The sequence below is a fragment of the Danio aesculapii genome, chromosome 1 (assembly GCF_903798145.1).
Source record: "Danio aesculapii chromosome 1, fDanAes4.1, whole genome shotgun sequence".
In the NCBI taxonomy this organism is placed as follows: Eukaryota; Metazoa; Chordata; class Actinopteri; order Cypriniformes; family Danionidae; genus Danio; species Danio aesculapii.
Window position 1 is genome coordinate 8,953,480 of NC_079435.1, and position 60,948 is coordinate 9,014,427.

The 60,948-nt window shown below is 34.2% G+C and overlaps 2 protein-coding genes across 3 annotated transcripts; one reads left to right on the plus strand and one right to left on the minus strand.

Annotated features, from left to right (window-relative positions):
- The first annotated feature begins 40,221 nt into the window (after positions 1 to 40,221).
- junba (JunB proto-oncogene, AP-1 transcription factor subunit a) lies at positions 40,222 to 41,754 on the plus strand. 2 transcript variants are annotated; one of them, XM_056456512.1, is made up of 2 exons: positions 40,223 to 40,309; positions 40,494 to 41,754. In XM_056456512.1, the coding sequence occupies exon 2, from the start codon at positions 40,532 to 40,534 to the stop codon at positions 41,405 to 41,407; it is 876 nt and encodes a 291-aa protein (XP_056312487.1). In that variant the 5' UTR covers positions 40,223 to 40,309; positions 40,494 to 40,531; the 3' UTR covers positions 41,408 to 41,754. The 2 variants fall into 2 exon arrangements, with proteins under 2 accessions (XP_056312486.1, XP_056312487.1); XM_056456511.1 differs by having other exon boundaries at positions 40,222 to 41,754.
- A 3,585-nt stretch (positions 41,755 to 45,339) lies between these two features.
- On the minus strand, positions 45,340 to 59,888 carry prdx2 (peroxiredoxin 2). Its single transcript, XM_056456513.1, has 6 exons — positions 59,801 to 59,888; positions 56,186 to 56,306; positions 55,208 to 55,361; positions 50,154 to 50,276; positions 49,747 to 49,877; positions 45,340 to 45,732 (listed from the first exon to the last, which is right to left on the minus strand). Exons 2-6 carry the CDS (start codon positions 56,286 to 56,288, stop codon positions 45,650 to 45,652), a joined length of 594 nt encoding a protein of 197 aa, XP_056312488.1. The 5' UTR covers positions 56,289 to 56,306; positions 59,801 to 59,888; the 3' UTR covers positions 45,340 to 45,649.
- Positions 59,889 to 60,948: the final 1,060 nt, after the last annotated feature.

The window sequence follows — 60,948 nt, forward strand, 5'->3', positions numbered from 1 at the left end:
TTCTCTACAGCAGGAATGACCACGGCTGATTATATTTAGCCAATTACGCAGGTGCTCGTTACAGCTTGTTAAGGTGAGCCCCTCTGATGCAGATTAACGAGACAGATGTTTGGCTGCTTTAATTAAGAGAGAGAGAGAGAGAGAGAGAGAGAGAGAGAGCTTCATCTGAAAGTGAGTATCTCAGTGTCCCACACAACACTTGAGCTGAGAACTCTGAAGCTGCTTTATGTGGGTGCATCAGTGCCTCTTACATGAAGACATACGTCACTGACAACTCATTTATTCCTGCTGTCATACACTGACATCGTAAACAAATGTTTATAGCTGTCAACATGGTGACATCAAGAAAGTAAGCCTTTAGTTTCCTAATCCACATTTCTGATTTTGATATAAATACAAAAGTGGATGCTATTGTAAAAAAAAAAACATCTTGAACTGCAACAACCTGCATGTATACAATATATGTGTATGTGATGTGTAGGCCTAACCTGCCTAGTTAACGTAATTAACCTAGTTAAGCCTTTAATATTCATTGCACTGATTCACTTATTTGAACTGGACATACCCACTGCACATGGACATTTGTAATTATGTTTATCCATCTGCACACTTCTGCTATTAATAGTATCCTGTACATATATTCATTTATTGTAAATCTGTTCATAGCTAATACAACCTGTATATAATGTTCATAGTACATCCATCTGTAAATATTACCATAGTTTTTCTATAACTGCACTTTTTAACTTATACCTGTATCCTGCACTTGCTGCTATTGCACTGCTGGTTAGACCTAAACTGCATTTCGTTGCCTTGTACATGTGTAATGACAATAAAGTTGAATCTAATCTAATCTAATGACACTTTAAGCTGTATATTTGTATTGATATCAATATTTTTTTTTATCGTTTGATAAGACTCTCATGTTAACACAGCACGTTAACGCCGATAACGGCCCACCACTTATATATATATATATACAAATGAAGAGTTCAGATGCAATACCCTCTAAATCAGACCTCTTTCTTTGTAAATGAGCATTTTCCATCAGACTCCTCTGATTACATTTACATTTACATTTAGTCATTTAGCAGACGCTTTTATCCAAAGCGACTTACAAATGAGGACAAGGAAGCAATTTACACAACTATAAGAGCAACAGTGAACAAGTGCTGTAGGCAAGTTTCAGGTGTGTAAAGTCTAAGAAGCAAAGCATTAGTAATGTTTTTTTTTTTTTAAAGAGAGTACAGTTAGTGGTATAGCCAGAGAGGCAGTTACAGATTAGGAAGGAAAGTGGAGACTAAATAGTTGAGTTTTTAGTCGTTTCTTGAAGACAGCAAGTGACTCTGCTGTTCTGATGTAGTTAGGGAGTTCGTTCCACCAACTGGGCAGATTGAATGCGAGAGTTCGGAAAAGTGATTTCTTCCCTCTTTGGGATGGAACCACGAGGCGACGTTCATTCACAGAACGCAAGTTTCTGGAGGGCACATATATCTGCAGAAGTGAGAGCAGATAAGAAGGAGCAAAGCTAGAGGTCACTTTGTAAGCAAACATCAGAGCTTTGAATTTGATGCGAGCAGCAACTGGCAGCCAGTGCAGACGGGTGAGTAGCGGAGTGACATGTGCTCTTTTGGGTTCATCAAAGACCACTCGTGCTGCTGCGTTCTGAAGCAGATTAGGTTCAGAATTTTAATTTTATAGATAATGAAAAGGTTATTAGCTAGTAAATAAAATAGATTTTTTCATAAATGTCACTTTAGACAATTCTTTAGATTTTAACAAGGTAGATTTTCTTTTGTGTCAAAACAAGCTAAATCCACTTGTGCTTTTTTTTGCAAAACCCTCTAAATCCACCTATTGGGACAAGACATTGTAATTAGTTGAAAAATCCCTAAAGATGCAATTAAAAAATTATTTTACCAAACATAGAACACATTACACAAACCACCTAAATTTAAAAATATATAAATCTGTCAAGTAAGTGGCGGTTCATTCCACTGTGGCGACCCCTGATAAACCAGGGACTAAGCAAAAGGAAAATGAATGAATGAAATCTGTCAAGTAAGTGCATTAATCAATAACATTCACATTGACATTAATCAAATCTTAACGATCTGTTGTCATTTCTGATGTTTAGGATTTAAATTTAATGTAAGTAACAATGTAAACATTGCAAACATAGTAAACCAAGCTTAATGTAGTGTAAAAACATTGCGAAACATCAATATCTGTGCAATTGTCCATTAATATAAAAAGCTTATCAGATGTATAGGTAGTATGAATTAATAAAATATATTGTATAAAACTATACATTATTTAATCTTAAAAGAAAACAGCTTAAATTAGCATATAAAACACAAGGTAGGTCTATACTGCGCAAAAAGGGGGATGTCTATCAGACATTTTAAAAGCTGTCATTCATTCATCCTCACCATACTCAAGGTCTTGGTCTCTTTTTCGTTTCTTGTTTATCCTCATAGCATCCATGTGGGATAAAATAACAGCATCTTAACTTTGTCTTTAATGAAATGGAGTTGCTATTTAATGTAGGTATAGTAAATTGGACTCATTCAAAGCAGCATCGCTGCAGAAAAAACGTTATCAATGCATGCTACACTTCCGACTGTACAGTGTTTTCTTTCTCTTATAATGCACAGACTCGGGCTTTAATGGTTTTATAATTTTTCTGTCAATGATTTTATGACACTCTAATTTTAGAGACTAAAGCATATCAAACATGAGAGTTTGATGCATTCGTGTCCACACAGACAAAATACCTTGAAATTGTGTTTCGATAGAGCATGTGGTTATAAATAAAAATAACTTTCTTTTATGGTTTTGACTTACTAGAATAACCCAGTAATAAAGAAATGACACACTCATGCCTAGAAATCACACTCTCAGAAATGCACAACACTTTCTCACCTTCAGCCCAAACAACTGCCACAACAACAATTCCTGTATGTACAGAAGCACACATTAGTCCACCTTTTCTTATTCTTACTGTCAAAGCAGGCCTGTTTCCTTATAAGGAGAAGGAACTATAAGGTGCACTGGGAGAGCGATACGAGAAAAGCTGTTTTAACCGTTTGAGTGCCGGACAGTTTTGAGTGTCCTTGTGGTCTGATTGACTAAAAGCTCTCGACGTTTTCGTCAGTCTGAGAACTGGCATCTCCGTCACGAGACCACCAAACAACACACACCCCACGAGCCACACCTGGTTTCTTGCAGATCCTCTGCCAAAATCTACACACACACTGACATGTTTAGTCATTGCTGTGGTGTAAAGTGGGACATTCAAGCATAACCAAACATTTTAGCCAGCTTATGCACAACTCTCTCAGGGTTATGCTAGTTAGAAAACACTATTGACCACAAAGGAAACACCCTATAATATTAAACAATCTCTCTTGAATGGCTCAACATTTGGTTTGCTTCAGACAATGTTTTTCTTGTCAAGCATATCTACTAGGTGGAAGAGTTTTAAAAAGATTGCAATAACACTGCAAAAAAAGAGTTGTCTTGTTTCTAAAACAAAAAATATATTCTAGACCAGAATAATATATATATATATATATATATATATATATATATATATATATATATATATATATATATATATATATATATATATATATATATATTTATATCATTTTTTGTGGAATAATAAGTCCAAATTTAGTGAGCTCTTCCTTTAAAATAAGCTAAATAATCTGTTTTCAGTTTGAAATAAGATTATTTTACTTACCCCATTTGCAGATAGTTTAGCTTGGAAAACCTCATTGAATTTTGACTCACTATTTCTGAAAACAAAACAATAGTTTTTTTACTTGTCTAGAAAATGCTTCTTGCTTTAAGATTTTTTAAAGATATTTGGACTAAAAACAAGAAACATCTGAGAGTGAGGTGAAGGTTTGAGTATGAATATCAATAAATATTGATTGCGATAATGATTTTTATGCATGTTTTGTTATTATATGCAAATCATTTGATTCATTAAATTATAAGATTCAAAAGTCTAAAGCAGTGGTACTTAAAGAGGGGGTCGCGAGACAATAGCTATGTTTCCATCCAAAAATGCAAATGAACTTTATGCGCAAAACTGGATTATCGCTTAAAAGATGTGCGAATAAATCAGCGTTTCCATCCAACGAGTCAAAGCGAACAAAATCGTCACTTCCTAATTAACATGTACCAAATATCAACAGTAAAAACAGAATTTGCTGCGGTAGGAGAAGCTGCGTCAATCGTTTCTTCATGTAATAAATGACTTGCACCTCAGGAGTCATTATTTCAATTTTTTACAACAAAAAAGCATATGTTTTAATACATTCATAACCGTTTTCCTTTTACCGTCATGCTTTTTAAAAAAACGCTAAAATAAAAACTGATAAATTTCGCTATCTATAATCCATAATAATAACTCCTGTAAAGCAGTCCCACAACATTCTGACACTTGATGACACTCGAATCCCCTTTCAGTAAAGTCTAGTGGCTGGGAATCAGCTTTTTACTGTGTCTGCTATTATTTTAGTGTTGTTTTCTTGTGTTTACATAGATGAATATGGCCCATGTGTAAATGCACAGTTTAGTTACGATCTTATAGCCACATTATATCGTTACGATAACATGATATATGTCTTCAGTAATGTCCTGAAGATAAATACCAAAAAATAACACAACTGGAATAACTACAGCAGTCGCCATGGTCTCTCTCAAATGAAGCAAGAGATCAATGGCATATGATGACGTGTGCATGTCTTGTAGTGGTGTCCCATTTCTTAGGGGTACATTTTGAAGCCCTTCCCCTTCACACTCTGTTTCAAGGGCCAAGGGGAAGGGGTAGGGGTACAAAAATAAACTTGGGATTGGGCCTATCTGTTGTCAATATGCTTATGTTTATATAGTTCCTATTGGTGTGTGTGCACCATTGTGTGCAATATTTGTATGTTTATAACCACTTCTGAGCATTGTGGGGGTTGCGAGTCACTGGAGTTGTTATTTTAGGGGTCGAGGGCTAAAAACTTTGAGAACCACTGGTCTAAAGCATTTTCCTATAATCCTATAATGAGAGTATTTATGTATAATCGTTGATCAAAAAAGTACTATGATTTTCAATGGTTATTTATTGGATAATGCATTTGAATATTGAAAATCTCATTAGTCTATTTTTAGAGGCTTGACCTGAAGATCATCTGTACCATTTTTTGTAAAAAAATTCTTTTACAGAATGTTTAAATAAAATAATTTGGACACAGTTTATAAGAAAAAAAAAGAAGATGAATATTTTCTGTAGATCTATATGCTGGTGTTGTTTATGCCTGTTTTGTTTGTCATTATGCAGTACAAAATATCAACACAGGCATAATAGCATGAATGTTAATGACAATTTATTAAAGAATGTAATTAAAAAATATAAATTATCACTATTCAGTTATTTGAGGTTTGTCTTAAAGAGCCATAATTTGATACAATCTTATGTTCTGTAGTTTTGTTTTCTATGTGTTGTTCATGCCTGTTTTCGTTGACGCATACATAAATTACCATGAAGTTTGATGGAGAGTTTTTGGAAAATCCATTTGAAAATCAAAAATCTCATTGGCCAGTTTTGAGACACTCAGCCTAAAGATCATCTGTACTAATTTTTCGGAAAATCCTCCGACAGAAACTTTAAGAAATACTGTTGAGAACTAAGTGATATTTTACAATAAAACTAAACATTTCTGTCATGATTTAGAACAGGGGTGACCAAACTTGGTCCTGGAGGGCCGGTGTCCTGGAGAGTTTAGCTCCAACCCTAACCAAACACACCTGAACCAACTAATCAAGCTCTTAAGCTGCGGTCACACTTGAGTTTGAGCTTGCAAAATTCTGTTGTATGGCACTGCAAAAAGGGGCGGGATTAAAGAAGATGATTAGCCATTTAAAAAAGCTAGCGACGGGTCCATGTTTTAAATTTCTGTCCAGAGAGGTCATGTCTTGCTCTTCAATTGGTCTCACGCAATCATGTGATGCGATTTCGCAGGGCAGAGTTTACCAAGCTTGAACTTTCCAACACAGCGAACTGCAAAACCTGTCGCAGGTGCTTGTGTTTCCGGTCTGACGCATTCACGTGCTTATGAATAGAAGTCTATGGGGAGAAAAGTCCAGTGTGACCGCAACTTTACTAGATATACTAGAAACTTTCTGGCAGGTGTGTTGAAGCAAGCTGGAGCTAAACTCAGTAGGACATCAGCCCTCCAGGACTGAGTTTGGACACCCCTGATTTAGAAGGTAAATATGTTGTTACCACTTTAGTTTAGGTCACAATTCATGGTATTAGCAAACTATTAACTAACACTACTAGCTTAATAAACTAATAAGCTGTTTGTTAATAGTTAGTAAGGTAGAGGTTAGGTTTAGGTTTTAGGTAGGATTAGGGATGCAGAATGAGATCATACTTTATAACTACTACTGAACAGTTAATATCTTAATAGTAGGCATGTAATAAGTCAGTAGTTAATGTGAAATGATACCTAAACTAAAGTGTTTCCAATATTTTCTGTTGTTTTGGGGACACATATTCATGTTTTGCATCACCGCCATAATTCATATTCATAAGTAACATAAAAACAAAGTGTGAATTTGAGTCAACAGACAAAATTCTGTGAATTTTTGGAAGATTTACTGAAGAATGCAGATGAAAATTAATAAATATATAAAGTATAAATGGTCCATTTTGCATAGCTTGACAATCTGTGCCAATTTTGAGAAAAAAAACTCTACAGAAGTGTTTGAAAAAACATCCAAGGCAACAATCTAGCAAAGAAATTAAAAATATTAAGAACTTTGTGTCGTCCTTTACTCATATTCAGATATTATTCTACACTTTTACATCTGGCTTTCTTCTGTGGTACAAATAAAGGGGCAAAGTGGATTGAAAAATCAATCCAAAACATTAATGGACCACAATGACTTCCATCAAATAGGCAAAAGCATTAAATAAACTACAATATTGATTTAAACGTGGCATTATTTCCCTTGCATGACGTCCATTAAGCCTTGAAACTGCTCCACCTGAAAACACAGCAAAGCACATAAACTCATTCTGCTCTTTCATAGCATGTTATAAACTACACAACATCTGATGTTCACTGAATTGGGGAACGTTGTAATGAGTAAGATCTTGCATTGAGAGAGCTCAATTTAAATAAGTTGTACAAAAGTGTATCTTTGATGTTAACACCATGGTGTTGATGATTATCAAGGCTTTGACAGCTGCAGCCATCGGTCGGAAAAGAGAAGCAGCCGGACCAGTTCACACACACACACACTGAGAGAGAGAGAATGATACTTTCAGTTTCTCGACAAAACCCACACACGCACTCATATGCACGCATTAACATAACCACAGGTGACAATGCGTTTTTCTAGTTGTTCGCACTCAATAACAGACAGAAAGTACAAGTATATGTCTGGAAATTCACATAGTGAGTAAGACAAGCCATCATATTTTATAGTAGTCTGTAAGTATATATATATATATATATATATATATATATATATATATATATATATATATATATATATATATATATATATTTAGTTTCCCCACAAATATTCCCATCTATCAAAATATTTAATCAATGTAAGATGAAAAGGAAATAAACGGCCAATATTTTATTTGCAAAGTATTTTTACATCACTTTAGTATCAGAATGATAAGAAACTAAAACAATTTGAATAAATAAAGAGACATTATAGACCAGATAATCTGTCAAGACCCACTAAAATAAAATGGCCTTTTTCTATATGCAGTTTTTAAAAAACATATAACCAAGGCTTTTTCATGCACAGTTTTCGCAAGAATCGCCCACATGTAGGCCAGGTTATGGGAAGATGCATTGCTGCAACCCAAACTAGGCGATCAGACCACAGCAAGATGACTAGAACATCTACAAGTACACCGCTGGGTCACATTTTTATTACCACAGAACTCTCTGAGGGAAACATATGCCAGCATGTGACGGCGCCTTTATTAGCAGATGCGCAGCACAGTAATTCTGACACTCACTGATGAGTAACACATGAGATCAGTACTGGCTAGTGACCATCGAAATGCTACTTAGATCACATACGATCATGCTTCTCACCGAAAGCATTGGAAAAGGGGAATGTTTTGTGTGGTCTTTTCATATGCATGTGTTGATAATGCTAGTAACAGTGCGGTAACTGAAGCATTTGTGTTGCATACAGTGCTCAGCATATATAAGTACACCCTTCACAAATCTCTCTTTTAAATTCATATTTTTAATAGGAAGCTATACAATATTATATTAGCGCATATACATTAGTTTAGTCAGTACTGAAGCCAAATCTGGAGCTTATCTAACAAAATACCTTACGATAATGGTCAAAAAACTAGTACAACCTAATTTATATGCTATAAAAAATATTAAATACAAACTTAAAAAAATAGAAAAAAATCAAGCAAAGCAAAAACTGAAAAATTTTGTTGAAATTTTGTAGGTTGTAATTTTTGCAATATTTTGCTTGAATTTAATTGTATTATCTTTCTATTTATAAATATATTTGGTGACTAAAATATTATTTTAATAAACATATCTGTTAAATAAATCTGGTTTGTTTAAATGCACCAAAATACATTGCCTATTTTCACTGAGAAATTGATAAAAATATTAATTTTCAAAATGGTGTGTACTCAATGATGCTTAACAGCACTGTATTTGAGCATTTTTACATTCGAGTTGACATGGATTCAACACTATGAATTTAATTTTTTGGAAAACGTGCTTGTAAACAAAATGTCTCATTGTTTGTTTTTGTTAGCCTTGGTCTAAAGATGATCTGTGCCATTTTTTGTTCAAATCTGTAGGAGGAGTGCAGAAAAAATCTGGGAATGATTGAATATTTGTGAATTTCTCACATTTTTTAAATTCATTTAATTAATTGTATTTGTTAATAAATTTGAACAACCCAGGCTGATTTCAGATACGTACCGAGGCTTACATTTCTGGAGACAGCGAAATATGTAACCTTAGGTACATCTGCTTGCAGTTTTTGTTTTTTCAAATCCGCCAGAGGCCGCTGTGTACGCTTATTAATGATTACAAATTCCTTTCGCATGTCCTCTTCTCGCCTAAATCCACCAGAAAGCGCAATATACACTTCAACCAACCAGGCCAGCTTGCTGTCGACTAACTGACTGACTGACTAATCCACCGACCCCCTTCCCTAAACCCAACCGATAGTGTTTTCGAAAACAATCTAGAAAAATTGTATTTGTTTATTTTTTGCTTTTGTTTTACCTGCTTTCTGGAACCGTTCTTCGCCGGACTCAAACCCCATTATCACGATCAAGTCCACTCGGCATTCCAAGTTCGCCGACGTACGCAGCGAGCTACTGAGCAAACTGGTAACACCAGAAAAGCCATCCATATGGAGATAAGCAGTCAGCTGGTAGCGCTAAAATGAACAGAACTGTCAGCGCCATCAAACCGCCTCAAATCGTTCGTTTCAAAGAAGAAATACAGCCAGACGTACTTCTGGCTACATAATTCACGCTTTCCAAAAATGTAGACAAGGGTACGTATCCACAATGAGTTTTAAAATAGGCGATTTTAAAGTTTCATCTGTTTTGTATTTATTTTGACCACTAGGTAGCATCGTTATCTGTGCCAATTTTTATCAATTCGATTGGTATGTTCCAAAATAAGCTGCATGGGATGTTTAGGCCAAATAGTTGGTAAAATACAGACAAACCCAACCACTGGGTTAAATTTTTAGATTACATTTGTAACCAAGTCACAACATTACACAAAATTGAATTTCAACAACTCAACCTTTTTAAAGTATAGCCACTGACTTCCATTGCAGGAAAAAAATACTATGGATAAATACTATGAGTTATAAACGTTCATCAAAATATTTCAACATATTATATGCGTAGGCTCATTCTGAAAACGTAGCCCTATATACATTTCTGGACATCACGAATGATGTATTCAGAAGTACGTATGCCTGAATTTCGCATTTAAAACGAACGCTATGTGGCGGTGTGACTCCGATCCTTTTCACGCTTACCAGTTGACTTCTTACCTCTGTATGTACGGCTTTCCCGCTGTTACCAGTTTGTCCAGTTAGCGCGCCATGTACGTTGGCGGAGTTGAGACGCATATCGGAGTTGACCACGACAACAGGGTTCGAGTCCGGCGAAGCTCCAGAAAGCAGGTACGAGAAAAACAAAAGCCAAAAAATAAAATAAACAAGTAAATTACAGGATGAAAATGTGGTGAAATCTGAAAATGTGGTAAAATTCAGGCAAGGGCTTTTCTTTTTCTGGGTATCTTTTTAAAACTGTCGGTTGGATTTAGAAAAACGTAGCTCCTGGGACCAATTTGGCGCTCTCCAGAAATGTATATAGAGGTACGTTTTCAGAATGAGCCTGGGTTGAAATATTTGATTACAACACAAGTGGAATCAATAAATGATGACATCGTTTCATTTCTATGATTTGGAAATAATGTATGTCACTATATTATAAGGTAATATAGATCATGTTTACTCTCCAATGTCTAAGTTATTAATGCTCTATTACTTCCACTGCGTGACATATTGCCTATAAAGTCTATATGAATGTGTGAACATTTCCTTTTTTTACATGCATCACCTATAAGTGCAATGCAAACCACACTTCCTCCAGACATCACTCTCTCTATATATCAAGCGCTCACACATACACACTCATACTTCTTTGTAAACCATCTGCAGGGAAGGGAGTTAACACTATAGTTTCTGGAAATGGCTTTCACTGTTTTATATTATCGACTGATGAGTCTGCAGGGGGGGGGGAAATCCATACAACACAATCAAGCAGGTCATCTTAGTATTACACTCCCAGAATATAAAAAGACAAGTAATGACATGAGAGGTGACGGGTTTTTTTATATTTTTGAGGCCTTATCTGTCTGATCAATCGTTATTTTCTTTGGATGTATGACGAAATCGAGCTCAATCGTATTTATTTCTTTAACGTCAGTTCCTGCTGTTATTAACATCCTGCTTAAATCAGACTAGGTCAAATCTGATAAGCAGGAAAAGGTGTAAAAAAAATCAACAGAGAGACAGAATGGAAGACAACTTTAGATCAGCAATCCAGAAATGACTGATTTGCTTAGTCTTATTCAATCAAAATAAAAATGTTTTTGTACTCTACTATCCCAATGATTGATCCAAAACATCCTTTTCTTTCTTAATAGGGTCATATTATGCTTTTATACCTGAAGTTATATGATAGAAATATTCAGTGTCAGAATATGTGTCTGTATTGATTCAACTCAAAATACTTGACAGATCATTTATTTATTATACAATGCTGTAAATCCTCCATTCATGTGTCTTTCATTCATTCGTTCATTCATTTTCCTTCGGCTTAGTCCCTTATTTATTAGATGTCGCCACAGTGGGATGAACCATCAACTATTCCGGGATATGTTTTACACAGCGGATACCATTCCAGATACAACCCAGTACTGGGAAACACCCATTCACTCTCGTATTCTCGCAAAAACACACTCATACACTATGGCCAATTTCATTCATTTCTTCATTTTCTTTTCGGCTTAGTCCCTTTATTAATCAGGGGTCGCCACAGTGGAATGAACCGCCAACTTATCCAGCATATGTTTAACGCAGCGAATGCCCTTCCAGATGCAACCCAGTGCTGGGAAACACCCATACACTCTCGCACTCACAAACGCACTCACACACTACGATCAACTTTGTTTACAGAGTTCATCTACAGACTGTGGGGGAGACCGGAGCACCCAGAGGAGACCCACGCCAACATGGCAGGAACATGCAAACTCCACAGAAATGTCAACTTGCCCAGCCGGGACTCGAACCAGCAACCTTCTTGCTGTGAGGCGACAGTGCTAACCACTGAGCCACTGTACCGCCCCATGCGTGTCTTTGTAAATGCAAATGAGCTGCTGCTTCCTGCCCTCTTTTTTAGAAGATGTAGGAGCCTTTACAGCTTGTGCCTCAATTATTCTTAGATAAAAAAACATCTGCATGCTGGTTTAAATCTTGTCAGATTAATGTTTTGATGTACAATTTTCTGCAGACTTTTCCCGATCTCACCACCACCCCCCATACCCCGTCCCCCTACTCTCAAACTTTACATCCTGTCAATATATACTGTTCCATTACAAAAAAGGTCAAAAATGAATCTAGACCAGGGGTGCCCAAACTTTTTCGTGAGAAGGGCTAAAAACCAAACATCATTGAGAGCTGTGGGCCGAACGTAAAGTTACCGTGGGTAATTTCCTAATAAGTTATTTCCTAATATTTCTAGTAGAAGTAGAAACATTATTTGAAATTGTATTATCTAATGCAGTTTAACCTTTAAAATGATAAGTTATTGCAATAAAAACATAAACAATCACATTTATAACACAGTAGAGTTCAATGCTGAATACACTGGTCAAGCAGAATCTGCCCTTGACTTAGTTTGCTCACTGAAGTTTCTGCATTGCCGGGTGACAGTATGCACATTTTTAAAAATCTGATTCATTTACACGATTTAATTGAAACATTTAATTTCACTTAGCTTTAACAATAAAACAAACAAAGGGTTGCATTAAATTCGAATTGACAATCTCAAAACCATCCCCATCATTCTCCCTCTCTTCTAAGATGGGATGGCAGGCCAAATCTAAGGTTACCATGGGCCAACCTTGGCCTGCGGGCCCTAGTTTGGGCATCTCTAGTTTAAACAGATGTCAAAAGACACAAAAATCCTTACATTTACCCAGGGCTTAATTTGTGCCGGAGCACGCCGGATCCAGATGATGATCCAGATCCAGATCCTGATCCGACACCTCATTTTACCGATCCCCCTCCTCAACCGCCCTCCTCCCTCATCCACTGTTCACTTTCACTTTATTCCGCAACTCACCAACCCTCTTCACTTTCGTCTGCCACACGCCTCCGCCATCCAACGCCTTGCCACCCTAGCACCCCCCCCCCCCTCCTTGTCCGCGACAACACCCCGCTTTCCACTTTTGTGCGCGACACCTCTACATCCTCGGGAAACATGCCAGATTCGTTTACCTGATCTGTTGCGGGACCTCGTAATTCACAAATTAAGCACTGCATTTACCCAACAAGTGTCTCTTGGATATGGCGACAACAAACTACTAATATAACTTAATAGACCACTTATTTTTAATTGTTTCACATTCCTAAAACTCAGAATTCAGGACAATCCAGATATTTGACAGAGTTTAGAAGATTACTTACATTTGTGCTTGGTGATACAGAAAGTAATTACCCCCTTTAACTTGTTAAGTAACTCCTCCTTTCCAAATATACACCTACATCCTTCTAAAACAATGGCTGTTTATCATCAACCAGTCAATTCCCATCCTACAAATGTTCATTCATTCATTCATTTTCCTTCGGCTTAGTCCCTTTATTCATCAGGGGTCACCACAGCAGAATGAACCACCAACTTATCAAGCATTTGTTTTACACAGCGGATTCTCTTCCAGCTGCAACCCAGTACTGGGAAACATCCATACACACTCATTCACACATTTACACACTATGGCCAATTTAGTTTATTCAATTAACCTATAGCACATGTGTTTGGGCTGTGGGGGAAACCGGAGCACCCGGAGGAAACCCCACGTGGACATGGGCAGAACATGCAACCTCCTCACAGAAATGCCAACTGACCCAGCCGGGACTCAAATCAGTGACCTTCTTGCTGTGAGGTCACAGTGCTAACCACTGAGCCACCATGTCGTTCTTAATTAATATGTTAATAACTCCTCCTTTCCTAATATGCACCTACATTCTTACAAAGCAATGCCTATTTATCATCAACCAATCAATTCCCATCCTAGAATTGTTTTGTGTGTAATTTTGAGGGTGTTCACATTCTGTAGTTTAGCATCTCCATGCGAATGCAGCTCAATACTGTGTTGTTGTTGTTGTAGTTTATGATTTATGTTCAAATGGCACAATGCAATTTTAAAGCTTTGTGGTTTCTCATCCTAATACCACCTAGAAAGCAGTTTAAAGAGATTAAATGTTCAAGAAACCCTTGAGTACTTTTTTTGCAATTATAACAGATTTATGTGTGTAGAGCATCAATAAAGACAACATTAGACCATGTTAGCTTTAATTGTGGTGAAAACTGGATAATTTTGAGCTTTTGTCAGCTAATTTCATCGTCCGGTTTCATTTTTGGGGTGGGATCAGTGATGACGTGTTGGTTTCTCATTATTATTTATAGCTGAATTTTCTTATCCTATGAGAGGAGTCTGCTTCTTAATTATTCACAAGAGCACATGCTTTCCGAAGACAGACCTGCCAAGCTGTGAGACTGTGGCAGCGCACAGCACACAGTATTTAGCCGATCATGAAGAGTCGTATGTGTTCGTTACCATGATCAACAAGGTTTTTTGAATGGTTTTCCCCGCGATGCTGTCAGGGCCGATACAGCAAAGCTGTTTGTGTGCAGCAAGCATTTTTGTCAGGAGAGCTGTATGGGAATTGGAGAATGGCGGACATTGTCTTTTATCAGTTGAGTTCGTTATCATTCAGACACATCGCCTATCCGTGCTGCTGTGTTATGTTTAAAATCCTCTGAATTGATAATGATAAAACAACTTGTGGTTATGTTTATATAATATATAAAATTACGAAGTGAAGTTTACTTATAAACTAATTTCGAGAGGATCACGTGCTTATGATTTCTTGCAGCTGGTCTCGCATTATTCAACTTATGATTCACTAATCAGACGATTCCTTAGCCACTATAAATACCCTAAGTTCCATATAACAGCCATCTTCGTTTTGAAGAATCCCCCCTTCCACCCCTACTCCTCCTCCTTTCCTAGATGGGTGGCACGGTGGCCCAGTGGTTAGCACTGTTGCCTCACAGCAAGAACATCACTGCTTCTAGTCCTTACCAAGCCATGCAGCTGATGTTTCTGTGCGGAGTTTACACGTTCTCCCCGTGCTCACATGGGTTTCCCCTGGGTTTCCTGGTTTCCTCCCACCATCCAAAAACATGCAACTTAAGTTAATTGACTAATCCAAATCGGCACAATAGACATGCTCCTATTAAGTAGTTATCTCTCAATCACTATCTGTTCATTAGCTACCACAGCAGGGGAGATCTCTAGATCTACCTGAGCTCAAACTCCCCTCTCGCCTTGCAAACGAGAGGGAGCCCGAGCTCGAGGATCTTATGAGCTTAGGGCTCTCTCCCAGGACAGCATGACAAACAAGCTTTATAATCAATCATCAGCTAAGTGTGAACTCTTGAATAACCTGTCGTATATGTAGCAGGGCAATAAATTACTGTTAATTTCTCTGGATTTTAATTTTGTAAACTATAAAATCATGAGTCTCTTTACATTTTGAGTCTGTTTTTTTTGTCTGATTTGGTGCGCCAACTGACAGATGTTTGCTACCCTCTTTTTCCCCTGCTCTGCCAGCCACGCCCACTCCTCCCTCTGCTCGCAGCACTCCATGCCCAACATGGAGCATTTTTTGAAGACATTCTGAGTTAGACTTGAACTGAAAGAGGGGGTTTGTTGACCCATTAAACAACATCCACTAACTATTAACTCTCTTTCAAGTCTTTCCAATCCATCATAGGTTTCTTTCTACTGTAGAACCTTCCCTATTTCCAAACATGTTTGCATTCCTTTTTATCTGATGAACACATAAGATACTTTGAAGAAAGCTGAAACCTGAACCCATTGACTTCCATAGCAAGAAAAACAATCACTATGAAAGTCAATGTTTACATGTTTCCAGCTTCAAAATATCTTCTTTTGTGTTCAATAGAAGCAAAATAGAAAACGCAAACAGGTTTGGAACAAATGAAAGTTGAGTAAATTATGGCAGAATTTTCATTTTATGGGGTGAACTGTCCCTTTAAGGTGTTCTTGTGTTTGTAGTCCAGGCTGTTCTGGAACACACATACACTTCTGCTAATTTCGAAAAGAGGAAGCACTCCAGAGCCAAGAGAAGAAGCCAGACTAATGGCTAATTGGGGTGGTCGTAGAGCACATTTCTGTTTTTCTTTTCCTTTTTTTCTCTTTTTTGTTCCCTTTGGGTGGAGGATTATTGAAAACTCTGATTGCAACACTGTATGAAGCAACAAGACACGTTTGGGCCCAAAAAAGGAAAGATCGATGTGGTTCTGCTAATGCGTGCGAATGGAAAGCAAACAAAATATACCTACCAAAAGTGTGTGCACACTCATATGCATGCCCGTCCTGCAATTTACAGTTACAAACAGCATTTAATTGAAACTTTACTGACAGCGCACCGCCACAAAAGGGAAATCACCAACACCTCAGAGAGCTAAATATATTTCAAGACAGATCACTCTGCAGCATCGGTTTCAAACAAGGTCTGCCTGCTCAAACATTCTCACATAAGAGCTAGCATAGAAATAATTAAGAAGGAATGTGTACTGAAAACAGCGCCTGACGTCATTTAATTGCACTTAAAACACCCTTATCTAGACATGCCATTTCAAAGGGGAAGACCTCACAAGATTTTGAAAACATGCACCAGGCCTTGGGGCGCCTTTATGTTACAGAAAGAGAAATTTAAGGGAACCCAAAACAATGACTGTGCTTTCAACGGTATGAATAGTCTCTCACGTGTGTGTGTGATGTGATTTGTTTGGGTGTGTGTAGGACGTTACTCACAAAAACACTCACTGATACACTCTGACCTCGCGACACCAGAAAAATGACATCACTTTTCATGACCTGATGGTGACCTGTAGTCATTCCTGAGTCCCTGGATAAAATCGCTGCAAAATAGCACGACCTCTGACCTTTAGACAAGAGGAAAATATTGTTATTATTATATTTTTAACATTTAACTAAGCAAATTAGTTAATACAAGAGCAAAATATTGAAAGGAATAGAAGATTTATTAAATAAATTGGGTGGAGCTGAGACAGCATTTGTTGATGACTATGTTTTTGGCACCGCTCCCGATAATTCTGAGAATCAAGGCTAATAAATTTTGCTCTGTGGGTCTGGAATTTATTACCAACAAGTTCTGGCATGGTAAAGCAAATCAGATAATTTACCACAGACACATTTGTCACTGAGGTTCAAATTAATTCTTAGAAGATGCTTAATTAACAACACTTAAAGTAGAAGAATAAGGGTTCACCTTAAATACATTATCTAAAACCACAAGACTAACATTCATTCAGTTTGCCAGTAAGTATATTAAACTTGGAAGCAGCTGTCATCAAGAGTGCTTATATATTCGTATTGATATGTCTCAGCTTTAAGTAATTTCGTTGTTATTGTGTTGTTCGTTTGCAAAATAGAAACTATTAAGTAATCGTTACTTACAGTATTTCGTACTCACCCTAGTTGCTCCAAACTCAAGACGTTTTCATCGATGAAAAACATGAGGAGTTCGTTATAAAGCGCGCGAAAATGCACACAAAGTAGTCCTCAGTGTTCCTGTGTAGTATTTAATCTGCTAAATACTGTATATTCGACGGTTTTGTGTGGGAAATGGACGCCGATTTGAGTTGTAATCATTCAAAATCAGTTCCTTTGACGGAATTCGAACGCACGTCAGACGTCACGTCAGCGCTTGGAGTCCCAGCGGCCGACGCCAGGACGGAAAAACCCGCTAATGTATAAAGTAACTAACGCCTGTGGGACATTCTACCAGAAACCTACATTTTCACTTATAAAAATGTTACAGAGCCTGACTTAAGCTTGTCGTCCTCAAAAAATCATATAAATATAAGCATAAAATCATACAATTCAATTATAATACTCATCCTTGATCACTGTCAGCCTCTTCTCCGTCAGCGTTTTATCTTAAACCTAATACAAATGAGACAGGACTGACAGAGGTCAATTGTAAATGTATTTGTATTATATATTTGTAGTATTTATTTGTGGAATTTATTCATAATTTCATGTTTTTAATCAATTGATGTGAGTTATAACAATGCTGTTTCTTAAGTAGCTTTATTTTTCTAAATAACAGTTCTTAGCATAACAAAACTATTAAAGCTAGGTTCAATTGGGCTGATGACAAGAACAATGACTGGGTTTGTACATTTGTTAAGTGTTTTTAACTGTTTTTATTTCAGGGACAGACACGTTTCTGGTAGAATGTATTTGAAAAGACTTTTGTGTTTAGCTACAATAATGCAAATAGACAAAAGTTTAAGTCAACCCTACACCCAGGGGCGTAGCGGACATTTTAAAAGTGGGGAGGACAGCTGTATGAGATCATACATTCATATAATTATTAATCACCTGTTTATAAATGGTCTATCTCTAAAAGTGAGGGGGACGTATCCCCCCCATCTACCCCGGTTGCTACGCCCCTTCCTACACCCCATGATATGATATTTCAGAGTAATTTCCATTAAACTACAAACAATATGTAGACTATGTTGAGATGTCATTATTGTCCTAATGGTTTATCCATCAAATATTAAAAGGCAACTTATTAGATTTAACTATACTTTCAGCAAAACAAGTCTTATCAAAGCAATAATGTAATATTATTACTGTATAAACTAGCTACTGAAGGAAGTACATAGAGAAAATAATCTGATAGAATAAAACTCAAAAGATCTTTAGTAACAGTTATGCTATAGTGAGACAAATGTCATATTGCCCCATGTAAAAAAATACCAAACATAGCATTATTTATAGATATGATGAACAAAACACAAAGCCAAATCCAACTTAAACACCATTTTTAATTATTATGAACTGTTTGTATAACACAACCTTATTATTTGACTTGTTTCATTTCTTTTTTTTAATGGAATTTCACCAAACCAATATGAAAAAGGTGGACAGAAACTGCTTAAATGCAAGGATGTTAAATGCTTGATGATTTATGACCTTTTTTATATGATGAAATTATTATAAATTTTAGTCATTTTCATTCATTCATTTCCCTCAACAGTGCTAACCACTGAGAAAACGTGCTGCCTAAGTCATTTTCACTCAAAAAAAATATTCCTCTGTCGAAGCTTCCCAGCGGCACCTTGATGTCAAAACAACATAACATTGACATGATGCTTGATGCCACGTCAAAAATGCTAATTGATTTGATGTCAAAACCTTGATGTACATTTGAAATCCACACAATAACGCCATTTTGTCCACCAAAACAATGACACAAAGTGTATTTATTCATCTGAATGCTTCAATTCCAACTTTATACTGGATTTTAAATCCCTACAATGCATGTCAAGTACCTCAGCAGACATACAACATCATAAGATGTTAATATTAGGTGAGATTTAGGTTACCAGTGTCTAAGGACAATGTTATTTTAACGTCCAATAACGATGTGAAATGATGTTGATATTTTGATGATTTTAGGTTGTGTTGGAAGATGACCAAAATCCAACGTCCAGCCAACATCTTAAACCAACGTGATATTGACGTCAAATACTGACATTTATCCGTCAGGTATGGCAACCAAAATCCAGCATCTGATAGATGTCATAGTGGTAACGTCCACACAACGTCAAGCTGTATCATCAGTAGACGTTGATATTTTGTTCTTTTTAGGTTGTGTTGGTAAGTAACCAAAATGCAATGTCTGTCTAACGTTGGACATTGATGTCGGCCTGACGTTGGGTTCCGACGTCCACTCGATTTTCATTTTCAAACAAAATGCAAGGTTCCACAACGTTGAGGTGCAACGTCAATCTGACGTCATGTTGATGTCTTGTGCCGGTTGGGATCTTGATGTTAAAACAACATCAAATTGTCATCAAATATTGGTGTCAAAAATCAATTACAGGACTGTCCTGAAATCAACTATTGAAGTGTATTTTTGATACCAATGTTAGATGTCAATTTGATGTCGTTTTGATACAGTTTTGACACAGATTTGCATTTTTAACATGTTTATCGATACCATTTTGATACAGTTTTGACACAGATTTGCATTTTTAACATGTTTATTGGTGTCGTTTTGATATCAAGGTGCCCGCAGGGTCATATATAGGCATGGGATGAAAACTGTTAGCGAGGTTTGGAAAGTCATAGTTTTAAAATCATAAAAAAATTCTGCTATACCATTCCTATGGTATATGTAATATTTTTTTATTTACGCTGTTTTTCTTTTAGGACAACAGTATCTCCAGCAGAAAAGATGTCCAAAGATGCTGTTTTAAATTGTAAAGAAATCTGTGTTTTTAAAACTAATTAAGACAGCAGAATTCAGTGATTCATTTAATTATTAAGCCTGACATGTTTACTGCTCCACAATATTTTAAAAGTTTCTCAACATAAAACATATTGTGTTTAAAAGGGAAAAAAGCTTTTGCATTTTATCCAGACATTTAAAAAGAATATATTTTAGAGCAGTGATCACAATACTGTGAAACCCAGATATTTTAATACAAGGTTATCATACTGTCAGAATCTTAAACCGACCCATGCCTAGTCATATATACACCATTGGTTTACATAGCCATGCTTGACATAGATAAAGATAATTCATGCATATAAATAAACAAGACTTTAAAAAAAAATGTGCATAGCCCTATAAAAGAGTACCATATTAACAAATAGCACATTTATATGCAAATTCCTTCTCAAAGTCTCCAATAAAAATGTTATCTCATTTGTAAAAAAAGAAGCTAAAAGAGCATTACACTCTATTTAACTGGCGTCTGGCATGTCGTCAAGTGGCTTCACTCATGCTCTCTAAATATTTCCCCTCCTCATTGTAGTCCATATGCCCCCTGTCTGTCTGCATGTGCCCTCCAGTGCCAGGGCAGCGCGGCCTTTTCCTGCCAATCTCCTTCATCCCGTTGACATCCGCACGCCTTGTGCTAAAGGTCTCCGACTGCTAAGAGGCTCCTCTGTGCATCACCTGCAGCGATGCGGCTGTTCCTGCGCAGTCACAGAGTGGCGATTAGCAGAGCATTCATTAGCGCGATTAGCCATGGACACAACAGACCCCTGACCGATGGCAGAAGATAATGAGGGCCGGGGTAGAAAAACAGAGGGGGGATGCTTGGGTCTTCAAATGCTAACAGCCATCTGTTAGCAGAAACTGTAAGCTTAGCTTACTCTAACTTTCTTTATGATGAGGTTGTTGTTCTTTCTAATATGCTTGCGAAGGACTTTGTACATTGTTTCTCCTTGCCCATGGGGACAGAAAGAGTCACTCTTACCTGACTCATGACTCCTACAGGCCTCTCACGGATCAGTGCTGATGCTAACGCTAACCTTGCCCAAGAAGAGGGAGAGATATGCGCTGACCTAAGTGCTTGTTAAGTGCTGGACAGTACTGTAGTTTTTTCTCCAAGGATTATTGAAGTTGTCACATACTGACTAGTCATGCTGAATTAAAATAAGCATGCATGTATGTGACAGTGTGTCATCTCAATGACATTTTGTAGCTATATCATTTTAAACATTCCTGATTAGTTTTTAATGTACATAAGTGAAAGTTAGTGCTGGGCTAATAAACGATATCGTATCGAATCGCGATACATTTAATTAAATTCAATTCAATTCACCTTTATTTGTATAGCGCTTATACAATGTAGATTGTGTCAAAGCAGCTTCACATAAAAGGTCATAGTAAATAGGAACAGTGTAGTTCAGTTTGTAGTGTTTAAGTTCAGTTCAGTTTAGCTCAGTTCAGTGTGGTTTAATAATGCAAGCTAGTTATTTAGGTCAATAACAATGATAAGCTCCTTTTTTTTACTGTATATTGATCTAAGAACCAACCACACAGCAGAAATGTGCAATAATGGGAATCTAAAAGTGTGTTGATATTAGAAATGTGCTGAATTTTCAGCCATCGAAAATTTATCGGCCGGAAATGTTATGCCATTTAATGGACCCTCTAATTTGTAGCTTAATCATTGTTGGGGTACTTTTTAAAATCTGGAAGCAGGAACAACTTATGTTGAAATTACTATCATTATCGTTTAATATAGAAAATAATTATCGAGATTGCATTTTTGCCATAACGCTCAGGCCTAGTGAAAGTACACCCAGATATAAAGAAATGAAAATAACAGCTAATGAAAACTAGGGATACCGTTTTATTTTTTACATCCAATCCAATACCAAAAATTCGGATACAGATACTGATCTGATACCAGTGCAGTTGTTTTATATAATACAATTTCTGTACTTCTGATGACATATTAAACAACAAACAAATTGCCTAAACTGTAAAACTATAAGCTAAATAAGATTCACTCCCAAAAAGCACATACAATGGAAACATTTGTAAACATTTTGTGAAAATTATTAGTATATTAGATTAGATATCTACATTAAACATTTACAAATGTAGTTTATCAGTTTAATCATGTAAGTTTTTTAATCAAAACACACATTTTTTTTATTTAATGTTAATTGTAAACTGATAATAATGATATCGTAGGCATTTTGCATTTATTCATCAATTTTCCCTCGGCTTAGTCCCTTTATTCATCAGGGGGCGCCACAGTGGAATGAACCGCCAACTTATCCAGCACTTGTTTTATGCAGTGGCTGCCCTTTCAGCCGTAATCAAGTACTGGGGAAACCTCCATGCATGCCCACATTCACACACATACACACACACACACACACACACACACACTACGGGCAATTTAGTTTATACAATTCACCTATAGCCCATGTGCCACAGCCGGGACGCAAACCAGTGACCTTCTTGCCGTGAGGTGACAGTGCTAACCACTGAGCTACCGTGCCGCCTGGCATTTTGCAATTTTGCTATTTATTATTTCTCTAGATTAAAAAAAAAATCCTAATTAAACCAGTTACTGCTGCACTTTATGTGTGTATTTTATGTGTGTATTTTTTTTGCCACTAGAGGGTGTGTATTCACAACCAACAAAGGTGTAGTTTGTTTTGGTCTTCATTACATACTACAGGACTCCTCCAGAAATCATGTTGATGGATGAGCTGAGAAGTGGAAGTGGTCCCTTGCTATAACGCGGTTCCCCCTTCGAGGTCTCGCAATTTTGCGGATTTTTTTTGTGCAATTTAACATGCTTTTTTTTTTACAGCGCATTGTGTTCTGCATCCTGATTGGCTGTAGACCATTGTCAATCAATCTCCTCTGTGCCATGTCTCCTGTACAGTACAGAATGCGTTCAGCTTGATAAATTTACATAAATCGTTGATAGCTAGCAGTGTAACTCTGAAGTGCTGTACTGTATGTTTGCAAGTTTTCTCCCCAACAAACCCCATAATGTCGACGAAGCATTTTGCACCGTCAAAGGCAGCCACTATAGCACCCAAAAGCCAGAGGAAGATGCTAACCATCGCACAAAGACTTCCGGACATGGAAGGAAGGTAGAAGTTACGCGAGTGTTTAAACAAGAGAGAAAAGTGTGAAAATGTTAATGTCTGTCTGAGAAAAGTGTAAAAAGTGTGTAGTGAGGGGTTTTACAGCCTTAAAGCAACTATAATAAAAAAAAGCGGACTACTTTGCGGATTTCACCTATTGCGGGCTATTTTTAGAACGTAACTTTTACGATTAACGAAGGCACACTGTATACAAGAATTGTGTTATTCAACTCATTTTAAATAAGTAGTTTGGGCAAACAGCAAAAGTCATGTTTGAGTGTACATGCATACACCAAAAGTCATCAAACAAATCAAGGTGTTTGAGTGATAAATAAAAAACAAAAAAAATTGGTGTGAATGTACGTCAGAATTATTAGCCCCCTTGTTTATTTTTTTCCCTCAATTTCTGTGTAACTGAGAGAAGTTTTTTCAACACATTTCTAAACATAATAGTTTTAATAACTCATTTCTAATAACTGATTTATTTTAACTTTGCCATGATGACAGTAAATAATATTTGACTAGATATTTTTCAAGACACTTCTATACAGCTTAAAGTGACATTTAAAGGCTTAACTAGGCTAATTAGGTTAACTAGGCAGGTTAGGGTAATTAGGCAAGTTATTGTATAATGATGGTTTGTTCTGTAGACTATTGAAAAAATATAGCTTAAAGGGGCTAATAATATTGACCTTAAAATGGTTCATAAAAAAGTTTTCATTCTAGCCGAAATAAAACAAATAAGACTTTGTCCAGAAGAAAAAATATTATCAGACATACTGTGAAAATTTCACTGCTCTGTAAAACATCATTTGGGAAATATCTGAAGAAGAAAAAAATTTCAAGGGTTGGGGGGGGCTAATAATTCTGACTTCAACTGTATGTACATGTGGATGTGCTAATATTCATCAATTGTAAATCTGTTCATAGCTAATACAACCTGTATATAATGTTCATAGTACATCCGTCTGTAAATATTATCCATAGTTTTTCCGAATTGCACTTTATAACTTATTTACTGCACTTGCTGCTATTGCACTCCTGGTTAGACCTAAACTGCATTTCGTTGCCTTGTACTTGTACATGCGTAATGACAATAAAGTTGAATAAAATCTAATCTAATCTAACCAGGCCTTTGTGTTAATGATACAAGTTCAAATATCACAAATTTACAGGAATTGTCAGAAATACAACAAGCAGTTCCTATTCTCCTTCTGAGTACACTCCGAAAAGCAGACGTCCAACAAACAGAAAGTAGAAGCACAACAGTCTTTAAGAAAGCAGCATGATCAAACTACGTCTTTAAAATGAGCAGAATCAACACAGGTGTGGCACAGTGGTTAGCACCGTCGCCTCACAGCAAGAAGGTCGCTGGTTTGAGTCCCAGCTGGGCCAGTTGGCATTTCTGTGTGGAGTTTGCATGTTCAACCCATGTGGCGTGGGTTTCCTCCGGGTGCTCCGGTTTCCCCCACAGTCCAAAGACATGCGGTACAGGTGAATTGAATACACTAAATTGGCCGTAGTGTATGTGTGTGAATGTGAGAGTGTATGGGTGCAAGCATATGTTAAATAAGTTGTCAGTTCATTCCACTGTGGCGACCCCTGTTGAATAAAGCGACTAAGCTGAAGGAAAATGAATGAATCAACACAATTCTTGAGAGTTTTCTTTAAACAACTTAATTGTTTTATGTTCAATTAACTTAAATTTGTAAAAACAATTAGGTTAACTTAATCGATTTGTGTTGGGACAGCATGAAGGAACAGTGTGGAACCCTGCATTTTTTACAGTTTACACTCCAAAAATGACATTTGCTGTTGGTTTAAAATACTTATTTAAAATGAGCTGTAACAACACAATTCTTGAGTTTTTTTGGAGGGGACAACTTAATTATTTTATGTTCAATCCACTTAAATTTGTAAAAACAAATACGTTTACTGAATTCCTTCCTGTTTCTCCTGCATTTTGTACCGTATCTCCCTTTTACCCATGCACTGAACTAGCCATCCGCTCTGGCAGCGAAGTGTGCAGTGATGTGCTAATAGTTAGTGAACATATTTAAGTGTTCCCTCTCTCGGCTAACCCGAAGGCTCCATGTTCACCAGCTTGACTGATATGACCACAGGCACGACTCTCTCTTTTTTTCTCTCTCTCGTCTCTTCAGCTTTTCCCTTTTCACCCCACGCCATGTCTTCTCCACCGCCATAAACTACGATCTGTCAACACTGATTATCCGTTCGCTCAGAACAAAATGACACTTTCATGGAAATCGCTTATACATGAGCCGTGAATATATTTGTGTGTGTGTGTGTGTGTGTGTGTGTGTGTGTGTGTGTGTGTGCGCGTGTGTGTGTGTGTGTGTGTGTGTGTGAAGCATGAACGAGCTGCTATGCATTAAAAACTCCAGTAAGCGTGATTGAAATGATATGAGAATTATTATCAATGTTCTTCTAAACGTTTCTTAAACGGGAAGTACTGTCTTATACGTTTTCACGTGCATCTGCCTTATCTGGAGATAAACAACTCTTCTGCGTAATTTGGATTTGACTGTAAAAATAAATGACTAATTTTAGTGGTAAAAATCAGTAAAATGCTAGTTAAAATCTGTAACCTGGTTAACAGTAAGTTTCCTGAATAAATACGGTTAATAACTGTAAATTGACTTGATTTTAGAATTACCTGCATGACACTTCATGTTTTATGTCTTTTTGTTGACATTAGTATGGTTATTTTTACCTTTTTTCTCATCAGTTACACTGTTAACAGTTTCCTGTAGAATTTACAGTAACTTAATGGCAGCAGTTTTCCAGTAACTTACTGTAAAATAAATCACAGATAAAATACTGCATTTATATTTACAGCTATTTATCTTGCTATATATGCATTTACAGAATTGTGTGTATATCTTTACTGTGAAATATACAGTAATTTCCACAATGCAACTTTAAAATACAGTATCATACTGCATAACTGAGCTACAGTAAACTGCAGTTCTAATTTTAATAAATAATGTTTATTGCATGATTTTAATTGTATGTGTGTCACCATGATGGTGTTTAGTAGTTGTGAGAATGACTCTGAGCACCTTTTATATATTAGCATGTTTCTCTGTTTGTGAGTAAAGTTGTTTGGGATGAGCTTTGCTTCATCATGTGACTTTCTCATCACGACCTGCTTATGAGTGTGTTTTTGTCTGTGTAACAAATGTATGATGTGTAGATGTTAGTATTACAAAACACTGGTGTATAATACTATAATGAATGAAATACTGTAGTCTACCATCAAATTTAGAGAATTATTTTGCCATATATTTAATGGTAAAGTTCTGGCAACCACAACTGCTGTTGTTTTACTGTACATTTTATGGACTTTTTTACACTATGCAACATATATTTCAAAGTATTGCAAAAATTGCTGCTTTCATATATATTTATATATTTTCAACAATTGGAATTACAAGTTTGTACACAAATACGTTCAAATACATTAACTAGATTTTTAAATATGTTCATTTATGGCTATATATGAATTATTCTTATGAATTAATTCTAATATACTTGAACATGTGCATTTGTAATTCCAATGTGAGGAAAAGACAATGGAGATAATTCAATGCTAAGCATGCTACAGCAAATTAGGAGGTTTATTATGCAATTCAATTACTGGAAAGCATTGGGTTTAATAAATAAAAGGTTGCAAAATTAATTATTTAGAAAAAAAAGATATATATCTAATACTATCTAATGTCTAATATTCCAGATTTCATTCATTCATTCATTTTTCCTTAGTCCCTTATTTATCAGTAGGTCACCACAGCAGAATGAACCACCAACTATTCCAGCCTATGTTTTACACAGCAGATGACCTTCCAGCTGCAACCCAGTATTGGGAAACACCCACTCATTTGCGCGTGCGCACACACTCATACTCTACGGCCAATTTAGTTTACTCAATTTACCTATAGCGCATGTCTTTGGACTTGTGGGAGAAAGCGGAGCACCCAGAGGAAACCCACACCAACACGGGGAGAACATGCAAACTCCAGACAGAAATGCCAACTGCCCCAGCTGGGACTCAAAACTTTTTGCTGAGAAGCGACAGTGCTAACCACTGAGCCACCGTGCCGCCACTATTGAAAGGCTCAGCAAAGGACCTCGCGTCGGGAATCGAACTCGGGTCGCCGTGACCACCATGGTGCTATATGTCGGCGCAACCACTAGGCACAACAAAATGTATTTATTTTTATTGGTGTCACAACTCGTTACGAGTTATGATATAAAATATATTGGGAAAAATATATATGTAAGCCGGGGCGACGCAGTGGCGCAGCAGGTAGTGCTGTCGCCTCACAGCAAGAAGGTCGCTGGTTCGAGCCTTGGCTGGGTCAGTTGGCGTTTCTGTGTGGCGTTTGCATGTTCTCCCTGCGTTCGTGTGGGTTTCCTCAGGGTGCTCCGGGTCACCTCCGGGTGCTCTGGTTTCGCCCACAAGTCCAAAGATATGTGATACAGGTGAATTGGGTAGGCTAAATTGTCCATAGTGTATGAGTGTGACTGAGTGTGTCTGAATTTTTCCCAGAGACAGGTTGCAGCTGGAAGAGCATCCGCTGCGTAAAACATATGCTGGATAAGTTGGCGGTTCATTCCGCTGTGGTGACCCCAGATTAATAAAGGGACTAAGCCGAAAAGAAAATGAATGAATGAATATATGGAAATGTATGATGCATTTCTGACATATTTATATACGTTAAATCCAAAATACAGATTTGCTTGTCGTATATGTAATTAGCATACATTTCCATGTATCAGATTTCTATATGGGCTGCATTGCAACCTCCAGTAAGCACAGTGAATTGATGTGAGAATGATCAATATTACGTTTGTTAAACGAGAAGTACTGTCCTATAATCTCTCATGTGTGTCTGCCTTCAGAGAAAACACAACCCCCTTCTGTGAAATTCTCTTTGTTCTGGACACGTTGTGATGAAACTGACTGACACCTGACGTCATGCGAGTGGGATCAAATAATATCGAAAGCTGTTTGATGGGAAAAACGGCTAAAAATATTGCTGTTTACAGAGAGATGCGCGAAGGTGGGGCTAAAAGTTCAAATAAACCTTTCTGTGACCTTTAATAGTAGCTGATGAATTTGGAGATAGGGTGGCTTACAGTAGATCCACCTGAAAAACAACAGTTGAGTAAATCTATAGAAAGATCACACTACGATATAGTAAATTCTTTAAAAAAAAATAATGATATCTAGTGTAGGAACTGAGCTTGTGGTGGTGGAATGAAGCGAGAGGAAGCCAACTTCCTCTGTAGCCTGGTTTGATTTTGAAGATATCAAAGAAGTGAGACGGAAGCCACTGTTCTTGGTTACGGTTGGATGTCTATCTTGTTCTTGTCTGTTTTTTTTTCTTCTCTAGCCTCACACTTTCACTATGACTGGCTCATTCATGAACAAACAATCCGGGTCTAATTTTGAAATGAAAAAAAAAAAAAAGACTTACTCATTATTATGGTAGACAATGGAATCAAAATATGAGTATCATTTCATTGTGATGTAAACAATATCACAGTGCATTTAAGCTACAGTATGCAGATGTTTAAAATAAAATGTGAGATTTGCATTTTTGTTAGTACGTGCTTTTGAACCCATGACCTTGGTGTCTTAGTATTAAGAGACTTCTGAAGAAAGAGTGCGGTCCTTGAAGAATGACCTCCACCCTGATCTCATCCCATGACACAACTGAAAGTCCACACACATCACTGTCAATGAATCATTATCACTCAGAAGAATTACTTAGAGGACAGGAGAAGCAGAGCTACTGAATGCATTTGTATTCTGACCAGTTGGAAATTGTGCTAGAAAAAAAGTACATATATATATATATATATATATATATATATATATATATATATATATATATATATATATATATATATATATATATATATATATTTAATTTTAACATTAATTTTATACACGTAAAATTCAAATATATATATTTTTAATAATTATATTTTCTGGGTTTTTACGTGCATGCGTCGACGCACTTACCACTACACCACTGGCGCCGACGGAAAATTCATATTAACGTGCATACCATATGTAATTGGCATATGTAATTGGCATTGGGTTTCAGAAATATAAGGCTGCATAATTATTTATTTTAAAAAATATATATATTTGTCTATTATTCATGTTTTTTATTTGTTTTTGTTTTTGTATTGGTGTCACTATTTATTACGAGTTACGATCCAATATATATTGGGAAAAATATATATGTAAACCCCAATAAATTAGAAAAAATATATATGTAAGCACCCATTTTTGCAACATTTCGAAATGTATGTTGCATTTATGACATATTTATATACGTTAAATCCAAAATACGAATTTCTATGACATATAAGTCACTTGATTTATTAAAAAAAAAAAAAAAATAATAATAATAATATATATATATATATATATATATATATATATATATATATATATATATATATATATATATATATATAATTTTTTTTATTTTATGAATTTTGGAGAAAATTTAGACAAAACTTTAGCCATTTACAGAATAAAACTATAAATATTAACATTCCAATATATATATATGATAAAATTGATAGTTTTATTCTGTAAATGGCTAATATTTTGACTAAATTTTCTCCAAAATTCATTTAGTCATCAGCTTAAAACAAATAAATAAATAATAATAATAATGTATATATATATATATATATATATATATATATATATATATATATATATATATATATATATATATATATATATGTGTTTTTTTTTTTAACTGATGACTAAATGAGTTTAGAATTTTGGTGCTGTGTAGAGCTGTTTCACTATTTCTTGAGTACTCCTATTTGTAATGCTTTACCTGATGAAGACCATGTCAGTCGAAACGTTGTGACATTAAAGACTTTTTGAGAGCTAAAGTGGCAGTATGGCGATTTTCTTTCGATCTTTTGCTACAATTGTTTGTTTTTGATCGAGCACCTGCCTTTGAGATTTTGTAGATGTGCGCACATTTCTGCTTTTAAATTAGTTTTGGACAAATTTTTTGCCATTTATGGAATAAAACTATAGTTTTCAACATTTTACCACAAGCCATACCGAATAAATACAGCAAATGCAGAGAAACTGAAAGATGCTAAATAGCTAAATATATAATATAAAATATATATAAATATTAAATATTTTTCATCACAAAATTTATTAATTCATAAATATTGAAGAATTTTATCACAATGAGTATACCTGAAACTCAACATTTGGTAATAGGATTGCAAAAAGCAAATGGCTAAATAAAACCACTCGTATAATATTTATAACCTCCCATGCTTCCTGTGTAATTGAGTTAAGCTGTTTTTTACTTCTGCAAAAACCTTCATGATGATTTGAACACACGAAAAGAAATAAGACAAGGGCTAATTTTAGCACATTGCTAAAGATGATTCTGATTAGCTTGTCTGATCATCTGAATTGTCAGAATCTGATTCATGCTTAGAATAATATGATAAACTGATCTGCGCTATTGTTAACTGTTTACAATTTCTTTAGAAGCCTTAAAAACGGAAATGAGCTATTATTGGAAAGGGCGTTACATTAGTGACACATACTTAAGGTATTCGCCCAATCACACTGGTCATGTAGCCATAAGTTAACCAGCCAATCAAAACAATCTAAGCTTTTAAGAAGGAGGGGCTTAATCTGAGCATTTTCGACAGACTTAGAAAAGAGGTGCTGCAAAATGTGCCAAAAATCTACTACACCCAGTAAACAAAAACAATGAAGTTTAAAAGGGGCTCCAGAAGCTTTAACAACAAAAATGTGCTATTATTGGAAAGGGTGTTACATTTGTGACACATGCTTAAGTTATTTGCATGCAATTACACTGCTCTATGGCTATAACTCAACCGACCAATCAGAACACTCTAAATTTTTAAGAAGGAGGGGCTTAATCAGAGCATTTCAGACAGACTTAGAAAAGAGGTGCTGCAAAATCTAAAAATATTATATGTTTTTGAATATTACGGCTTAATAACATATTCTGTTATACCCAGGGCTTAACTTGTGATCTGTTCCAGGATCCCGAAATGTACAAATTAAGCACTGACTATACCTAATATGCAAAAACAATGACATTAAAATAAAACTCATAAAAAATATATATATTCATATTAGAAATTGTTTTCAGTCTAGTTTTTAAGCATGTATTTTTTGTGTATCCAATCATGTGTTTTTTTAATATATAAAAGCATATTAACTTCATCTACTACACTCAGTAAACAAGAAAATAAAGACATTTTAAAATTGCATTATGGCTTTTCGACTATATTTGATTCGAAACACTGTAATAAATGGCTGTATGGTATGAAATAAAATAAATATGGTAATTTACCGTAAAATATTTTGTTTGTTACATCTAATGTTGATAAATAATGTTTATCGCATTACTTTAGTCTAGTTTAGTACTCCAAAACATTAAATACATCATAAATTAACGGAATATGGTCATTTACCATAAAAAGTTTAATGTTTGTTACATCTAATGTTGATAAATAATGTTTATCGCATTACTTTAGTCTAGTCTAGTACTCCAAAACATTGAATACATTATAAATTAATGAAATACGGTAGTTTACCATAAAAAGTTTAATGTTTGTTACATCTAATGTTGATAAATAATGTTTATCACATTACTTTAGTCTAGTCTAGTACTCCAAAACATTGAATACATTATAAATGAATGAAATACGGTAGTTTACCATAAAAAGTTTTATGTTTTGTTACATCTAATGTTGATAAATAATGTTTATTGCATTACTTTAGTTTAGTACTCCAAAAAATTGAATACATCATAAATTAATAGAATATGGTCATTTACCATAAAAAGTTTAATGTTTGTTACATCTAATGTTGATAAATAATGTTTATCACATTACTTTAGTCTAGTCTAGTACTCCAAAACATTGAATACATTATAAATTAATGAAATACGGTAGTTTACCATAAAAAGTTTAATGTTTGTTACATCTAATGTTGATAATAATGTTTATCACATTACTTTAGTCTAGTCTAGTACTCCAAAACATTGAATACATTATAAATGAATGAAATACGGTAGTTTACCATAAAAAGTTTTATGTTTTGTTACATCTAATGTTGATAAATAATGTTTATTGCATTACTTTTGTCTAGTTTAGTACTCCAAAACATTGAATACATTATAAATGAATGAAATACGGTAGTTTACCATAAAAAGTTTTATGTTTTGTTACATCTAATGTTGATAAATAATGTTTATCACATTACTTTAGTCTAGTCTAGTACTCCAAAACATTGAATACATTATAAATGAATGGAATACGGTAGTTTACCGTAAAAAGTTTTATGTTTTGTTACATCTAATGTTGATAAATAATGTTTATCGCATTACTTTAGTCTAGTCTAGTACTCCAAAACATTGAATACATTATAAATGAATGGAATACGGTAGTTTACCATAAAAAGTTTAATGTTTGTTACATCTAATGTTGATAAATAATGTTTATCACATTACTTTAGTCTAGTCTAGTACTCCAAAACATTGAATACATTATAAATTAATGAAATACGGTAGTTTACCATAAAAAGTTTAATGTTTGTTACATCTAATGTTGATAAATAATGTTTATCACATTACTTTAGTCTAGTCTAGTACTCCAAAACATTGAATACATTATAAATGAATGAAATACGGTAGTTTACCATAAAAAGTTTTATGTTTTGTTACATCTAATGTTGATAAATAATGTTTATTGCATTACTTTGTCTAGTTTAGTACTCCAAAACATTGAATACATTATAATGAATGAAATACGGTAGTTTACCATAAAAAGTTTTATGTTTTGTTACATCTAATGTTGATAAATAATGTTTATCACATTACTTTAGTCTAGTCTAGTACTCCAAAACATTGAATACATTATAAATGAATGGAATACGGTAGTTTACCGTAAAAAGTTTTATGTTTTGTTACATCTAATGTTGATAAATAATGTTTATCGCATTACTTTAGTCTAGTCTAGTACTCCAAAACATTGAATACATTATAAATTAATGGAATACGGTAGTTTACCATAAAAAGTTTAATGTTTGTTACATCTAATGTTGATAAATAATGTTTATCACATTACTTTAGTCTAGTTTAGTACTCCAAAACATTGAATACATTATAAATGATTGGAATACGGTAGTTTACCGTAAAAAGTTTTATGTTTTGTTACATCTAATGTTGATAAATAATGTTTATCGCATTACTTTAGTCTAGTCTAGTACTCCAAAGCATTGAATACATTATAAATTAATGAAATCTCATAGTTTACAGTAAAAAGCAACCACAGCTGCTAGTGTTTGATACCTTAAATATATTTTTTACAGTATACAGCAGAAGAGACTTAAGAGTCGTCTTGACAGGACTGTGATTTATACCTGAATGTAGGTGAAAGGCTCTGCACTGCTGCGGAATGGCGAAACATTGGTTAGCACCTGGCTCCATGCCAGTGATGATTCAGACTTATTATCATATTGAGTAGACAGTAGTGGCTTTCTTTTAGTGCTAAACAGGTGTTCAAATGTGGTCGCGCGAATATCTTCACGCTCCAGAGATGTGAAGCGGCATTGTGTCCTGACCTGCCACAAACAATCGCTTTTTTCCTATATTATTAAAACTAAAGTTTAATGACAGCCATTGAGGGTTTGGTGAAAAACAACAGCCATAAAAAGTTATTTATAGTGGAAAAGAGGGATTCAGATGTTCAATAAAGTAAGAAATAAGTTTTTTTTTTTATTATTTGAACTCTTTTTTTGAAGTCATATGATATAATCATTAGGATGTTCATATTATTGTGGCATGATTTGTATTGAGAATGTCAGTATGAGCATTGTAAAAACTGTAAATGTTTACAATGTACATGGGTGATTGTTTTCATGTATTAATCGCTTGATTTTGTTGATAATCTTTGAAAATAGTTAGATGTACGCTCTGTTTTGAAGGGCTATCTTTTGGTTTGGTTGTATAAAGGGTTGGAAGTTGTTTGGGGGAAAATGTTATTTCTCCTGTATCCTTATACTTTTATTATTATAAAATTTCAATAGTTATTCAGGCACAAGAAATAAAGAAAGACCGAAAGAAAAGAGAAAGAAAGAAAAAAAGACAGAAAGAAAGACAAAAAGACCGAAAGAAAGAAAGAAAGAAAGAAAGAAAGAAAGAAAGAAAGAAAGAAAAAAAGAAAGAAAGAAAAGTAGAAAGAAAGAAAGAAAGAAAGAAAGAAAGAAAGAAAGAAAGAAAGAAAGAAAGAAAGAAAGAAAGAAAGAAAGAAAGAAAAATAGAAAGAAATAACGAAAGAAAGAAAAAAGAAAGAAAGAAAGAAAGAAAGAAAGAAAGAAAGAAAGAAAGAAAGAAAGAAAGAAAGAAAGAAAGAAAGAAAGAAAGAAAGAAAGAAAGAAAGAATGAAAGAAAAATAGAAAGAAATAAAGAAAGAAAAAAAGAAAGAAAAATAGAAAGAAATAAAGAAAGAAAAAAAGAAAGAAAGAAAGAAAGAAAGAAAGAAAGAAAGAAAGAAAGAAAGAAAGAAAGAAAAGAATGAAAGAAAAATAGAAAGAAATAAAGAAAGAAAAAAATAAAGAAGAAAATAGAAAGAAAGAAAGAAAGACAGAAAGAAAGACAAAAGACCGAAAGAAAGAAAGAAAGAAAGAAAGAAAGAAAGAAAGAAAAAAAGAAAGAAAGAAAAGTAGAAAGAAAGAAAGAAAGAAAGAAAGAAGAAGAAAGAAAGAAAGAAAGAAGACAAGAAAGAAAAATAGAAAGAAATACGAAAGAAAAGAAAAGAAAGAAAGAAGAAGAAAGAAAAGAAAGAAAGAAAGAAAGAAAGAAAAGAAAGAAAGAAAGAATGAAAGAAAAATAGAAAGAAATAAGAAAGAAAAAAGAAGAAAGAATAGAAAGAAATAAAGAAAGAAAAAAAGAGAAAGAAAGAAAGAAAGAAGAAAGAAAGAAAGAATGAAAGAAAAATAGAAAGAATAAAGAAAGAAAAAAATAAAGAAAGAAAAATAGAAAGAAAGAAAGAAAGAAATAAAGAAAAAAAAATAAAGAAAGAAAAATAGAAAGAAAGAAAGAAAGAAAGAAAGAAAGAAAGAAAGAAAGAAAGAAAGAAAAATAGAAAGAAATAACGAAAGAAAGAAAAAAGAAAGAAAGAAAGTAGAAAGAAAGAAAGAAAGAAAGAAAGAAAGAAAGAAAGAAAGAAAGAAAGAAAAATAGAAAGAAATAACGAAAGAAAGAAAAAAGAAAGAAAGAAAGTAGAAAGAAAGAAAGAAAGAAAGAAAGAAAGAAAGAAAGAAAGAAAGAAAGAAAGAAAAATAGAAAGAAATAAAGAAAGAAAGAAAGAAAGAAAGAAAGAAAAATAGAAAGAAATAAAGAAAGAAAAAAGAAAGAAAAAAAGAAAGAAAAATAAGAAAGAAAAAAGAAAGAAAAATAGAAAGAAAGAAAGAAAAATAGAAAGAAAGAAAGAAAGAAAGAAAGAAAGAAAAATAGAAAGAAATAAAGAAAGAAAAAAGAAAGAAAAAAGAAAGAAAAATAGAAAGAAAGAAAGAAAGAAAAATAGAAAGAAAGAAAGAAAGAAAGAAAGAAAGAAAGAAAGAAAAATAGAAAGAAATAAAGAAAGAAAAAAGAAAGAAAAAAGAAAGAAAAATAGAAAGAAATAAAGAAAGAAAAAAAGAAAGAAAGAAAGAAAGAAAGAAGAAAGAAAGAAAGAAAGAAAGAAAGAAAGAAAGAAAGAAAAAATAAAGAAAGAAAAATAGAAAGAAAGAAAGAAAGAATAAAGAAAGAAAAAAATAAAGAAAGAAAAATAGAAAGAAAGAAAGAAAGGAAAGAAAGAAAGAAAGTGTTTTGTTTTGTTTTTAAAGAATCGTTTTCTCATTTTCTCATAACTTTTATGCGATTTGTGATATTTCTTTGCCATTTATTATACTGTGCCTGTATTGAGTCTACTTTTCATGCATGTAAAGTACTTTTAAGATGCTACTTTTAAAAAATATATTCATTTTAAACCTGTTTAAACACATTATTTATCTGTTTTTACTTACCTTTTTTATTTCTTATACTTATTGTATTTTATGTTTCATTCTTGTTTATGTAAAGCACTTTGAATTACCATAAAACATGATATATAAATAAACATTCTTTTAAAGGTGCTATCTATAATTAAGCTTTTAATATTATTATGGTTATTGTTGTTATTATTGTCATCATCATTATTCTTATTCCTATTAATAATAATATTATTATGACTATTATTATTGTTGTTGTTATTATTATTATTTTTATATTATTATGACCATTATTAATATATTATTACTATTATTTAAAAATTATTATCACTATTATTGTAAATAAATTATTACTATTATTTTTTATATTATTATCACTACTATTGTTGCCATCATTATTGTTGTTTCCATTATTATTAAAAATATTATTATCACTATTATTAATAAAGTATTATTACTATTATTTTTTATATATTTATCACTTTTATTGTTGTTGTTGCTATTATTATTATTATCATCACTATTATTAATAATATATTATTACTATTATTTTTAACATTATCATCACTATTATTGTTGTTATTATTATCATGGTTGCTATTACTATTATTGATATTATTATTACTATTATTGTTGTCATTATTATCGTTGTTGTTATTATTATTGTTGTTGCTATTACTATTATTAATATTATTATTACTATTATTGTTGTCATTATTATCGTTGTTGTTATTATTATTGTTGTTGCTATTATTATTATTATCACTATTATTAATTATATATTATTACTATTATTTTTAAATATTTATCACTTTTATTGTTGTTGTTGCTATTATTATTATTATCATCACTATTATTGTTGTTTTTATTATTGTTGTTGCTATTACTATTATTAATATTATTATTACTATTATTGTTGTCATTATTATCGTTGTTGTTATTATAATTGTTGTTGCTATTATTATTATCATCGCTATTATTAATGATATATTATTACTATTATTTTTAACATTATCATCACTATTATTGTTGTAATTATTATCGTTGTTGCTATTATTGTTATTATTATTATTACTATCATTGCTGTTGGTATTATTGTTGTTATTAATATTATTAGCATATTATTACTATTGTTTTTTTAATGTTATTATAACTTTTATTGTTGTTGTTATTGTTTTTGTTGCTATTATTATTAATATTATCATCACTATTATTAATAATATGTTATTACTATTATTTTTAACATTATCATCACTATTATTGTTGTCATTATTATCGTTGTTGGTATTATTGTTGTTATTATTATTAGAATATTATTACTATCATTTTTTATATTATTATCTCTTTTATTGTTGTTATTATTATTGTTGTTGCTATTATTAATATAATTATCACTGTTATTATTCATATATTATTACTATTAATTTTAATACTATTATCACTATTATTGTTGTTGTTATTATTATTATAATTATCACTGCTATTATTCATATATTATTACTATTAATTTTAATACTATTATCACTATTATTGTTGTTGTTATTATTATTAATAATATTTTTCACTATTATTATTAGAATTAATATCACTATTATTAATATTATGTGTACTATTGTTATTGTTGTTATTAATCATAATATTATTTTTATTATTATTATTATTAGTAGTAGTAGTAGTATTACCACTATATTATTATAGTCACTATTATTATTATTATATCACTATAATAATAATTTATATCATTATGATTAATATTCTCACTGTTATTATTATCACCATCATCATCACTATTATTATTAATATTATCATCATCATTATTTTTAAAATGATTCTGACATCTCTGCAAAACCCCCTTTGGACTCCCCCTTTATTTTTAAGAGTGCATGCATTAAGTTCAAGAGACCAGCACAACTACACTAACATGCAGTCTGCATTAATATGTCAGATGAAGAATAGATGAAGAACGTGCTCCTTGTATCTCACACTCTTGCACCAGAGTGTTGTGTACGTGCTGCTATCTATCAGTTTTCTCCCCTCCTCCAGCGCTCCATGTGCGGGGGCGTCGCCGCTGGAATCAGGCCCACATGGGAGAGGTTTCCCGGTCCTACACTAAGGAGGAACTACAATGTGGTTTGCCCATATATGGGACTCATATCAGTTGCCAAATCCTGAGTCAGATCATTCCAGATCAATGCTTACAGGTTATACGTTAGAGTAAAAATCTCTAGTGTTAAACATTTCTGTAAATTAGCAGGGTTTTCCTATTTATTTATGCTTTTGAATTGCGTTATGGCACTTTAATCTTTCTTCCAAGCACTTCTAACCATAAAACGTGGCTTTTATTAACATTTATAATAGGTTAAAGTGGTATATTGTCTGGGTTGGTGTTGTATACGCTACAAATACCTTGTAATAAACTACAAGTACATTTTCTGTTATTTATTTCTCTATATATTATGATTTCTTATACTTTATATTATTTCAAACTACTAAAATGTCAATAAAAGTCAATTTGTTAAACTGTAGAGTTCGATAGAGCAGAGATCAACATCCCAAAATGCAATTCACACCAGTAAATAAGCAGAAAACACACTTGTGGATCACAAAACACGATAACTGTTCATTAACAGATATTTTTTTCACAGTGAACTCTATTAGAAAGATCTATTATTAATATTAGTCATGTTTTATGTGTTATATGACTCAGTACTTAAAAAGCAGCCCAATTCAAATAGCGTATAAATCTGAATTAGATATCATCTTAATTACTTTCATTTTTACATTACTCACTACAGCCTTTCCTAGTATGTTTAACAATAAAGCACATTAAAGGGATAGTTCACCCACAAATTATACTTCTGTCATCATTTACTCACCTTTTACTTGCTTCAAACCTTTATGTTGAACACTAAAGAAGATATTTTGAAGAAAGCTGAAAACATGTAACCATTAACTTGCATAGAAAAACAAACATGGAAGTTAATCATTACAGGTTTCCAGCATTCCTCAAAATATCTTCTTTTGTGTTCGACATGAAAAGAAAGGATTGAAAATGATGACAGAATTGTAATTCTTGGGGGAACTAACTCTTTAATAGGGCTTTATCTTTGACAAGATGATGTGGTAGCTCAGACACATTTAATTTGAGGTGAAATCACCCAATCGTGCAATCCTGTATTTACTAAAATACCAGTTTAGATGTTCCACCTCAATTAAAGGAATATATTTAGAGCTTGACATTTAAAATCACTTCCAATTTCGTTTTATATTAAAGAGCTCCTCGTATATTCTGCTATAGATCTACAGAGAACATAATATTGTGTTGGAACCTTTTGTTTCCATTTCGATAAGAATGTTTATTATTATTATTATTATTATTCATGTAGGCTACTTGTTTACGACATCCTCTAACGTAGTGTTTTTCTCAAGAGACCACAATAGTGTTTCTGTTTTCATGGCCATGGGAAACTTTTCTTAAAAAGTGCCTAGCTATTGCGGCCAGTTTTTGCTTCTTGTCTGTGGAAACAAAAATAGGAGCGCAGCGCTCGGTCTCCCTTTGCACTCTCGCCTCCAGCGTTGTTTTCAATCTCGGCGCTTACTGGCACTGACGTCATCAACCCATCTGACAGCTCGAGGAGCGGAACGAACTCTCGTCCAATCAGCGGCCGCGCTTATCTCAGCCACGCCCTCAGAATTTTAAGTATATAAGCATGAAGGCGCACTTACATGATACTGAGTGCGCGACGGGCCAGAAGAGCTGTTTGTAAATAACCGTTCGGGAAGACACTTTTTGGACGTCAGCTGTCAAGAGAAAACACCTGTCGAATTGGTACAGTAAACTATTTTGGAAGTTTCTTCTTTTTTTCTCTCTTTTGCCTGATGTAATATAACGGAGAGAACTTGCGGACTTTAGTCAGCTTCAGTACGTCCCAACGTAATTTCTGTTCACATGTCAACAAAAATGGAGCAACCGTTTTATGACGACTCGTTTCTTTCTGCTTATGGTCATCCAGACGCTGCCCTGCACGACTACAAGCTCCTAAAGCAGAACATGAGCGTGAGCTTCGCCGAACCCTACCGGAACCTCAAGACCCTCCGCTCCGAAAGCGACTTCTACACGGCGGCGACCGGAGACGTGGGCTCGCTGAAACTCGCCTCTCCGGAGCTGGAGAGACTCATCATCCAGAACGGTAACGGCGTCATCACATCACCCACGCCGGGGCAGTATTTGTACGGTCGGAGCATCACAGAGGAGCAAGAGGGCTTCGCGGACGGATTCGTCAAAGCGCTGGACGAGCTCCACAAAATGAACCAAATGCCTCCGCCGAATGTATCCATCGGAGCCGCCGGGGTGTCGACTTGTTCGGCGGCGTCGTCAGTTTTCGGCGCCTCTTTACCGCCCGAGACTCCGGTGTACACCACCCTGAACAGCTGCAATCCTAACACTAACCTCACACCTGCAGCCAACTACCCGACAGCCACCATCAGCTACCTGCCCCACCATCACCATCACCAGCAGTACCACCACCATCACCACCAGCCCACGCCGCATCCTCATCACTTCCAGCACTCGCTCCATCCGCAACGGCTCGTTACTCTGAAAGAGGAGCCACAAACCGTCCCCGACCTGCAAAGCAGCGATGGTTCTCCTCCCATGTCGCCCATCGACATGGAGGACCAGGAGCGCATCAAAGCGGAGCGCAAGAGGCTCCGGAATCGGCTGGCGGCCACCAAGTGCCGGCGACGGAAGCTGGAGCGCATCTCCCGGCTGGAGGACAAAGTGAAAGTGCTCAAGTCGGATAACGCCGGACTGTCCAGCACTGCGTCCCTGCTGAGGGAGCAGGTAGCCCAGCTTAAGCAGAAGGTCATGACCCATGTGAGCAGCGGGTGCCAGCTGATGCTGACGCCGAAGATCAAGTCGTTTTAGGGGGAGAGCGATGCTACGGACTCTGGGAAACACTGGAAGAGCAGATCCCGTTTGTGATAGTTCTGTCGCAGCACTGAGTACGAGCGTTGTATATTTCTTAAGTGTTTTCTTGTAGAAAACTTTAATGTTATTGTTGTTTTCCAAAGATAAGGTACTTTCAGCCGAATGGACAATGGACAAAACTTTTGAAGTGAACACTTTTGGTTTTGTTGTTAAGTGCTGCCCTTTGAAAACATTCCAGTAAGTTATTGATATTGTGAGTCAGGTTGATTCAGACATTTAAATGTGTTTCTGTTTGTTTTGTTTTTTGTTTTTTTTTTATATTTAAGTAAACATGTTGAAAATGATTCTACTGTTTGGGTTGTTTATTTCAAGCGTAGAGGAGAAACGAAGTTTATTCTGCAGCCTGCGGCTTTAAATTTACGTCGAAGACGTGCCCACGTTGGCTTTTTTCCTGCTGACGCAAAGCCCATATATGGGCAGTTTTGGTCTATGTACGTCACCAAGGGTAGATTTCGGGAACCCCCGCCCACGCTACCGGTCAGGAAGTCCGCGCGCTTTCAACTCTGACGTTCGATGAATGAAGCGCGTGTGAACAAGAGAAAATTTAGCAACGCGGGATTTTCCCCGCGCGCACAAACCTTCCCAAAACAGTTTCAGCGAAAAGAAAACTAGAGATAAAAATATGAGCACGGGCATTTTCCAGGTACTTTGCAGAAAATGGAGCCGTCGCAAGCACAAAAATAGACAAACAGATCTCAGTAAATATAAGAGCAAGGCTTATAAACGAGAAGTGCCCACAGTGACTCCTTTATCAGTTATTTCCCGAAAACACACAGGCGGTAGATTAGCCGAACTGGCCAGCATTAAAAACGCCAACCCTTTATTAAAATCTTACATTCATTTCAATCATTCCTAAAATACTTTTTAGGTGACAAATCTTTAAAAAGATTTTAGGTGACAAAGAGGAGATTATTTGTGCATTATGCTAATTACACCTTTTAGATGTTGAATGAATAGCTGTTTCTACAAAGAGCCTACTCACAGACTATAAACACACATCTACTGCGAATTTTGGCATACAAAGTTCTCTTATAGCTACTTTAAATGTTTTTTTTTGTTTGTTGTTGTTTGTTGTTGTTTTGCAGCGATGCCATGTTAGAAATCTCTTCTTAAAAGAAAACATCTAGCCTATTTTTATTTCTATTACAAAAACACCTGAAGAAACACCTTATTCCACAAAATAAAAAACAATCTAGAAGTTTCATTTTAAAGAGACAAGACAACATTTTAAACCCAGGTATTTGTAAATAGGTATAAAGTTAATAGTTAACTTTTTTAGCATTTTTTTTAGATTTGTAAAGGTAATTTTTGTCACCATAGTCTAAAACCAAGCTAATACACGTTATAAACATTTACATTTTTAAATAAGGTAAAGCTTGAGATGACAGGATAGTTACACAACACACTTTATAATACAATATCTGTTACTTTTAATAAGTACAACATTTACTTTCATTAAAATTAAATTTAGTAGAGTTAGGAAATTTCTTTTTTATGGACACATAAATAAACACTGGTCTTTAAAGAAAAATAAAACACGGGGATGCTGTAAACAAAATGACAGATTTAAGCAATAATGACAATTTCAAGATTACCTAAATTACTATTTATGTCTGAGCTGGTTTAAAATTCAGTGTAAAATAACCACATAATCTACTAATCACTTGTTTAAGCAAGAACACAATCAGTCAGTACTGAACACAAGCTAGGCCAGATATACATTAGGTTGTTTTTTATGTGGAAAAATGATTCCTGCTTGGAAGCAATGAGGACTCCTGAGCTGTAACTCGTAAATACAATGAAACACTGCCACCTGCAGGACAGATTTGTCATTATCCGGTTCTTTTCGACTTCCACCAAAACATTTGTGGTGTAATGTCATTATCAGAGAAAATAGGTTAGACTTCACCTGCTTTACTTTTATTCTTAATAAGTTTTTATTCTTAAACAAGCATTTTAATCAGGGTGCGAATTATAGGCCTATGTTGTTAGTATGTTCGCTTGCTTATTACATGTTTCAGTGAATTAAATTAATGTTTTAAATATTTATATAGTTTTATATATTCATTTAAATTACATATATAATTTTTTTTTACATTATTTCATTTAAATTACATATATACATATTTTTTAAGGGATGTTTAGCGTATTCTAACCTATAGTAACTTGATTAGCCATTTTCAGAGGTTACTTTAGGTCCGTCTACAACTACAACAACTATACAACTAATTTAACTTTAGTTTTAGGGTAGGCTATATATAGATACAAACAGATATTTTACTTTAAATGTGTCTTTGAACACTTACGATGACTGTAGATCTGCCGGTTTTAGATTATCGTCAAATGAATGTTTTTCCCTTTTTTCCTCAGACTGTTTGGCGCGCTTATGCATTCACAATGGTATGAACCGTTATAGGGGTGGTGAAATGTATATTTATATTATTAATTTAATTATTATTTTATGTAAGATACCAATGGAGGACGAAACCTGCAAAAAATAAAAAGTAATTACACAAATAAAAAATTTAATAAATACCCAAATTCCTGCATAAATAAAACAATAAATACCCAAATAAATAAGTAAATAAATCCATAAATTCCTGCATAAAACAAAAAAACGCAAATAAAGATATATATATATTTATAAATATATATATGTAATATGATATATAAAAATTGCCAGCAGATAAAAAATGTAATAAATTACACGGATGTTGAGGGAATAAGAAAATGCTAAACTGCAAGTAGATTTTCCCCTTTTTCAAACTACTAATTATTTATATACTTATGCAGGAATTTGTAGATTTTTTATATACATTTTATTTGCCTATTTATTATTTTATGTATGCAGGAATGTGTATTTATGTATTATTCATTTATTTGCATATTTATTTATAGTTTTTGCAGGTTTTGTCCTCCATACCGGCACTATTAATTATTTAAATATTTATGCAGAAATTTGTGGACTTTATATACATATATTTGCGTATTTATTTAATGTTTTATTTATGCAGGAAATTATGGATTTATTCACTCATTTATTTATATATTGGCTTATTTATTTATTGTTTTTGCAGGTTTCGTCCTCCATAAGAGACAGATCAGAGAGAAATATTTCTCACTTTTAAAAGGCTGACCCTGCTATACATCTTGATTTGACATCCCTCACTGAAGATTAAGCTTTAATTAGTCAATCCTCCCCTGTACTTCACACCCTGGATTTAACCACAATTGGGATTACACTAGCACTCATGTCGTGTAATGAAGTATTAAAAATGGAAAAAATGTATACTATTTATATAGAGTATAGTGAAAGCATGTTTATTGTGAGTGGTTAATCAGTTCGCTTAGGAGGATAAACATAAATCAACACCTGTTGGAGGACAAACATAAAATCAATAGCTTTAAAATGAACCTGAAACATACAAAAATCTTTTAACATACATATATTTAAACACAGCTGTGGAAAAATACACTTATATGAATTATATTTTTCCCAAATGCTGTTTTCTTAAATTGCACAATTCTGTATCTTAGTGCTGACAATTATAATAATAATAATATTAACTAATAATAGTTTACTTTTAGCAATCAAAAAGCAAATCAATTGAAATAAAACACACAAATGATTTGTGTAATTACAAATACATGCATGCAATTTTATGACATGCATTTATTTCTCAAATTCTGTCCTATTTATTATAGTATTAATATTAAATTATGAAAAAAAAAGATACAACTGTGTCCTTTTGCATTTATCATTCTGTTTACCATGCCATTATCATACCTTATAAATGAATCAAACGTTTAATTTTAGGTGAACTATCCATAACATGTATAGTAGCAAGTACAATAAGACAACTCCAGCATTTAGTAATAACAGCCTGTTTATTTAACAGAGATATTGACAAAAATCAGCAGAATGCTAACAACTTGAGAGAATTTAAATCCAACTATGTTTACAGAGTACCAAATATGCAATGCAGACTAACTAGCTGAACACAAACTACAGATATTTCAGTGCATGGCTGAAACAGCTACATCAGACAGACAGAAATCAGACTAACTGGTGCATTTAACCTGTCAAGTGTTTGTTACGATGGCTAAATCAACTTTTCAAGACCCCTCAGGCTGAAGTTAAGTGCTTTAACAGCCCAGCAAATGCAGAAATGGAGACTGTTACTGCTTGGAGAAAAACTCCTTGCTCTTCTGCACGTCGGGAATAATGGTGTCACTTCCTGGCTTCCATCCAGCAGGACAAACTAAAAGGAGAAAAAGAGAAGTTGTGATTTTTGGCGCCCTCTTGTGTCATTCCTTAAGTATTACATCTGTTACAGATCAAAGGTATGGAGTTTGTAAGAGGTCTTCTGTTCTTTAAAGAGGAGTTTAATGCTCACAAAGCTGAACTTAAGAATAATCACACCAAAAAAAATTACATATTTCAATTTAAAACAACTGATTTCTATTTGAATATATTCAAAACTTAATCCTGGGGCGCAAAGCTGGATTTTTAGCAACATTGACGTAGTTTTCATGGTCACATGATCATTCAGAAAAACTAGCGATACACCAATTTTCTTGGCTGATTCAGATTCCCAATTTTTTGTTAATATCTATCTATCTATCTATCTATCTATCTATCTATCTATCTATCTATCTATCTATCTATATATATATATATATATATATATACACATACATACATACATACAGACATACTGAAATACAAAAATAAAGAAAGAAAGAAATAAGACTCCAGATTAAATTTCGCATTAAGTGAAGTTTATTTATTAACTAATTTTGAGAGGATCACGTGCTTATGATTGCTTGTGGCTGGTCTCGCATTATTCAGTTTATGATTCACCAACAGACGATTGCTAAGCCACTATAAATACCCTAAGTTCCATATAACGGCCATCTTCGTTTCCACCCCTACTCCTCCTTTCCTAGATGGGTGGCACGGTGGCCCAATGGTTAGCACTGTTGCCTCACAGCAAGAACGTCACTGGTTCTAGTTCTTACCAAGCCAGCCGACGTTTCTATGGAGTTTACACATTCTCCCCGTGCTCACGTAGGTTTTCCCCGGTTTCCTCCCACCGTCCAAAAACATGTAACTTAAGTTAATTGACTAATCCTAATCGGCAGCATAAACATGCTCCTAGCAAGTAGTTATCTCTTAAGAGCAATCACTATCTCTTCATTAGCTACTACAGCAGGGGAGTCCTCCAGATCTACCTGAGCTCAAACTTCCCTCTCGCCTTGCAAACGGGAGGGAGCCCCGGGCTCGAGGATCTTATGAGTTCAGGGCTCTCTCCAGGGACAGCATGCCAAACAAGCTTTATAATCAACGATCAGCTAAGTGTGAACTCTTGAAACAGAAGATGTGCAGACATTATTTTCAAGATGTTAATGCAAATAATGCAAGAGGAAAATGCATTCGCCGAATAAATGCTTGACGAATCAAGCATTACAACCATGTGACCAGTCAGTCGTCTCCATTATACTTTGTTAACTTTTGGTTGCTAGGTTACCAATACTACAGTTGGCCACTTTTTTTTTTTTTTCCTCCTAATTTTTGCAACTGCCCGGCTGGAATTGGACAGAAGACAAGCCGGTCATCGTTCAGGCAGATCATGAGGAAAGATCAGCTGATTACAGTCCCTGGTAGGGCTGTGCGATTATTCGAAATCGAATAGCAATCGCAATTTGAAACATTGTGACTAGTTCAATCATAAGAGGCTGCAATATAAAATATGTATACATGTAAACAAAAATAACTAACAATATCTTCAAAACCAGTCTGATATGCTTCAGAAAATTAAACATGCTAGACTTTCTGCGATGGTGTCGTGAGGCATCACAGACATGGTATCGGTTGATGTGAACTATGCCACATTACACAAGAAGAAACGATTGAATCTTGTGTCGCGATGGCCATTTGTCATTTACGACTCCCCATGACACCCTACGTCAAGGTAATCATGCTGAAATCGCGTGACCTGACCGGGGCTTTATAACTAGCCAATTGAGTGAGTGTACTTTCATTCTGCCCAATCAGAACTGCGCAACTGAACTACGACCACAATAAAAATAAAAATAAAGGAAAACAAACAGCAAAGCGCTGACAAGTAGCATTATGGCGTCTGCTGCTTCAGAAGCATTAATAGACAAATTAATATCAAAGAAAAACAGCATTTGTAATATGGGAATATTTTGGTTTCAAAGGTCACAGACACCGAACAAAAACAGGACATTTTTAGGAGCTGTTGCAGAATTGTAGCCACTGCTTACAGATTATTGAGCTGAAGCTCGACTTAAATTACAATCAGCTTGAAGCTTTAATTAAATCGTAAATCAAACTGCAATCAAAACATGTGTCAAAAATATATATATAAAAATGTGCACAGCTCTAGTCCCTGGCCCGTCAATGGAGGAGGGAAAAAAAGCTGATCATATAAAGCACATCAGTAGCTTATGGCACTTTTGTACAGTCACAAAGGTGTATACGCAGGCAGCCTTTTCACTTCATAAGACCTCAATGCATGGTCAGCAGTCAGAGGTATTCATTTTGTTTTGCCTGTATGCGTTTTAAACTCTCAAAGTGGTGGTTGATGCTGAATTGCATTTTATAACCAGCAAGAACCACAATTTCATCTAAAATTTGTCTTTAAATGTTCTACGGAGGAGAAAAAAATAAATAAATAAAAAACGACATCCTAGACGGAAAGACAATAAAAAAATTAAAGCTTTTTTTTTTTTTTTTTTTTACATTTTTATAGGTTAAATATTCTTCTAAATCACACTAAAATATCAGATTTCAAGTCAAACTTGTGAAGGGCAATTTTACTCAAGACGTTGGCTGAAGTTTTATTACACAAATATGGGCTTAAAACCCCCCATTTCAGTGGATATATTGTTTTGGTGTTGGCTTCAGGATGCATTGATGTTTACACAACAAATACAACAAGGTCACATGCTTTAAATGATCTGTAAACATGTTAGACCCCATTTACACAAACAGTCCTCTGAAGACCACTCAAGACAGACATTAGAGGACATTAAAGGCTCATTTATCCTTCTGCATATGATCCAGTGCAGCCTTCAAGCAGTCACATAGCCCTTGCCATGGCTGATGTGCACCTCTCAAAAAATGTATAGATGTGTAACGCAAGCTCTATGAGTGGTCAGCTTGGTAGCTGTGATGAGTGTGGGCGGTGCTGAGATCTGCAAGCCTGATGGAGAGTGTTTACAAATGTCAAGTCCCATAAAGGAGTTCCAGACAATTCTTTGTTTTGCTTTACCTTGTTACACGACCGTCAGTTCTCATCTCTGAATGAGCGAGCTTTAGCTACTTGTACATTAAGATAATCATTCAGAAAAAAAAAACAAAACCACGAAGAAACTCGACACAAAGGAACTTAAACAGCTACAGCCAGAGTGACACAAACAGCATGCAGAAGTATAAATGCACGGCTACGTGCAAGGCATGCGCTAAGGGTCACAGCAATCACTCGACACAGGGGTATGAATCAGCCTTGCCTAGTTTATACTCTATGCGTCTGCTATTTCGACATATGTGACATAAATCACAGAGTTGGCGGAGGTTAGCTTTGGCTGCACATGACATGATTTCAGCTGGCAGAGCGCACAACTTTTTTTGTAACTTTATTCGCGGCTCCATATCCAAGGATGAAGGATTTGGAGAAGAGTCTGGCCAAGGTCTAAACACCTTTAGAAATCCAAAACAACTGCCTGATGTGAAGCTCTTGAGGTTTCTTTTGAAGCTTTGATGAAAAACGATGCATATATTTTCTGCACAGGCTTTTTAAAGTATATATTGTTTTATTTGTATTGTATAAAAGATTTTGCATAAAGTACGCAGTTAGCTTGGATCTATAAAATGTAACCTTAAGTTATTCATTGGCCCAACTGTACTAAAAGCAAACACTCATAAGTGTCCTCTAAAATGATCCACAACTTATTTATATATATATATATATATATATATATATATATATATATATATATATATATATATATATATATATATATATATATATATATATATATATATATATATATATTAATTCATTCATTCAGCAACCCCACTCGCTGACTACTTTACTGTGGTTTCATCATGACAGTTACTCAGAGTGCCCCCCCGTTACAAATAATAGTACCATGGCAAGCACAAAGTATGAAAGCCTTCATGGTTCTCAGGTGAACCCATGGAAAAAGTATAAATCAGCCTTAAGAACGAGTGTGTTTTCTCTCACCCTCTCCGTATTTGTCAGTGTGCTGGAAGGCCTGCACCAGTCGAAGAGTCTCGTCCACAGATCGGCCCACTGGCAAGTCATTGATGGTGATCTGCCTCAAGATGCCCTTATCATCAATCACAAACAGACCTCTGTGAGGAAACAGAGAGAACACTTACTGTTAAAGCAGGAGTCTAGGCTAGCATTCAGCTTTCATTTGAAAAATATTCAAGTTAAACAAAAAAACTAATTAAAGCATCATGTTAATTGCTACATAAGAGTTAACGATCATTATTTTTACTCCGGTACATACTTTCAAGCACACTTGATCATGATGTCCTGCTGCAATCATGCACTGAGAAGTAGAGAAACTGTTCCAACTCAAGCGAAATAGACATGATCATTAAAAAAAAAAAAAAAAAACAGACCTGTAGGCGATGCCCTCATCCTCCTTCAGGACACCATAATCGCGGGAGATGGACTGCGTCAGGTCGGCCACCAGCGGGATGTTCATGGAGCCAAGGCCACCCTGCTTCCGGGGTGTGTTGATCCTGTCGGGAGCAAAACCAGAGTCACGTCACTGGAGTAAAAGAGAGGATCCAATGAGAACTGATATGAAAAGGGTTTGCATTTACTTGACAAATTAGGAGACAATATTTTATTTTTATAGGGTGGGCTTTAATAACCTAAAAGGATTCTTTTTGATGGTCCCGTGAAATTAAAATGAAAATTGTTTATAGTGTTAGTTTCAGTATTGTTAGCATTTAGGATATCTATAGGCTAGTGTGCTCCAAAACAGTGACGAATATCACATTTAGGATATATAAAACTGATATGAACATGTAAAGCTTGTAGTTTGTCACTTCCGCCTAAATTGATCAACAATTTTTTTTACATTACCTCATACTTCAGTTACTCATCAAATCTTCTGACCAATCAAATGCTCTCTAGTATCTGACATGCCCCGCCCCCTTCAAGACACTTCTTGGCTGTTTCTCAATATGCCTTCAGTGTTCTTGCGTCCTCGTGTTACGTCATCATCAACTGCCAAAGTTCAGTTCCAAAACTCAAGACTGCAAGAACGGAGGATGCGTGAAAGTTCCCGGATGTGTTCTTGATAGAGGACACATCAATGCAGACTTGAGCACCGAACTCGCTCAAGTCAAAGAAGTCATTGCAGCTGAATAAAGGAGGTGGGAAGCGCAGCATTTTATGCAGATTTATTATTAAAGTTCAGAGATAGAATTTATTTACCTCAGGAATTTCCCTAAACAAGACGGCAAAGGCAAACGTCACCATGAAAATTTTAATAAAAGGCGCAGAAACACATCAACAAGGTGTTTATTTGCAAAAAAAAATAAATTTTATATCTATATTTATTTATTTATATTTATATTTATATATATATATATGTTAAATATGTTTGTTTAAATAATTTTCTGTTTTAAAAAATGTGTGAAGAATCAGGAAGAAAGCAGGATCTCATTTCTCACAGGACGCTTTCTGTGTTCTCGCTGTCACTTGAGTTCGTTTTTCTGAGGTGACCTGGCAAGACCAGTCTCTACGTTCTTGAAATTGGGAAACAGCCCTCATTTGCTGTGCCTGAGCTCAACCACTCTCACTGGCAGAGCTGTGATAAAAATAAAATGCTATTGGCTGTTTTTTTAAGGGGAGGAGCTAGACTGTCCCACCCTCTCTTCATTTTTCAGTTGACATCACATTTTACTTTGAATTAAATGGCACTTTTTAAAGCACTACATAGGTCCTTTAAATAATTATTTTATATGCATTTAACCTTTAACAAAAGTTAGTGTAATGTAGGAATCTTGCTTACTCAATGAACGGGATTTAAAATTAAAGCAGAAGTTTCTAGAACTAATTAAGCTATTTTTGATAACCAAGAAAGCCAAATATTTAATTATATATATATATATATATATATATATATATATATGATTTTTTTGTTAATTTTATTTATATTATATTGTTTTTGTTATATATTTATATATATTGTTTTGTTATATATTTTGTTTTATTTTATTATAATTATATATATTTTTAATATATAGTGTGAGGTCCAATTGCCTCAATTACCAGGTCGATACTATTAATTTCTAATACTAATAAAATAAAATAAAAACTTAAGTAATAAAACAATTCAAAAATAAGAAATAATTATCTCTCGATAATAAAATGAATTAACATATACCATTTTTAGAGCAATTTTTATTAAACTACACAAACATTATAATATTTTTAATCATACTAAAATATAACAGAGATCAAAGTGACTCAAGTTTCTGTTTTGTAGTTATTAATACGGTACATTTATTTATTATCTAAAATGTTTGCAAAATACTGTTCCCATTCAAAAGGTCAAATTTTATTAGCGATTATATAAAAGATTTTTTAATGAGTTTTAGTGAAAGCGCTGAAAAAAATAAAATAGTGACAGTTTGAAGAACAAATAAAGTGCTACACCCTTCCTTTATCTGTGTCTCTAACACACTATAGCAGCTCTTATCAGTGACAGGCTGGTCAGAAGGACACTAGATAACAGAGCGAAGCCATAGAAAACCTGAGAAGAAGCACGTCGTTCACAAGTCTCTATCTATTGTTCACAAGGAAATCTAATGTAGAGTGCACCCGAACTACAACAAATCCCTAAGAATGTGTAGTTCAAATACATTCAAAATTATTTTTACAACTTGTTATTGGAACAAGTGTGCTTTTTAATACCCCCTTCCAAAAATGTGTCACGCACAGAAACCTTGCCTTTTAGCATTCGCTTACACTGCAGCTCTGAAATTAAACTAACAAAAATTGCAAAATTCAAAAAATAACAAAATAAATAAGTAAATAAATATAGCCGTAAGTGGTGGGGTTCAAGCATTTAAGGGCTTTTATGACACTTTGCTGTTTAGACCTATGACAACCCAAAATTTAAGGCGGACACGAAAACTCAATGTAATGACTGGAAAATATTGTGAATAAACTGAAAGCGCTGTGCTTGGACTAAATTTGATTTCAAATGCATTAACAGTGTTTGTGCCATATCAAAATGTGATTCAGAAAGATCTTAACTGCAATTTAAACTTTAAACTCTAAAAATGAAAAAAACAAAGGTTTACAAGTGCAGTGACCAAGCAATAAGGTCTTGTGCTGCCATCTAGTGGCTAAAATAGAAGGTGAGAATTGAAAGTCTATGTTTTAGTGGCTAAAATGGTAGAGCATTAATGTCTGCATGAACCAGAAGCAGTGACTTTTTTCATATTGTGATGCAGTTCTTAGAGAAACGGAATATTAAATGAGAAACCAGTGGGGATGCCTTGTTTTTCTACTGCGAGTTGATAGTATGTAGTAAAGTAGGCATTTCATTCAGAAAGATCGGGAAAAGGGTTTGGGACAGTTATTAGAGCCTAACAGACACTCCCTGGGGCCCGTTTCAGAAAGGAGGTTAAGTGAAAACTCAGAGTATTTTAACCCTGAAATGAGAGAAACTCTGGGTTTTCCGTTTTAAAAATGGCAGGTTTGTCAAACTGGAGAAAGCAGGATAAGTCAAGCCTGTTTCTGAAAGAGAGGTAACTTTAACTCAGAGTCAGTTACCGTAGTAACTTACTTTGTGAACCTAACCTGGTCCTGGCATTTCTCACCTTAGCCTTACATTTCCACCCACCTATTTTAATGCTCATTTTGGATATGCACAATTAAAAAAAAAAAAAAACGATGGAAACTTCATGATGCACGTAACTTTTGAAAATACACAAAAAAACACGCGCATAACTGAGCAGGTTAAACTTTTATTTGTTAAGAAAAGATGCGCATAAACTGCGATGGAAACACTTTTACTGAAGAAATTCCAGTATGTGCATTAAAAATAGTTTGTTATAAGAGATCATGTGATGATGAAATTGTGTGTGAATGGACAAACCAGCAGGCTGAGCACACTGTAACACATCTCAAATGTTGTTTTGGTCATTCTAAAATGCCTTAACCGTTTCAGGATGTATATTATTAATTACCCCCAGAGCATCTGGAGCATGTCAAGAGCGTCTGTTCTTCGTATCTCATGGCTTCAAATGCCATCACACGTTCATTATGTGTCAACATTGTCTTCTGAGGCAAAGATAAGATTGACGCAGCTTCTTCTACCACAGTAAATTCTGTTTTTACCTTTGATATTTGGCACCAGTTAATCAGGAAGTGATGATTTTGTTCTCTTTGATTCATTGGATGGAAATGCTTTATTCACACATTTTTATGCGATATTCCAGCTTTGCATATCCATTAAATATTTTTGGATGAAAACATGGCTATTGCCTGTATTTCAGTCACACAAAGAACAGTCACGTACGAGAATGGCTTGTCCTTTTCTTAATGAATAATTAAATTAAATTTACAGACCTTCAACATGTACTGAAACTAGATTAATGGGATTATTATTCATCCTAAAAACTATTTTTAGTTCTGCTTACAATCTAAAGGTCATATCAAGCTCTATTACTTGATCAATAAAAAGGCAGACACACAAGAGCACTTTTAAATCTATTAAAACTGATCAATGTGTGTAAAAGTGGGAACCTTAAATTAAACATTTCCACTGAACATTACGCGAAGGTTATACGCATTCTTGTTTTGTCAAATTTGTTGTGGAAACTATGCAGTAGCCTATTTTATGCAATTTGATGCAATAATATCCGAAATAGCTTTAAAATTACGGCCAATTCACCACTTGTTCTAAGTAAAAATTTTATAAAGTCACATTACATATTTTATTATACTTGAATATTTAAATAATTTAAATGTAAAATTGAGCAGCTGTTTTCCCACGCTAACTGTCTCTGTTTCACTAATGCAGGGGGGTTGCTTTTATAAATATATGCTCAAATTTGCTATAACTTTGCATGAGCATATCAAGCTTGGCTGGAGAAAGAAATGCTAATCTCTTTTTCATGGTGACTCTTAATATCTGCGCTCCATTGATAATGCCTATTTATAGTTGCGGTGTGCGTGCTTAACTCTGCGTTGGTCTACTCGAAGTTGATTGATCCGACTCAGATCAGCTATTCTGAAACTGAAAACTCTGAGTTTTTAAATCTCTCAGTAAATCAACTCAAGAGTTCAAGTTTAAACTCAGAGTTGGTTGAACCTCCTTACTGAAACAGGCCCCTGCTCACCATTTCTGTTTGTTGTCAAAACTGTTGGAGGGGTGTGGTTATGTTAGCCACGCCCAATATCTCAGACAGACCTAACCTGAAAATTGAACTGAAAATAAACAGGAAGTGCATTTTCAGATTTCAATTAAAGATTAGAAGGGCTAACTTTTTTTTAACTTAATGACATTCACAGATGAATCGTTCAGCATAGAACTAGCAAAGCAAGCTACCAAAATCAATATGCTTAGATTTGATTTTTGTGTGTACTTTAAGAGATTTTCAGATGTGTTAAATACAGAAATACATGCAGTGCTCAGGAATCTCACCATGCTAGATGGCTGAAATGGGAGTCTGTGGAGGCCGCGATGAGCTCCACGCCAATCTTACGAAACTCGGCCGCCCGCTCGCTGAACGCGATGATTTCGGTGGGACACACGAAGGTGAAATCAAGGGGGTAGAAGAACAACACAACATACTTCCCTGAAGGAGGAGAGAAAATGAGTTCAAACTGACACCAAAAATAAAAATAGTTCATTTAGAGACAAACAGAAAGAGTTGGCTTATCAACATGATGCAAAGGAAGGTAAATGTGGTTCATACTGACATTTAAAGGACATTTAGAATCTTTAACTAAAGTTAGTGATGTAGAGAGTCATGTCCTCTCAATAAAATGGATGTTTCAAGAACTATTACCAGAACTTTTTATTAAACAACAAAGCCAGATATTTAATATTGAATTATATATTATTTTTAGTCAATTTTATAATTATTTTATTGTTTTATTTACATGATTATACTACTAATTTATACTATTAACTTTTGAAAAAAAAAATAAATAAAAAAAAATAATTAAAAAATAAGGAATAATGAACTCTTGAAGATATTAATAATATATTTTTAAAAATCAATACTTGGTGGCAGTTTCTAGATGTAATAAAGCAATTTTATTGACCAACAGAAACTATTTATTATTATCATAAATATATTTGGTTATTATACTAATAAATAAAACAAAGATCAATATTTCCCAATAGAGGTTTCTGTTTTTAAATGATTAATGTTATTCAAAATCTTTGTAAAAAAAAAAAACTGTTCCCAAATAAAAAGCAAAAACAACACTGCACACTTCCCTGAAGGAGAGAAAAATGGGTTCAAACTGACACCAAACTTAAAAACAGTTCATTTAGAGACAGACAGAAAGAGTTGGCTTATCATCATTATGCAAAGGAAGGTAAAAGTGGTTCAGGCTGACATTTAAATGACATTTAGAGAAAGTTGTGTGCTAATCTAGAAAACACAAATACCTCTGTAGTCTGAGAGCTGAATGTCTTTAAACTGTCCATCTACCACTGCTGTGGCCTTGAACTGAGGAGCAGGCTGACCGATCTTAGCGTTTCCAGCAGACATCTTGAAGATTGCTTGTCACTGTGGTACAGATAATAAAATACAATTCAACACTAGCACTTATACATGAAGCTTTGATTTATAATTACAGGACTCACAAAATGAAAAAAATATAAATAAAAAAAAAACCCTGACAGCCTTTCAGGCAGGCACTCTTCAGATTTTGGTATAAATAAATAAATTCAAGCGGCCTGAAGAGAAAAGACATTCTTTACTAAATAAAAGGAAATACGTTTATTTTCCTTTGGCTTTGCCCTGTATTTAGCAGTGGTCACAGTGGAATGAACTGCCAACTATTCCAGCATATGTTTTACGCAGCAGATGCCATTACAGCCACAACCCAGTAATGGGAAACACCCAAACATTCACACACATACACTACGGCCAGTTTAGGTCATCCAATTCACCTATAGCGCATGTCTTTGGACTGTGGGGGAAACCGGAGCACACGGAGGAAACTCATGCAACATGGGGATAACTCGAACCAGCAACCTTACTGCTATGAGGCGACAGTGCTAACCACTGAGCCACCATGTTGCCCCACATATTCAATTTTTACTAAACAATATTTAAATTTGGGGGATATTTTATCATCATAAACACAAGTGCCGTAAAACAAAACCAGTTTACGGTTTTCCAAAAGGAATTTTGGTTACAGCCTTCTGTAAATCATTACAAAGTAATAAAAGACCCTGTGGTGTCATTTTTTGTGTTTGTTTTATGTCTCATAATTTTTTATTGATTGATTGATTATCTTTATTATTTGTGCTCTGTTCAGTAAATTGTGATGAACATGTTTATTTCAATGTTGCCTAACCGTACTTGTGTTATACTGCAATTAAAAAAAGTTTTGTAATTGTGCTTTGTACTTTTATTTTTCTGTAATCCATTTAGATTTTAAGATAAACCGTAAAACTAAACATATCTAAGCAAAAACATCCAAAATAAGAACGGTTCATTCAAGTTGTCCTCACAATTTTCCCCAAAATTTACATTTTTGGGGTCATTATGAATGAAATTTGTGTCAAAAAATTCTTTCAATTTTAGGCCATGCACTCTCCCCATATTTTATTTCTAACTGAAACAGTAAAAAAAGCAACATATCATTAACAAAAAAATAAATAAATAAATGAATTTTTTGGTTCATTAGGGGAAGATATTCATGTTAAATCTTTACTGAATAATATCCAAATTTGGGAGAAATTTTATTTAAGTGCCTTAAAACCAGTTTTTGGTTTTCCAAAAGTAATTTTGGTTATAGCCATCTGTAAACCACTAAGTTAACCTAATTTAGGAAGAAGACCTAAGACCCTGTTTATTAAAAAATAATACATTGACAAAAGACCCTGTTGTGTAATTTTGTTTTATGTTTTCTAATATTTTTTTATTCTCTCTATTATGCGTGATCTTGTTCTGTAAATTGTGCTGAACGTGTTTATTTCAATTCTGCCTAATTGTACTTGTACTATTCTGCCTAATTGTACTAATTGTTATGATAAAAGTTTTGTAATTGTTGTGCTCTGTACTTTTATTTTTCTGTTATCTACTTTGATTTAAACTAAACTGTAAAGCTAAGCATATCTAACCAAAAACATCCAAAATAAGTTTCAGAATCTGTTTTATTGCCAAATGTGCTTTACACACACACACACAAGGAATTTGTTTTGGCTTTTAGTTTTCTTCCCAATTTTCCTAAAAATTATGTTTTTGGTTCATTAAGTATAAAACTGTGTTAAATAAAAAAACGTATCAATTTTAGACCATGCACTCTCCCCATATATTACATCACAGTAAAAAATGCAAAATATCATTAAGGAAATAATGAATTAATTTTTTGGGCTTATTACGGGAAGATGTTCATATGCAATTTTTACTGAATAATATTCAAATTTAGGAGAAATTTTATTTTCATAAACATACAACAACCAGCATCTAAATTGACTAAACTTAAAATTGCAAATCAAATCAAAAATCACAATATCGGTTTAAAAGATTGCAAGTAGATTTATTCCCCAAATCGCACAGCCCTACCGTTTAGTTTATTAAAACAAAAAATTGCTAAAAGACCCTTGTGTGTAATTGTTTGCCATGTTTGTTTTTTATTCTTGTTTATTTATTAATTATCCTTATTGGTGCTCGGTTCTGTAAATTGTGATGAACGCGTTTAATTTTGACTAATTGTCCTTGTGTTATACTGCGATTAAAAAAAAAGAGTTTTATAATTGTGCTCTGTACATTGATTTTTCTGTTGTCCAATTAGATTAAGCCCCCATGTTCAGATTGAAGTAAAGCTGGTTTTATATTCATGCATTCAGACAATCCCCTTAATAATATTATTGCAAAGTAGTTTTTGCAAATTCTAAATAGCCTTAGTGAATTTATATTAGCAGCCATATTGACTATCAAAGTTGTCCACAGTCACATAATTAGTGCTAATGTTGTTTTGAAGTCATATACACATGCGATTTCAGACCGAATATTCAAAGTAGCATGTCACAAATTGAACGAATTTGTGAATATAAACACCAACTTCACCCTAATCATGTTTAGCCAGTTCGGTTCTAATTTTAAATTGAACATAATTAAGCTCATCTTACCAAAGAAATCCAAAAATAAGTAACTTCTCACGCCTGAAACCCTAATTATCCCAGAATAATGCATGTTATATGTAAGTTAATAGCCTTGCAGCAGATCACACACTGCAGGTCACATGACACACGGTCAGTTGTTCTGAACAATGGGCTTCTAAGAAACTAATTCAAGAAGGGCTTCAGAGCGGTCTTTCACCCAAATCACCGACTAAAGACAGTACTAATGTGCATTTAGCCATTTCTAAGCTTAAAACAAAGACTTTAACAGCGTTTATGAGGTGAACTTAGCCCAGGGGTCGTCTAAACGCCTTACTTGTGGCCCTGCACTCTCTGATAACGCCTGACAGTTTAGTATCTCTGCTAAAATCATATCAGACCCCAGCAAATCCACCAATGTGTCAACGACCCTCAGACTTTGCCCTGGAAATTATCAGCTAAAGACAAAAAGGAAAAGGCCGAGACAAGTGTGCTAATGTAGGTCTTTGCTGTAAAAGCCTCGCTCAATCATTATAATATCACATTTCTGGAAATGTGAGAAGAGAAGTAATGCATATGAATGACGTCTGATGCTTTTAGATATTAACAGGAATAATATATATAAACATAATATCTGCTTTTAGCCTCGCGAGCTACAGCAAGTTCAAGTGGGCTGATATGTTACATAAAAGTAGCATAATGCGAATCACACATAATGCTTAAGGTGAACACATGCATGAGATATAATATATGCATTAATATATTTCACTCCGTTATCAAGTGTAACGTAATTCAAACATGCAAGTTAATATAAAAATGACGCCGGTGTTTCACACGCGCTCTTTTGTTCTGTAATATTCAACAAAACTACTCATTTTGCATTTGTACATGTATATAAACGTTCAAAAGCTGCAGATATAAAGTAATACATCCGTATTTAAAACTTACCTGTTTCTGTGTGGACGAGAAACTTCTCTTTCACTTGATGCACGCGCACAGGAAGTGGCAACCGCGCGACCTGCTGCAAAACTAGCGAGCAGCGGCTCTACGTAACGAAGGAGGAGCCACGTGGTTCCCGGCACCGCCCACTTTTGACTTTCTTTTTTAAAAGTCTACTCCTTACTTTATAAATATAGATCATTTGAGGGGTGTAAAAAACAAACAATGGTCTCAACGTATTTCCTGTTTTACATTTTTAATTTCTATAGCTTCAGACAATCCGAAAAGAGCCACAGACAATCCGAAAAGAGCCACATATTGATAAATAATGTTATGATAGCTGTTTTAACATACGTTATGATTGAATTGCCTCTTGTTTATAGTTATTAAATAGTTTTTTAACAAGCAGGAAATGTTCATGGACCAATGACATGACCACATTGAAATGGTCTATATCTTAACTAATAAAGACAACGAAATTTACTTTAATATGTATAGAAATTGTAAACAAAAAAGCTTTGAGGCTTTGAAGACCTTCAACATAACATATTAAAAAATATATATTATTATTACATTTTTTAATAAAATAAAAATTAAATAATTAAAATTATTATTATTATTTTTCTTCTCTTTTCAAATGTTTGTAATTTATTTGTAATTGTGCTCTGTACTTTTATTTTCGTATTTTTATTGAAAGCCTATGGAGGACGAAACCTGCAAAAACAAATAAATAAAACTCTCCCACAAGTCCAAAGACATGCGGTATAGGTGAATTGGGTAAGCTAATTTCACACCGCACTATTAATTATTTATATATTTTATGCAGGAATTTGTAGATTTATTTTTACATTTATTTATTCGTTTGCGTATTTATTTATTTATTTATTTATTTATTGTTTCATTTATGCCGGAATCTATGGATTTATGTATTCATTTATTTGCATATTTATTTATTTATATATTTTATTTACGCAGGAATTTGTAGATTTACATAAACATTTATTTATTTGTGTCTTTATTTATTGTTTTATTTATGTAGGAATTTGTAGATTTATATAAACATTTATTTATTTGTGTATTTATTTATTTATATATTTTATTTATGCAGGAATTTGTAGATTTATATATACATTTATTTATTTGTGTCTTTATTTATT

Bases quoted from the DNA above. Each gene is read 5' to 3' on its own strand.
- junba (XM_056456511.1), top strand. From the start codon at position 40,430: ATGTCAACAAAAATGGAGCAACCGTTTTATGACGACTCGTTTCTTTCT.
- prdx2 (XM_056456513.1), bottom strand. From the start codon at position 56,288: ATGTCTGCTGGAAACGCTAAGATCGGTCAGCCTGCTCCTCAGTTCAAG. The intron at 55,362-56,185 runs GTATTTGTGTTT...CTCCTCCTTCAG, and splicing joins TCAGCTCTCAGACTACAGAG to GGAAGTATGTTGTGTTGTTC. The intron at 49,878-50,153 runs GTCTGTTTTTTT...GTTTCCTCACAG, and splicing joins GATGAGGGCATCGCCTACAG to AGGTCTGTTTGTGATTGATG.